Source organism: Papaver somniferum, chromosome 3 (assembly GCF_003573695.1).
Source record: "Papaver somniferum cultivar HN1 chromosome 3, ASM357369v1, whole genome shotgun sequence".
Lineage (NCBI taxonomy): Eukaryota > Viridiplantae > Streptophyta > Magnoliopsida > Ranunculales > Papaveraceae > Papaver > Papaver somniferum.
The window spans coordinates 58,634,216-58,706,304 of NC_039360.1; the positions used below are offsets into that span (position 1 = coordinate 58,634,216).

The 72,089-nt window shown below is 37.0% G+C and overlaps 4 protein-coding genes and 1 non-coding gene across 13 annotated transcripts; 3 read left to right on the top strand and 2 right to left on the bottom strand.

The window, feature by feature from the left end:
* Nucleotides 1-29,340: 29,340 nt before the first annotated feature.
* Nucleotides 29,341-33,820, top strand: LOC113356242 (scarecrow-like protein 1). 9 transcript variants are annotated; one of them, XM_026599320.1, is made up of 5 exons: nt 29,341-29,489; nt 29,796-29,858; nt 30,484-30,532; nt 30,965-31,108; nt 31,652-33,820. In XM_026599320.1, the coding sequence occupies exon 5, from the start codon at nt 31,836-31,838 to the stop codon at nt 33,615-33,617; it is 1,782 nt and encodes a 593-aa protein (XP_026455105.1). In that variant the 5' UTR covers nt 29,341-29,489; nt 29,796-29,858; nt 30,484-30,532; nt 30,965-31,108; nt 31,652-31,835; the 3' UTR covers nt 33,618-33,820. The 9 variants fall into 9 exon arrangements, with proteins under 9 accessions (XP_026455105.1, XP_026455109.1, XP_026455106.1 ...); XM_026599324.1 differs by lacking the exon at nt 30,965-31,108; XM_026599321.1 differs by lacking the exon at nt 30,484-30,532.
* A 178-nt stretch (nt 33,821-33,998) lies between these two features.
* Nucleotides 33,999-34,072, top strand: TRNAE-UUC. The gene has a single exon. It is a non-coding gene; the product is annotated as a tRNA-Glu (tRNA).
* Nucleotides 34,073-34,234: 162 nt separating this feature from the next.
* On the bottom strand, nt 34,235-36,623 carry LOC113356243 (probable gamma-secretase subunit PEN-2). The gene is made up of 2 exons (XM_026599326.1): nt 36,297-36,623; nt 34,235-34,713 (listed from the first exon to the last, which is right to left on the bottom strand). Exons 1-2 carry the CDS (start codon nt 36,592-36,594, stop codon nt 34,553-34,555), a joined length of 459 nt encoding a protein of 152 aa, XP_026455111.1. The 5' UTR covers nt 36,595-36,623; the 3' UTR covers nt 34,235-34,552.
* A 126-nt stretch (nt 36,624-36,749) lies between these two features.
* Nucleotides 36,750-38,405, top strand: LOC113361291 (NAD(P)H-quinone oxidoreductase subunit O, chloroplastic-like). The gene is made up of 6 exons (XM_026604585.1): nt 36,750-37,058; nt 37,161-37,216; nt 37,486-37,551; nt 37,666-37,707; nt 37,970-38,029; nt 38,138-38,405. Exons 1-6 carry the CDS (start codon nt 36,800-36,802, stop codon nt 38,165-38,167), a joined length of 513 nt encoding a protein of 170 aa, XP_026460370.1. The 5' UTR covers nt 36,750-36,799; the 3' UTR covers nt 38,168-38,405.
* Nucleotides 38,406-39,110: 705 nt separating this feature from the next.
* Nucleotides 39,111-40,049, bottom strand: LOC113356244 (thioredoxin-like). The gene is made up of 2 exons (XM_026599327.1): nt 39,700-40,049; nt 39,111-39,564 (listed from the first exon to the last, which is right to left on the bottom strand). Exons 1-2 carry the CDS (start codon nt 39,938-39,940, stop codon nt 39,248-39,250), a joined length of 558 nt encoding a protein of 185 aa, XP_026455112.1. The 5' UTR covers nt 39,941-40,049; the 3' UTR covers nt 39,111-39,247.
* Nucleotides 40,050-72,089: the final 32,040 nt, after the last annotated feature.

A 72,089-nucleotide genomic window follows, 5' to 3' on the forward strand; every position in this document is an offset into this window, starting at 1 on the left:
TCCTTATTATATAAATGTTTTAGTTCATGAAAAAACCGATTTTAGAAAGTAACCTACTTAAGTATGCAAACGGGTACGCATACTTAAGTACCCATATTGAGTTTGTTTTTTACTTCCAAACTCCAGCAGAAATTCACGGACGTGAAACTTCCGCCAGTATGCGTACGGGTACGCATACTTACCCGGATTTCCAACAACCGCCAGTACGCGTACGGGTACGCACACTTTAGGTTCCCGGTTTTGGAGTTTTACACAAATGTGAGAACACACTATGTTTATATCCAAACATGGTTAATTGTTCTAAACTCTCATTTCAATCATTGAAACTTTCTTAGAGGATGTTAAAATAGTTGTTATCCACAAACTATTTTCATCAAAGCGATTTTCAAGTTATTGAAATAATCAATCATGACTTTTGTCAAGAGTAAAAATGAACTTGGATAAAGAGAAGTCGAGACCTAACAAAAGAAGTAAACCTGAAGTGTCGCGAAAGACTAGGATGGGAAACGAAAAGCGAAAGCTTACGAACACATATTTCGAGAAATAGATAAGTGAGTTAAACTCAGCTCGAAATAGCAAATGTGTATAATTGAAGTCTATATAGCAATACGACTTTTGTCTCAAATAGGAGATAGAGTAGATAGACTTTTGAGTGATAGATAAGTTCAAGTATCCATATACCTTTTTTTTATGAAGTTCCACAATTTCCCTTGAGTAGTTCTTCGTCTTCATTCGATGAACGTCGTGGAGTCTAAAGCTCAACTACACTTACTATCCTAATCCGAGACTTAGCTATAAGTATACTTGAAATCAAGACTTATAGTTTTGGCAACTAAACTTGACAAACAAGCTTGAGATAACAACACTTGCGAGTTCGACCGAGCAATGCTCTAACAGTTCCTATAAAAGGCATGCCATGTAAAAACACCTCAAAGCTTAAGGTACACAGGAAAAAGAAAAAACAAAGGAAAAGAAAATACTGAGGTATGGTACTGCTGATCTACTTGCGCACATATTTTTTTTTATAATTCATTACTGTTTTATTTGTTTGTTTTGTAGGTTTTGCAGGAAGTATCGACGCAACAAAGCATGGTGAGTATAGTTCAAGCCAAAACTATCAACCCAATTCATGAACAATACCATTAGTATCTGGTAAGAATATATGAATGGTGTTTCCATCTTATTATGTGCAAATGCATTTGTTTTGTTTTTTTATAATGCTAGTTGATAGTTATGAATTATTCAATCAATTTGAAGTGTAGCAAAAATCATTAGGCATAACAAAAATATTCACTAATGGAGTTAAATTTGCAGCTTCATTCAGTTGGACAATTTCAAAATACCCAAAATACGCAGTTGAGAGTATCACAAAGTTACACGTGTGGACATTTGGGTGCACCTCACATTTGATCTTACAGGTATGTTGTTCATATTGCGCCTCTACAATGGGATAACAAATGTTACGCACCAATATATGGCGGATTTCAACCACATAAATGAGCACAAGAAGCTAATGTCTATCACCTTATATCGTATCCAGAGAACCATTACAGGCCACTCTAAGGAGATGCTTTTCATAAGGATGATATTTAAAATGAATGTCTTGTTTTTGAAGTTGGCATCTATTGGAAACTAATATTACATGTTCCAGCTTTTTGGATTTTTTGGGCCAACTTTCCATAATTATGAGCTTTATAATTTTTAATATTGGGAAAATTTAGTTATGTATGATTATGTATAAGCAGTCTACTGGAAACTCATTTACATGTTCCAGCTTTTTGGATTTTTTGGGTCAACTTCCACATAAGTCTGTGCTTTATAATTTCCAATACTGGGAAATTTAGTGATGTATGATTCTGTATAAGCAATTTTCTTATCTTAGTTGAAGTATTTTCCTTTCAAGTTAACTGTTACTCATTATCTATTATTGTGGTTTTTCGCCATTATGGTTCATTCAGTGACCAAACCTAAAACCATACTGCAATTATTATCTACGAACACCCTTATGTAGATGCCATAATACTTAACAGAAATTTCTAAAGAAATTTCTTCTTCGAAAAACATAAAATGGTAAAGAATATCTTTTCAGAACTGATAATTAATTACACTCGAAGTCTTACGACTACATGTACAATTTGGTATTACTATAAGGTTGTTCAACGGACAGTTACATTCTTTATTGTAATTGCATAACCAACAAACAAAAAAATTAATAGACTGAGATCCCAAGATCAGTTTGACCAACAAATTCAAGATGTAATTCAGGTTCCCAATAGCGCATAATATGTTGAACTCCCTGAAGTCCACAAATTTAGAAAGTAGCTTTCTCATGTATATGTAGCACCGACATGGTTTTTATGAAAGGAAAATTGACAAGAAATGGTGCATTGATAATAAGCAGGAATACAATTATAAATCGAACCCAATAACATGTTAAGGCCATGCATATGTGTATTCCTGCTGACATCACAACATCAACATACCTTATAATCAAATTCCCATGAGATCTGATAATTGGGAACTTTAGTATATACATAACTGCAGCTATAGGCACCTAACTTAACTCATGTACAACTCCCACAGTCAGTCATATCTAGAGTTCTTCTAAGTTATAACTTAAAATGCGGGGGCTACAACAATCACACCCAACTAATTCGTTCGAAAATCTGCATGGACTAGACTCCAATATAATTCTGAGAGCACCAAGTTACTGAGTCTCAATAAAGATATATATTAAAGATATTTATCTCTTTCTCAACTCAATCATTAAATCAAACAGATAGAAATCCGTGAACCTGATTGTTATGAGAATAAGTCGGATGGTACCAAAGACCAATGTCCGAGTGTCAATCAAGTCATATCCAACAAAGAAGGTCGGATTTATCAACTGTGATTGAACTACGCACAACATGTGATATTTCAATTATATAACGAAAATATAATGCGTAAAATAAATAACACAAACACCAGAAATTTTGTTAAGGAGGAAACCGCAAATGCAGAAAAACCCCGGGACCTAGTCCAGACTTGAACACCACACTGTATTAAGCCGCTACAGACTCTATCCTACTACAAATTAACTTAAGACTGGAATATAGTTTATCCCTAACCAAGTCTCACACCGATTAAGGTACAGTCGCGTTCCTTACGCCTCTTGAATCTCGCAAGACCGTGCGCACTTGATTCCCCTAGCTGACGCCCTTTACAGCCTAGAAGTTGTAACGACCTAAAATATAAGACTTATAAACAAATATGTCTCCCACATATAAGTCATTCTATTTGTTATTTTTGTCTTAAGATAAAGATCAAGGTGAACAGGAAACACAACTAACAATCCGGTCTTATACTCCCAAAGTGCAACCTAGAAATATTAGTGACCTCATAATAACCTAACTGATTAATAGAAGAATTTATTGTGGAATATCAAGAGTCTGAGACGAAGAAACTGTTGTGATTACTTTTTATATCGTACCTATCGAAAATAAATCTCGAGAAAATCTCAGAGAAGATTAAACTCAATACGATATAAAAAGTAAGACCAGGATGCGCAACTACCGAGAAAATAGTTGGACCTGGCTTCACGAATCCCAAATGAAGTCCTCAAGTAGTTAACCCTAATAATGGTTTTCAGAAGAACTGTAAACCTAGTTTAATGGAGAATCGACTCTAGTTTACAACTAGGACACACGAGAGTGTCGGGATTAGGTTTCCCATATGCTAGAGTTCTCCCTTGTATAGTCTTTCAAATCAGGGCTGCTTACAATCAAAGCTAAGATAGCTTAGTAACAAATTAATTAATATTCACCGTTAGATGAACTCCTGATTTAAGATCAAGTTAAGTCTGCTTAGAAAATAAGCAATCAACCTTCACCGCTAGATGGTATTATCTTGATACATACAAATGAAATATACCTATATTAGATATGGGTGAACCGTACCTAAACGTGTATAACAAGTTGGCTCAATAACAATAAATCAAAGTTATCCATATGAAGACTTTTAGCTTAGCCATATTCATCTAACACTTCTAAATCAAATATGATAATCTATCAATCATGATAGATAATCAAATAAATTTAAAGGTGCTTTAAGAGAGTTGTTCAAATGTTCACTATCTCAGAGAAATATCCATGAACAATTTGAAACATATTTGGTTTGGTTTGTAATTGTACAAAGTACTTATACAAGAACCAATTAATGAACATAATGCCACGGTTTGCAAAGCAAGTTCGCATACCTTAATTCATTAACGTTCCAGGGACTTTAGTTCGCAAACGAACCTGAGTTCATGAGTATGAGTTGTCATACTTACCGATTTCATAACCTAACTACTGTGTTCGCAAAATGAGTACGTGAACCACAGTTGTGGACTTTCCTTGTCTTGCCGTTCACAAACACTATTTGCAAACAACAGTTCCGGTCCTATCACAGTTAAACCCGTTCGTAAACGCAGTTCGCAAACAAGAGTTCTGGACTAGTACTTCACAATTCACATACTAGGTAAACATACTGTGTTGTATCCAGACATTGGTAGTAGTTCTAAAACTCTCATGCAATCATTGAAACACCATTGGAAGACAATAATGGTAATCTTACACATACCACTAGCTTAAAGTAATTTTCAAGTGATTAATTGATTAATACGAAACTTCCCAAGTTTACATCAAATGATTTTCTCACACAAATCATTTAAGATTTTCAAGGTAATTTTCACATGATCATCTTGACTCAATATTTAGTTTCCAACAAATAAATTATTTACAACTAAACTTGTCAAGTAGATGATGAAGTTAAGCCAAAGCTAAGAAAGCTTCAAACTTGTATTTCGAGAATTATATAAACTCGGCTCAAAATATCAAATTTGTATAAGACAAAGTCTATATAGCTATACGACTCTCATTAGAAGATATAATTGAATAGACTTCTGAGTAATAGATAAGTTTTAGTCTCCACATATCTTTTGTCGAAGAAGTTCCTCCAAGCTCGTCAGTAGATCTTCTTCTTCAATTGGTGAGTCTAAAGCTCAACTACACACTTTTATCCTAATCCGAGACATAGCTATAAATAGACTATAAATCAAGTATATAGTTTTGATCAACTAAACTTGAAAAACAAGGTTGAGATAGCAACGGTTGCGAGTTCGACCGAACAGTGCTCTGACACTAACTAAACAACTTTTTAATCAAAACAGGCCTTTCATTAATGGGATAAAAGTCTAAACCAAGCACCATTATAAATATCAAAGGAACTGATTATTTATAGTGACATACATAGCCGAGAGAATACTCCATTAATGTTTTAACAGCATCGATTCTTCCAACCCGCCCAAACAATATATATATTGAAACAAATAGTTTTTTACTGTTACAATAGACGTAAATCATGGTATATAGGTCCTTAAACGAGAGATTTTGAAGAGGCGATTATCGGGGAAGTATAATAATTTCTAAAATTAAGATGCTTGAGAACCATATATAGTTGTAGTCTTATTGGTTCTTCCTTAGAAATTAGTCATGTCATATTTTTCCCAGAAGTACCTTGATTTGAGATTCAAGGCTTCAATTCTGCAAAAGTGGGGAAAAAAGAACAATTAGATAATTCATTTATATTCCAACACAAAAAAATTATATTTCCCTAATTTATTTCAGAAAAAAATAAATCTAAGTGGACGAAAATAGAATGAACCTGAAAGAGATGTAAGGGTGTTGAAGAACAGAGACCGAGTTGAAGAAAATACAACGAAATCGAACCCGAATGAGTCTACATCAAACAATTAGTTCAAAATGGACTTCATTTTCACATTTAAGTACTTAAATCTGGATATTTGAAGCAAAATTTTTGAAATTTTCTTTTTATAAAAACCACGTCTTGTATTGTTCTTCTTCTACAGGCGACATCAAAATGTTTTAGTTAGAGAGAGACTATGAAAGAGGTAAAATAGAATTTACTACTTAAAAAAGTATAGATCTAAATTCAACAGATGAAACATATTACTACCTCTGTTTCAAAAAATAGGATGGTTTCATGTATAAATTACACATGAAACCGACCTATTATTTTGAAACAGAGAGAGTAAGACTTAAAAATCTTAAATGAACGGCTTACAAGGAAAAGATAAGTTTTCTGGTTTTTGATAGAAAAATCAGATGAGTTTTCACCGATCTTTCCTCCACGCCATTGACACGTAGGTGACACCTCAGCAACGGTTTTGGGCCGTTTTTTCACGGTTTATAAAGAATTAAATGTATATATTGATTGACTGTACTGATTAATCATTACTTGATATTCACATAACTTGACGTGCTCATGCTCTTTTACAGTGTGTTGTGTTATGGAAAGTGGGACTCTGAGAATGTGGGAATTCACATGTTGACATATAACACTCCTCTCCTGAATGACCACTATCTAGTATCGCTAATTCATCTGAAAATTTTATCAATGGAACAAAAACAAGGAAAAATAAAAAAAAAATACAACATTAAAATTTTAGAATGGTGTTGGATACGTATATGTTGGCTCGCTAAGACCTCGACAAGGAAAACCCAGTGTGTGAGGGACCGGAAAATTACGCCTAGCGCGCCAGGGTGCGCAGGACATAACTTCCACGATGAGCCATTCTGGATCTACTAACCGTGATTTAAAACTAGGAAAATGCAAGTTCATTCGCTCTTGCATGCGTGCTCGTGGATCATGAGGAAGTTAACTTAGCTTCCATGTTGTTTCAACTTACCCTTGTTATGCGAAGGGTTTAAATTCATAGAGGCTTATGTCGATGCATAGGCCAATGTATGCCTAATTCCACCTCTTTACTTAGCTTAAGCATTGCTGAGAGCATGCACTTGTCTTGCTCATGCCAAGAGTGCATCAACCAGGCTCATGTTGTACTTTTCTTAGGCTTGTGCAAGCTCTGCTAACTTGCATATTGGTTAGCTTACTTTTTTGGCCATGCCCAATACGCAATTTATGCATATGCCAACTCTATGTAGCTTTATAGGTAGTATGAGCATCAAGTGAATGGCATGAAACTAGCCTCATCAAGTGTGGCCACAATATCTTTTGTATCGCAATACGGAGACTGATGATATGAGAGGAAAATATGCCGCAATCATCTCGCAATTAGATGATATGAGCGACAAAGTGCTGGACCGGCAATGTTGCAACTCATTGCGGAAGTCTACGTACCCTTCCCTACCTTAAAGTTATTAAGCACAGATCGTAGTTTATCCACGAAGGGACAAGCAACTTAAGCCAACTCTTTTGCAAGGCCATGGCCAAGCAATAATGGTAATGGCCTAGTCCGTGTAGGTCGTTTCATCGAAATGCACAAAGGTTGCGTATAACTGAGTCTGCAACATGACATAATATGCACATGCTTAATATGCTCCAGTGGCAAGGATACACAGATATAAATGAGACCTAAGCATCATTCATTCTCTTCGGCTAAGTTATGAAACTTACTTGGTACATAGTTCGCATATGCACCTTCAACCAACTACCCCTCCCTATATATGTCTTAATAACATTTTTACAACTCAAACCGGGGACCACTTTAACATTCACCAATTACTATTTTTTAGGTGCTTGATTCACCATTCACGGTCGTTTCCATATAATTCTGAATAACCAACAATGATTGCTAAGTTTTCGTTCTAGCCCATAGGCCAGTTCCAATATTACGAAATGATTACGCAATATTCACTCGACCAACCTTCTCTGGCATATTGCACAACTGTTAGAGCACTGCTCGGTAAAACTCCCAAGCGTTGCTATCACAAGACTGTTTGTCAAGTTTAGTAATCAAAACTATAAGTCTTGATTTTTAGTCTACTTATAGCTATGTCTCGCACTAGGATAGATTGTTTAGTTGAGCTTTAGACTTCACAACGTTCATCAATTGAAAACGAAAAAATACTAAGGAGAGCTTGTGGAACATCATCAACAAAAAGGTATGTGGAGACTGAAACTCATCTATCACTCGGAAAGTCTATTTCTATGCTATCTCCTATATTGAGACAAAAGTTGTATAGCTAAATAGTATTCAATTATACACATTTGATATTTCGAGTTGAGTTTAACTCGCTTACATATTTCTCGAAATATGTGTTGGTAAGCTTTTGCTCTAACCAAGTTCATCTTATGTTCTTGACGAAAGTCAAAAGATGATCATGTGAAAATCGCCTTGTAACATCTCATTTGATGTAGACTCGGAATGTTTCGTATTAATTATGTCAATCACTTGAAAATAGCTTTGATGCTAATACTTTGTGAAAACAACTATTGCCATCCTCTAAGAAAGTTTCAATGATTGAAATAAGAGTTCAGAACACTTAACCATAATTTGATTATAGACATAGTATGCGTACTTGCATATATGTTGATCCAAGACCAGTATAGTATGCATACCCGTATGCGTACTGGAGAGGTCAGGTAAAGTTCGGGAGCCTTGGTATGCGTACCCGTACGCATACTGGCGAACTCAGTTGAAGTCCGAGAACCATTGTGTGCATACCCGTACGTGTACTGAATTCAACTGATGTTTTGGATGTGTGATAGTATGTGTACCCGTTCGCATACTATTGGACACGGTCCAAGTCCGACTACTTAAGTATGCGTACCCGTTTGCATACTTGAGTGAGTTAAGTTCTAGAATCGGTTGTGTCATGAGCTAACACATTTATATAATAAGGAATGAAATCTTTTGCAAACCGTGGATATAATGTTCATGAATTGATTCGAGTGAATCAAACCGATTTTGTTTCAATTGTGTCTTGTATACTTCTATGAGAATATAAACAATTGAACAACTCTATAACTAGTTTCATTTGAGTCATTCGAACTAGTAGTGATTAAGATGAATAAGGTTGATATGAAAGTGTTCATATGGCTAACTTCGGTTAACTATTGTTGAGCCAACCTAGTGTACACGTTTTGGTATGGTTATCCATATCTAAATGAAGGTACATTTCATTTGTATGTAACAATCTAAGACCATATAACGGTGGAGAGATATTGCTTTGGTTTCAAGCAAACTTATCTTGGCTCTTAGATTAGATTTCATCTAACGGTGAATATTGATTGCCTTGTTCCAAAGCTATCAAATCCTGATTTGAAGACTATATAAGGGAGAACTCTAGCAGCTGAGAAACCTAATCCTCAAACCTCCTGTGTGATACTAGTTGCGACTAGAGTCGATTCTCCTTTAACCTTAGGTTTGTTCCAAAATCCTGTAGGTTAACGACTTAAAGACTTCATTGGGATTGTGAATCCAGACCCAACTATTTTCTCTGTAGTTGCATGTTTTGATCTTACTTGTACTATCGTGATTGAGTATTATCTTTTCTAAGATTTTCTTGAGATTTATCTCTGATAGGTAAGATTAAAAGAAGTCACAAACATCTTCGTCTCATCGTTTGTGATTCCACAATATCTTGTTTCACTTCCATACGATTAAGATTATTGTGCAGTGATTGATAATACTTGGCTGTTCTTTAGGAATGTAAGTCTGGTTTATCAATTGGTTCTTGTGCACTTTGATTTATCATAAGACGGAACAAAACTCATAGGTGTTTCTGTGGGAGACAAATTTATCTATATCAATAGAATTTTCTGTGTGAGACAGATTCGTTTATCAAGTCTTCGACTTTGGGTCGTAATAACTCTTAGTTGTGGGTGAGATCAGCTAAGGGAATCAAGTGTGTAGAATCAAGCTCGGGTTCAGAGATGCAAGGAGCGCAATTGTACCTTTATCAGTGTGAGATTGGTTAGGGATCAACTACATTCCAGTCTGAAGATCATTGGTAGTAGGCTAGTGTCTGTAGCGGCTTAATACAGTGTGGTGTTCAAAGCTGGACTAGGTCACGGGGTTTTTCTGCATTTGCGGTTTCCTCATTAACAAAATATCTGGTGTCTGTGTTATTTCTCTTTCGCATTATATTTTGTTATGTAATAGAAATATCACAGGTTGTGCTTTAAGTTCAATCAATTCTTGAATCCGACCTTTGGGTTTTTGATTGAATTGATTGACACTTGGATATTGGTTTGTGATACCATCCAAGTTATTTCTCTTATTCAATCGGGATCGCAAATTCCTATTTGTTCGATTGCAGATTGAATTGAGAAATTGAGATATGACTCTTTGATATACTTTTCTAAAGATTGAGTCCGACTGTCTAGTTGATTCTCTTGAAAGTATATTGGAGTTAGTCCATTCAGATTGCCGAACGAATTATTGGGTTTGGTTGTTAGACCCCCGCTTTTTCAAAAACTATTGTGTAATATTGGCTCCAGGCCAATAACCTGCATAATGTGCCAGAGTAGCGCTACAACGCTCAAGGCTATATACCAACTAGCATAATGCATCATTTGATGCGAGATTGGTCTTTTGCCAATATATCTAGCAACATGATATTGGCCCTTGGCCAATATGCCAAACTCAATACGCCACTTTTGCGCAATATTGGCCTTAGGCCAATATGCCTCTTACTACGCAACGAAATCTTTGGATGAAGCTTCATCTCAAGCCATGGCGCATCTTTTAGCATGCGCCATGCTAAAAAAAAAATGGGGTGTTACGCAGTGTCACAAACCTTGAGGAAGGAAAGAGTACAATACGTTGAAGTCCAAAATAAAACTCTCCCTGAGCAAAATCTCTGTTAATATTCCTCTGTATACATAAGGCGCATTCATGTTCTATATACCATCTTTCGGAAGAACCTCATCTGTGATGACTTGGTGAATAGATCAGCACCATTCTCACAGAGTTTTCTTCTTTGTCAAAACTTCGTTAAAAAATCTATTTAGGTTAAAACCTAAGCTCAAACTAAGGTTATTAACCTCCACAAATTTACTCATTTGTTAAAACTACGTCAGGAAAACCACCTGGGACCAAACTTGTACGCCAGCATCTGGAAAACCCTTGGTACAAAAATTGAACTCCTACAAATCTAAATATTGTCGATGTCGACGTAAATGTTGCTTCGTTTAAAACCTCGTCAGGGAAACCACGTGGGACAAAAACTTGACCAGGGGAAATAGTACAACGGGTATCACCTGACAATGGTGTTGGACACACATATGCTGCCTCGCTTAAACACTGGCAAGGAAAACCCATCATGAAAAAACCTTGACGAGAACAATACATATAAGTCCAACCAAGATTCTACGAGTTTACTCTCCGTAAAGTAAAACCTTATCAAAGAAGCTGGTGGTGCAAACATTATATGATTTTTAGAAAACTGCTTTATAATCCATAATATATGGAGGAATCATTGCATGGTCTTCCACCGGGTGCACAACCACCATTGTACACCTCATATATCTTCTGACTATTGCACACTAGTTTTAATTACCCGCTTTAATTTCAGGCATCACAATAAAATGTTACTTATAAATTTATTTTTACCGTAGAATAAATTTTATCCTTTAAAAGTGTAACCTGCAAGGCGAAAGTTAGAGCACCAAGATAATGCATGCATTATATTCTTACATGGTACTTCAGGAAAATAAAATAATACGCATAAAGGATCGCACAATTGTGATGTTAATTTAATAATAGAGTGAGTATCACGAGTATTAAAATTGGATACTCTAATCTACAAACAAGTTTGATGCTAGAATATTCTCGAACTTTTGGTCGACCAAATATCTTAATTTTAAAGGAGATCTCATAGTTTGGTTCAAGCATGGACTTCAGCCCCATTAAGGGCTGGTAAAGAAGCCAAAGATGATAATTTTCCTATTTGGTTCTTGTACCAAGAACGTAAAACATACAAAGGACTATTCACAAACTTTTCCTATTTAAAGTAGTGATTATGAAAACATTTCAAACTTATCCAAATTCCCAAAGTCATGTGGCTTCCTCAATCAGAAACTCGAATCCTTCAAGGATTGAAATAGAATCACCAGTACCTAGTAGATACTGGAACTTAGATGAGTGGAAAAAGTGTCATTGCAACACCAGAGGCAAAATGGTAATCTTGCAACTTGGGGTGAGTTATCATTCTGATCCAATAGTTGTCTTCAAGGTTCAACAAAGCTAAAATGGTAATTGGACATAAAAGGGAGCTCTGAAGACAAGTTAAATCTTCATCGCGAAAAGACGAACCCAAACCCATATGACAAAAATCAATTCTCACGAGAGAGACTCAGCCCTTGGTCTTCAAGGCACCCAGGACCACAATTTTTAGTGTACGTCACCGAGAGACACTTATGTTCGTGATGTCGTGACTCCTAGCACACATCCTCGACGAGATATTGTTGGTTATATAAGTTATGTAGAGCGTAAAAACGTCTATGGCTAATTATGACCCAAAACAGTCATGACTTCAGCATGTCTTTACGATACATAACTGGTTGTGATGCCATGATTCATAGTATACATCCTCGCCGAGATACTGCTGGTCATATAGGCTTTGTAGATGCATAAAAACGTACTTGGCGGACTTATGACCCAGAGTGGAGACATTCATGTCTCCCGTAAGCACGACTCGTCCCTATTTGAGATCAAAGACTAATTCATAGTACATCACTGCGAAATACACTTGTAGCGTCTACTTTAGGCCCGAATCGACTTATTGAGGCTTCAGATAATTCCTAAATCATCCCCACGAGATACACTGGAATTATTCTGCTTTCGGGCCCTTTTGGTAGATAATTTGAACATCTTTTTGAGATATACTGGTCATGTTGGACCCACTATATGAACATAATTGAGTTTTATAAAATCTCATCAAGATGTACTGGTCAAATACAAGTGAGCCAATGTCTCGCAGTGAAATTATTAGGTATGCAAACCTCCATTTTCTCTCAAACATGTCCTAGATGACTATGGAGAGACTCAATCTCATGAGCCAAGCCTCAAAACCAGCTCTTCTGAAGATTCTTATACAATCATAAGACTCGGGCACAAGCCTTAGTTAAGGCTCAAGCGTCTTCTTCATCGTCTCAAACAAAACACTCACGACTAGTAAATTGGGTATGAAATACACATCTTTATCAAAAAACGTGAATAAACTCCCTTGATATCCTTATGCTCAACAAGGGGACCCAAAGACGAGAATTGTGCCTCCACATGACATGTATGACCGTCCACAAAGAGATAGAGTCTAATCTCAGCTTTTCTCGCACTCTACACAAGATTTTTGAGGCATTCCATGCCTTTGCACATGACTCATCCTAGTCATGCTCACAAATCAAGAGAATATTTTTCTATCTTGGCCAACTCGACTATAGAGAATATTTTTCTCTCTTAACACATCATCACAAAATATGACTCAGTCACACACAAATGGGGGAATATCAATTGGGGTTCCTGTCTGGCGGTGTATGACCTGTAGTCGGTCTATTTCTCACCGCATAAGAGATTAACGGCGGTGGAATAAAGAGATAAACTCATCCTAGTTTTATCTTTATCTATTCCTAGAGAGATGGAAAAAATACTCTGCAATGCAAGTAATCCTATCTTCACCGACCTGAGATTAGAGAATTCATCTATAAATAGGTCCTATATTTCTCCAAACTAAGACACAAATTTCTCATAAACTCTATGACAAATTCTTCTTAAAACCCTAGAATTCTCTAATCTCTCTCTTCATCTATGTTTCCCTCCCTAAGATCGTCCCTAACCTCTCCTACAACTGAAGCAGCCTTTGAATGGTAATTTTGCGTGGTTTAGGCGAAGATTGTTCGTGCTCAACCTCCCATAACTCACTTTTAAAACCCTAGAATCTCACTTTTAGCTTCTCACCGATTTTAGGTAACTACAACAATCTGAGTCCTCCAAGGATTACCACGCTAATGTGCATCAACATATGAAAATATTTTTAGTTTTACAGAACCAATCCCAGGGTACAGAGTGAAACCCTCAAATCGCACTTAAAGCGATTGTATTATTGTCTTTATGTCTCGTCTCAAACACCAACCTGTACCATTTAACCTTCAAAATTTTGTGGTGTAAGTTGTATCTGAACTTTGCACTTTTATGAGATATTCCAATCTATAACTTAGTTTTAGCAGATTAGATTATAAGCCTACCAATCATGATGTCGATGTTCCTCTGCAAAGGGGAATACAACCATTATAGATAATCAACAATCATATAGATCTTGCACATTTCTATAGTGCATGTACATTCAATAAAAGTTTCACAAATTGGTACCACCACTTCAGGATTATTAGTCTCTTCAAAAATATCATAATTATAAGTTAATTGGATTCTCTATTGTGAGGCATAAATAAGGCAGTCGTTCACGCCTCAAGCGCGCTTTAACTGAGGACTTGGTCACTACGAGATATATGATTTGTCATGCTGAGATAATTTCTCGTGTCCGCATCCTCAAGCAAGCCACAAATACTATTTTCCAAGACCTACGATTTTTAATCTCACAGAAGAAATCTATATAAACCCCTGAAGAAGAATATGCGAGGGAAAAGAAATATAGAGGGATGATGGGGGAGTTAGAGATGGAACAAAAGTCTTTCTGCTCATTCTTCATCTCGGAAATATGATGAACATCATTATTTTTGGTTGCCACTTCTCCACTTGATACGTGACAGAAAATGAATCATCTACATCTGTTAACCACAACCCACTAACTCGAGGGAATATAGGTAAACTTCGTAATTTAGGGCAAAGAGTCATTTTACAGGCTAAATGATGACGTGGAATAAGATGTTTGACTTTATTATATGCTAAAAGAAAAAATTTCCCGTGATGTTATTGTTGACGGGAAGGACAGATAAAATATTATAAAAAATAGATGTATTTAAGTGAATCAGTTACTAATTTGAGGATACTTTTGACTAATCCTCTAAAAAAAGGCGGTATCCAAATAAAACCTTATCTAAATATTATAGGCTCAATTAACGTGGGTAACCAAAACCACCTTTATCATCTTCTTCCCTTTAATTTAGCTTTAATTTTTAAGTGGGATATCTTACAAACCTAACTGATGGTCAATTTCATTTTATTTCTTGAACCTTGATACAACGATTTTCTTTTCCTGAATAAGTTCTTCGCAATTTTTTCATATACTCTGTCGATACAAAGAATTATACGATATAATATAAAGCACAAGAAAATTAATTTCAAACCCAAACCCTGACTTTTAAAAAGAAAAGAAAAGAGAGATTTGTTATGTTATTTTCATCAAATTGATAAGTTATTTAGTGACCCTAACTTCTATTGTAATGAATTAGGATTTTATAATTTAGTATACTTCTTATATATAATTGTTTTATGATCGACCGTAAAAAAAGTCAAAAGGTAAAACTAGTTAGAAAGACCATGAAGGAAATACAGATACTTCAAAAAATAAAAAAAAATGGAGGAAACATGAAGAAATATTAGAGTTGGCTAGAAAAATCTGTACGGTTATGCACTGACTATGTTTTGGTTACCAACATTAATACGGTTTCCAAAATGTTTAACATTATTCAATCCGAAGGAGGCAAGCTCGGTCTTCACCTAAACGTCCCCAAGATGGAGGTTTTCTGGCCATTAATGGATTGTCGATGTGATGGTTCCTTCATTTCTCAAGTCAGCAGGCATGTGCATGAGGTAAGCTGCTTGGTGGGATGGTTAGTCTGGACCATAACTTTTGTAGTGATTTGGTTCGGAACAGAGTGGTCAAGATTACTGCTTTGATGGATACAGTGATGAAATTGGAGGATCCTCAGTGCTAATTACACTTGTTGAAAATTTGTGCATGGGTGTCTAAGTTGTATTTTTCTACGTGGATTACCATTTCGGAGTATTTAGATGATTCTCAAGTCGTTTTTGACTCACATCTGTCACAGCACTTGCGGCATATCGTCACGAATGATGGCCCTGTATTAGGATTGTTGCAGCAACGTGTTACCTCTCAGGTATGGTGGGTTCGGGCTTTACTTCATGGACGACGTTATGCACTATTGTTATTTAGCGTCGCGTATTCAAACACAACCTTTCCAGTCCGTCATTCTTCGTAACACCTCTCTTCAAGGTCCTGACATAGGCTTGCAGCGTGCTCTTGAGATGTTCTCGAGTGTTTGTGGTCATGGCGTCGACGTTGATCTAATTTCTCCTCATCCCATGAAGACCTTGGAAATTAAATATTTTGACGTTGTCATGAGGGAGATGCCTACCAAATTTGCCATGTCTATGCGCGATAATGCTCTTTGGAAATGAAACAAGACTAGTCATGCTCAAGATTTTCTCAAGGAGTTACCTATTGAAGGACTTAATCAGAGGGTTGGTTCGAGACAATTTAGTGTTGTTTTGAGTTATCGTTTAGGTATCCCTTTATTCTCCTAAAATAGCTTGTGTGCTGCATGTAATAGAGACATGGATTATTATGGAGACCATGCCTTGTATTATGCGAATGAGGTGGGTCTCAAATATCGACATGATCTTGTTCGTGACACCATTTCCAATATGTGTTTCCGTGCAGGGGTCCCTGCCAGGAAGGAAGTTATGTTGGGGTTCATGTCCAATGAAGAGAGCGGTTTGCGTTCGGCGGACATTCTTTTTTATAATTGGGATAATGTCCTTGATGTGTGTTTGGATGTCATTGAGGTTTCGCTGTTCACTAGTGGTGGGGTTCGTGCTTTTCAGCCGGGTTTGGCTTTAAGCAATGTTATTACTCGTAAAAACAAAAAATACTTGGATAAATGCTTAGCTCGAGGTTATGGTTTTGGCACCTTAGCTTTTTCTACGCTCGGCGATTTGGGGGATGAACATGTGTATTTATTGAAGAGGTTGCATAACCGTTAGTCTAGGTTTGATGTTAATGCTAAGAAATGCAATTTCTTTTTCTACAAATTAGGGATTGTTACTCAGAAATGAGTATGAGTCCTGCTTGTCGCTAGGATTCCTTCCAGTTTCTTGAAATAATTTATTATTTTTATTATTTGATTTATTGAAACACCACCTCAGAGGGCCTTTATTGAACAGTATAAAGAATCATTACACATGATTGACAGGGAGTCTAGCAACAATCTGTGCTCCCACGCCTAAATATTTTAAATCCCAAAATTATGTTAAAACTTGGGCCAGAAAAAGAGAGAAAAATCTCCGACCCAAATATTGACAAGTTTCGAACTCAAGTGGCTTATATCATCACCCACCAAATAAATTTGTCACTGTATTCTTTTTTGAGAAATTTCCTGTTTAGTCCAAAAACCTGATCCGGGATTACTGTGTAGTCCAGCGGGATAAACAAATTATCCGCTGGTCCAAAAATGTTTAAAAACAGCGGCAATTACCTTTATACCCATAACATGGGATTATGTCAGTTCCTTTTTCATTTTTCTTCTTCTCAGTTTTCAGTTTCTTCTCTCTCAGTTCTTTCTCTTCTTTCAACAGTTGCAGAAATTCAGTTACCGAAATTTGAAATCAGTTACAGGAAAACGAAATCGATAAAGGTCATCAACAACAATTACCGAAATTTGAAATCGAAAATCTATCAACAACAGTTACAGAAAACCTAATTTTCAGACCTAATTTTCATTTCATTCAATTGAAGAGAGAAAATGGTATTGAATAGAAAAATTAAGAGGACAATTACAGAAGAAATTACAGAAGAAAACCCTTCTCCGGCAAAAAGAAGAAGAAAAAACGATGATGATTCACCAACAACAAACCCCGAAGAACCCCCCCCCCCCCTGATGTTACTCCTTCACCAATAACAAGAAGTAGGAGTAAAGTTGTTACTCCTTCACCAACAAAGAGAAAGAAACATATCGATCAGAAAATAGGTAAGTTATTGTCGTTTTTCTTTTTGATTTTTATGCTCAATGGAATCACTACATATTTGTATGTAGTGTCTGGTATACATGTTTTCATATGTTGTATATGTAATTTGAGACAACATATTTCCAAAGCCTAATTTGTACTTTATATTGACATGCAATATTTCCAAAACCTGAAATATGTACTGTTACATATTGAAATGTAGTGTTGTTTAACTAATACATACTAAAATCTAGTATGTCAATTGATATGTGTGATATGTGTACTACATATCAATATGTTGTCTTCAATTTGTACTTCATAATGACAAGTTATATGTAGTAAACATTACATATTGAAATGTAGTGCTGTTATTTAATATGTGATGATATCATCTCAAAAAATGATATGTGCAGTACATTTTGAAATGTAGTGCTGCTTAACTAATACATATTAAAGCGTGTCAATTTATATCTGTACTACATATCAATATGTTGTCTGCAATTTGTATTTATTGATATGTAATGATAGCATCTCAAATTGATATGTGTGCTACATATTATTATCTGCCTGTAATATGTAATGTGTACAAAACTTTTGGTTTACAAAAACAGCAAAAACCAAAGGAAAGAAAGCAGATGTTGCTCCTGAAGCAAAAAGCAAAAGAAAAACAGCAGCGGCAACTACTAAAGCAAAAGGAAAAACAGCGACAAAGGCTGATACTCCTTCACCACTATCAAAGGGGAACAAAGCACTTGTCCTAAGAGCTGCTACTCCTTCTCCAAAAGGAAAGGGAAAAGCAAAAAGGGGGAAATCAAAAGCGCTCCTGAAAGAAGGTTTGTAATGTTAAAAGTGAAGATAATTCTTAATAACGAGGGGGCGCTGCCCCTCGACCCCCGTAAATTGTGGTTCATATGTAGTTATCAGTACGTAGTTATAAAATTACCAGTATGTTGTGGTATTTGATATGTAGTTGTTTCATGTTCATGGTAGATACATTAACTACATATTTGATATGGTGTAGGGGAAGAGAAGGGGAAGAAAGCACTTGCCTTGAGAGCTGCTACTCCTTCACCAAAAGCAAAAGGGGGGAAAGCAAATGTAGAAGGTATGTAGTACAACTACATATAAGAAAAAAGCGTATGAATAATATGTATCCTTAATAACATATGTTTATGAGTATGTAATGATGCATTGTTGTGCTTGTTTTTGGTATTAAGTGTTTTTACATTTTTACTGTATCAAAGCAGATACATATGCCATATGTACCATTACAAATCGATATGTAGTTAAAATAATACGTAGTGGTATCTACTATTATATATCAATATGTAGAGGTAAATACTTATACTCTCATAACATATTACATATCAATATGTAGAGGTAAATACTTATACTCTCATAACATATTACATATAAATATGTAGAGGTAGATACTCATATTCTCGTATGTACTGTTAATAATATGTAGTTTCAAGACTTGGTAGATATTACAACTACATATTAATGATGTAACTACATATTTGATATACCATATTGATATGTACTGTAATAGTTTTTGGTTCGTGTTATTGTGTAGGTGCTAATAAGCGTAAGAAAGGAGATGGAAAACCACGAAGTTTATACCGTGGCGGTTTCAGGGGCTTGTGGGGGCTTGCGAAGACTATTAGGACCACTAAGAAGGCTATTGCGAAGTCCACTGAAAACCTTGAGTTGAGTGAGTTGCAACTGAAGATGATTTCTGAAGCATCATTCGGTAACCTGTTCCTAATGTTCTGGTACACAAGATTTGAGTTGGAACATTGGTTGAAGATTGAAGATGCAATGACGAAAATGTTACGCTGTTACGTTAGGGGTCAAGATCCAAACAAGCTTAGATTTATCTTTAAAAGGCATGGCCAACCGAATGAGCAAGTATCCACACCAGAAGAAATGGCACTTATTTATGGGATGCCGAGAATTCCAAATAGGGAATATCTTGATTATAGGCTTACAAAAGTCAATAAAAAAAGTGGATGGCGTGAAACAGAAATTTTCAAAAGGACTTTTCCTGCTGATGTGAAAGCTGGTGATAAAGTGACTAGGCCAATGATTGTGAAGGCAATCTTGAAAATCCTTAAACGAACACCAATTAATATGAAAAAGAAGAAGTCTGATGAAGAGTCTCTGCAAAGCGTGGGTGATCAATCAAATGAAGATTCTGAAGAAGACGAGGAATACAAGGAAGATGCCGAAGATCTTGTTAGGCTTATCTGCCTGTATATGTGCACTTCATTATTTTTCGCTACAAGTGATGCAAACGCTTTGACTAAAAAATATATTGGTTTCATTCTTGATCTTGAGAAGGCTAAGAATATTTCATGGCCTGACCTCATCTATTCTCATTTAGAGAAAGAGCTGAATGAAAACGTGGAATCCGTAGAACGCACAAATGGTTGTGCTATTTATTTGTTGGTAAGAATCTATTTATTTGTTTATTCTACTTCAAAATGTTTTTTTTATGTGTTTTTTACATTTTGATAGTATATCTAATACTGCATATCAATATTTTGCAGTCATGGTTTGCGGAGCATACCCATTTGGTGGCGCCCGAGGATATAGTGACAGAACCTGCAGGAATGTATGTGCCAAGAGTCGCTAGGTGGAATCATACAAAGATATGTGCTGAGTTCCTAAAGGATATTGATCTTTCTGAGTATCAGGTAAACTTGCCGTACATATTTTGTCATAATAAAAATATATATTGATAAGTACATGTAGTTCGACATATTGATATGTAGTTATTAGCATATCAATATGTAGTAGTTATTAGCATATCAATATGCTACTACATATTAGCATATCAGTATGTAGTAGTTATTAGCATATCAATTTGTGGTGATACATATTGATACGTAGTTATTAGCATATCAATATGTAGTTCTCCCTGTGTATCTAATAGAGAAAGAACTACGACATGTTTTTTTTTTTTTGGTAACATCTAATATGTAGTTGCTTTTTTACATTTATTTGATTTGTACCAGTTCCATGTTGATTTCAAAGACGAGATCACACACGAAGAAAGACAAATCCTTAATCGTATTTCAAGAAGGATTCAACAGGAAGCAAATGATGATGCTTTTTGTTTAGATGACAATTCTGAATCGGAAGAAGAGAAAGAAGAATAGGAAGAAGAGAAGGAAGAAGAGAAAGAAGAAGAGGACTCAGTATTGGGGGGAGAAGATTGGAAGATTAAATACGATGATTTGAGGAATACAATATCTGCCAAATGGAGTGAATTCAACACAATGCAGCAAGAGGGCGAACCGGTTGACGCTTCAAAGCTTGAGTTCATGTTGCATGATATTTACCGGAAAGCTTTCCCTTTGCAGAAAGAAGCCATCCAGGAAGATTATGTTAGCTTGGGATGTACACCTACTCCAAGAAACCCCAATGAAGAGTTGAATGTGGACCAAATAGTTGAGAACGAAATGCAAGGTTCTCCGGAAGATCAAACAGATGCTAATGTCAACATTCCTGAAGTTGGTTTGTCAACACCGAAAGATCAAACTCATGCTAATGCCACCTCTGAGGTTGAATTGTCAACAACTTCAGTATTGAAGTTCCATGATGTTGAAGTTCCGCGTTCTGAGGTTAAAAATTGGGCTAAATCTAATTTGGAGCCAAAAGTCAAAGAGATACAAGATAAAAAGGGAAAAGAAAACACACAGGTAAGTAGCATATCAGTACGTAGTATAAGTAGCATATCAATATCTATCTGTTACATATGAATATGTAGTGGTATCTACCATTACATATTGATATGTAACAGTACATTCTTGTATACCACTATCTATCTGTTACATATCAATATGTATCTGTTACTTATCAATATGTAGTGGTATCTACCATTATATATTGATATGTAACAGTACATTCTTGTAGTGGAACATATTTATATGTAACAGTACATTTTTGTGGTGGTAGACATAGCAAAAACTCAAGCTAAGTAGGTTTTTGTTGACAGTTTCAATTGATTTTTGCAGGTTGATCAACTTGAAGTTAGGCAGGAAGCAGCAAAGGAGTTGCTTACAACTATGCTAGAAACGAAGTCTTCAGTTGTAGTTAATTCGCAGAAATTTCCAGAGTATAACGCCGGATTGGCGGCGGAAGAGTTTCATTTGCTGGATGTACCTTTCTTTACTATGATGTCGAGTTTGGAACACATTGAAAAGCTGTCTATGCCAGATTTTATAGAAATGGAAAACTCTGGCATTGGTGTTTACGTCGAAGAGTTTGCATACCTCCTTCCAGATAACAACGATGGTCTTTTTGGTATTAACTTACGAGAACAATTTGATAATCTGTTTGGAAGAGATTTGCGTCCTTTACAAATTCCATAAGAAACAACTGAACAACAAGAACCCATTGAACCGAAAGATGCAGGTGAAGTTACAAGTAAGCAACAAGAATACATACCAGTTCAAAAAGTCATTTGGAGGTTGCATCACAAGATCCTTTGGATGTTTCATCACAAGATGTTCTGGATGTCCCCTCGCAAGATGTTTTGGAGGTTCCATCACAGGTGAATGATATGTACTAAAAATCTCATTTTGTGTAGTTAATATTACACTACAAATCACTACATACTGATATGTATATCAGTATGGTAGCACTAGAAATCACTATACTATACAATCATATACCACTACATGCTTTCAAAAATGATTAGGTGATGTAACTATGTTTTATGCAATATAGATATTTACATATTTTTTTATGTTGATTAAAAATGCAGGAACAGTTTAGCCCAAGCCAGAAACAAAAAATTATAAAAGTGAACAAAAAGCGCGCTTCAAAGCCCGAAAAGCAGCAGGTAACAACACTCACCAGACCTGTTACTCGTTCCCATCCTGCAAAGAAGGTAGATGATATATATGATAGTGGAAGTAAGTTCTCACCATCATATAAAGGACCGAAAGCTGCAGCAGCAGAAGCAATATCACTAAACAAAAAGAGAAAGCTTAAATTGCACAAGTATTTCCGAAAACTGACTAAATCACCATTCTATAATGACATGGACGATGAACAAAAGAGTACTCTTTCCACATACATCAATAATGCAAAAAATCTTAGGTGAGTTCTCAATTGACACTTTTATATTGATATGTACTATTAGTTTGTGTATGTATTTTTGATATACATACATATTTGTATAAAAAATACTGAGAAAGACATATCAGTATGTACTGTTACACAAAGAATACTAACCTTTACGTCGTTTATTTTCTAGCTCAATTGCTTGGAGAGTGGGAGAAGGTAGTCTTTGTGTAAGTGGAACTACAGTTGATGACTTGGTGCAGAACGATTTATTAGAACAAGATCTTCTCAACTACGCACAATACAAGCTTAACACCAAATTTCAGAATGAGCAACCGATGCACGAAGTATACAGGAAATACTTGCCTGTGTTGCATCTGGATCCGTCCGCTTGGGTAAGTTGTTATCTTACACTGCATATTTACTACAACACATATTCAAAAATTAAAAAAGTATGTAGGGGTAGGTACACTATATATCGATATTGCATAAAACAAAATTAGATATAAACTATTTTAAGTACATCCATGTTTTCAGTACAATGTCGAGTTCCCGGATAACCTCAAAGGAGCAGCACATGATTCTGTTTACAAACCAATATTGGCGATGGATGAAAGTATCAAGAAGATTCTTGTACCAATGTGCCACCACAATCTTCATTGGACGCTACTTGAGTATGACTGCGAAAAAATGGTGTTCAACCACTACAATTCTTCTAAGACTGAATGGGGAGGTATTTGTTATCCACGCGCCTGCAAAATGGCAGATTACATGTACGTACCTATCAACGTATACTTGCTGGAGAAGAACAAAGTAACAATGAAGAATGTAATAGTGAATGAATGTGAAGCACCTCAACAAGGGGGATCGCCAGACTGTCTACTGTTTGTGATGCATTTTACGAAGATGAAGTCAAAAAGCAAATATGTGGGAGTGCCTTTGGGAGATGATGAAGAAGTGCAAGCGAAGATTCGTAACAAAAGGGTCCCGTTAGCATGCAAATTGCTGAAAGCATCTCCACCAGAAATCAGTTGGAAGATAACACAAAAATAGTCTTACTTGTTAAAAGTAATCTGACAGTACATATCACTATTTACCTATTTTCTTTTCTTTTTATTCTTGGTTACATTTCATTTCATGAGTTCAAGAATGTTCAAAAACATATAGCTTTTCCAAACATGTTTTCTTTTTGTATATCTAATATATAGTGATTTTTAATTTGAATTTGGGTTTAACTTTAATGTAGTGATATTTCAATTGTGTTACTTAAACATGATTTTGTGTTGTTGATACGAGGGGGTGCTGCCCCCTCGACCCCCGTGAAGATGGTGAATCAGCTGGAAAACCACAAAAAGTTTAAAACTAATCACAATTACTAAAATGGTGAATCAGCATGAACATATCATAATTAAACTAACCACTACATATCAGTAAGTACTGATTGTTTTCTTTAATATGTGCTAACCTGATTGAAACCACAAAAGTTTTTGTGGAATTGTAATTACGATGTGTTCTAAATAATCTTAGTGGAAGATGGTTAAACCACAAACCAATACATATTTGATTGTTTTCTTGTTACATACATCTAGTATGGTTACACTACAACCACTACATATCAGTATGTAGTGGTAGATACTAACACTACAATACTTACATGTAATTTCAGTATGTAAATACTTCACTACTGGTGATAGATACTGACATTTTGATAGACTTAACAACATATTTCATTTTTTTGAAAATAACTACAATAACTACATTTTGATAGACTTATAATGTTTCAAAAACCAAAAGATGTTCTAAGAAACAACAAAAACAGTATTTTGAGTACACTTGTAATGTATGTACTGTAAATGAAATACTTATTAACCAAATTCAGTTGGTACTGACAAAATCAAAAAGAAAAACGGTAGAATAGAACAAGGGCTAGAGGAAAGAATTGTGGAAAAGGAATCTGGCAACATCATCGATATCACATTCTGCTGCACGTTCAAGCCTGTGATAAAAGAAAAAGAGAAATCAGAACACTACTTGCTTAAAAGTACATTGTATTGTATCATACTTACTTAATTAAGACATTAATATGTATCTAACTGAAATACATACCTGACACAAAATCATTCTTCAGAAAGTTCATATTGTCGGATAAGATTGCATGTTGCCTTGTTGTGATGAGTCTTCAAATTACAGTTTGAACACTTGACAGATTTTCTACTAGTCTCATATGCAGACTTAATACGTTTTCCGTTTTTCCTGCCTGGTGGAGCCCTAATTACTTCTGCTGGGAGAACGATATCGTCTACGTGATACTCATCGGGCCTGTGAGAAAAAAACAGTATCATATAAATGGAATGAACCACAACTACATATGAATATGTACACGGTATATTGTTCCTGAAAAAACAAATATCAAAAAATGTAGTGGTATCTACAATTACATATCAGTATGTAACATCCATATGTAAGTAGGTTTATGTTGACAGTTTCAATTGCTATTACATGTGTAAGTGGTATCTACCATTACATATTGTTATCCAAAATATGAAAATGTACTGATTAAAGACACATACATGTCGTGGTTAGGAACGGGTCTAATAGCTATTGAATATAGCTTACGAAAAGTGGTAACTTTGAAATAATCTTCAACGTAATCAAGAATCCTTCCTCCAGATCTAGTAATATCTGCAGTAGCGTGCGAGCATGGAAAACCATAAACGCGCCATCGTTGGCAAGTACAAGTTTTTCTCTCTAGATCTACCATATGAGATCTGCACAGTACATATTCATGTGTTATTTTTCAGTACACCTAATATACACAGTACATATTAATATGTTCTCACAGAAACATGGTACTTAAAAAAAAAGAAAGTAAATAACATTCAGATGATAGAGATTAGGGGTAAACGCTAACCTTGGAGAATGCACTTCATAACGATTAGCATATGACTGGCTAACTTTCCAGGGACGGCCAATTTGGATGTGTAGTTCAAGCAAGGCTTGATACGTAGGGGTTAGCAGTTCTGGGTCCATCAAGAGACTCTCTTCACGACGTTCTGACATCCTTTCCATCATACGTATCCTACACGACAAGGGAATAGCAAGTCTATTATACTAAAAATATACGTAGATTAACAGAACATATACGCTAATACTGTTACAAAAAGAAAACTAATATAAGCTTGTACTGTGACTAAGGAAACTCATACAAACCTGATCGAGTCAACGAACGCACACGCAGGTAATTTCTTCTCTTTGTTAATTCAGCTATTGAACGATTCAGCAACGCTAGATGAAGTGTAACCATAACTACAGCCCTTGAAGAAAGCACTGGACCACTTTTCTTTTGGAATGTTGCGGCAGTAGTCAGCAACCCAAGGCCTTCCCAAATTAACCATTTCTTGAAGACCTTCCTCGTATGTTGCAGGAGAAAGAGCATATGTCGCCTTTCGGAAAGCATCAGTCACTTCCTTATACTTTTCGTCAGACTTTGCGATAGGTAAGTTTTTGTCCAAATGGAAGTAACAATATCTTTGATGAGAATCAGGGAACTCTTTGGGAATATATTTAACCAACCCTTCACCTCGGTCAGTCATAAAAGTGATTGGGGATCATCATTCAAAGCCTCCTTCAGTTTCTTGAAAAACCATTCCCAGCTGATATTGTCTTCACCGGGTACTAAAGCAAACGCAAGCGGATAAAATCCTGCAAAAAGGAATTACTAGTTATGTTAAGCAACTAATATTGACACTACATATTGACATGCAGTATGGTTTACCTCTTTGTTGATATGTGAAAACCTGACACTACATAATAACATGTTAAGCAACTGATTGACACTACATTTTCACATTCAGTATGGTTTATCTCATACTCAGTAAAGTCAATATGTAGTATGTAGTATGGTCAATACTCATTGTCAGATAGTGAAGTAAGGCCAATATGAGTGATCTAACTACCAGACACTACATATCAAAAAAAAAAGAACCAGTTACCTTGATTGCCATTAAGACATGTTGCTGCCATGAGACCTCCTTTAAAAGTTCAAGTGAGAAATGTGCAGTCACAGAAAATCATGGGACGACATAGTTTATATCCCTCTATACAAGATCCAAAGCAAACAAAAATTCTATTGAATCTTTTTGTAGCATCATTGATATCGAAATCAATAAATGACCCAGGGTTTGTTTCCCTAACATCATTCATCCACCAAGTAAGATCAGTGTACGACTTCACATCATTACCAAAAATCTGTTTATGCGACAACTCAATTGCATGATATGCGTGGTGATACTGGATTTCGATGCCACCACCAACTTTAAGATAATCTATGATCTCTGCTGGTGTTATGCAAGGGTTGTGCCTGACCACCGCCACAGGTGTGCCTTCCCACATATTCCTTTATCTTAAAAATATCAATAGAACTACCAATGGCAGTTGCGTGAAGCTTCCATGAACAACCTTTCACACTACATACGGCGGTGAATCTCTCAAGGTCATTCTTCTTCTTAATTACCTCATTTCCAGTTCTCATGCAGTATTTTTGGCATGCTATACGGCATCAACACCACCATAGAATAATTGATCTGTATCATCAAAAATCTTATCCCAACCATCTAAAAAAAACACTCTTGGGGCTTCTTTACCTTCTTTCAAATAACTATTCTTTGCACTGACAACTAAGTCTGCATTACTGTCAACTTCCATACGCCTAGATGCGCCATTTGAAATTACATCCACGTGCAAATCAAAGAAAGCTGATTGCTTTGAAGAATGTAATGCAGAGATGCCCTGGAGTGTTACATCGGCAAGAATATGAACTATCGCTTGATTCTGGAAATAGTTAACCAGAATAGTCGATGGAGTCAACCAGCTCCACATATTACAGATGCAAAATTTCAAATCCTCTAAAGTTGAAAACGATGTAACCTCATATGCAAAATGATATTGCTTATGGTATACATGAGAATAGATGGATAAGTCTGGTTTGGGAGCAACGTCAGACATGTTAACCCTGTAAAAAATGACATGTACTGAGATGAAACAAAAAGAGTCTTTGTATTGACATGCTATAAGCAGTACGTATTGACATGTACTGACTTATATTGATATGTATTGGCATCTACTGCAGGATGAAAAGAGAGCATGCTATATGCAGGACGTATTGACATGTACTGACTCATATTGATATGTATTGGCATCTACTGTAGGATGAAAAAGAGCATGTTATATGCAGTACGTATTGACATATACTGACTCATATTGATATGTATTAGCATCTACTGTAGGATGAAAAGAGAGCATGTTATATGCAGTACATATTGGCATGTACTGACTCATATTCATATGTATTGGCATCTACTGCAGAATGAAAATAGAGCACGCTATATGCAGTACGTATTGGTAATACATACTACACGATCTCTCTGATGAAAACTAAACAGAACATCAGCAAAAAACGTAGAAAATACAAAAAATCATATTACAAAAAACAGAACAGAAATCATAAAAAGAAATCATACCTTGTTCGAATCTGAGATAAACCTAATTCGAAGCTCAAATACCTAATTGAAACACACAAAAATCACGAAAATTACTTAAAAAACGAACGGAAATTACTTCGAAACTGAATTGACATTGTAAATCATCATAAAACAGAAATCATAAAACGAAATCATAAAAAGATAACAATGTACATCATATACAATTATCCTGATAGAAATCGGATCAGAATAAAACCTAATTATTCATCAAGATTTCTAGAACAACATCAGAAGAGGATGATTGAAAGGATAAATACCTTGGTTTGAAGCTCAGATGACCTAATTCGAAACTCAGAAGAACCTAATTCGAAGCTCAGATGAAGATGATTGAAAAACAGTACCAGAAATTGATTCTATCCAAAACGCAGAGTGAGAGAAACCGATCTGAGAAGAAAAAAAGTGGAAAGAAACTGACTTGGTTTTATGTTCGTCACTTTGAGTTGCAGAAGGGTATGTTGGGAATATTTGAAAACTGGTCTTGTGTAAACCGCACGTGGATGGACTAGGGGATAAAGTTTCTGGTCCAAAAACATGTTTTTGGATCAGAGGATAAATCAATTCTGGGAGTGGACTAGCCAGTAACCGATTCCCTCATTCCTGGACTAGCCAGTAATTCCTATTTCTTTTTTTTCTTTGACCGTGGATTGTATTTTGTCCCCAAAGAAAGAAAGAAAAAAATCCCTGCCACCCAACCCACCCTCACGAACCAAGTAGTAGAGGAGCGTCCGGTCTGGCTTGCTCAATTGTGTTGTGCCAAATGATTAAGCGCGAGCCTGCTTCTTTTCTACTACAAGGTTTCTAGAAATTTGTCATTTGTCTACTTCTCTTCTAGCATCTTTGAAGGCGACCATTAAAGCATTGACCTTTTCCCTTGGTACAGTGTAGGCTTTACCTTCTAGACCTGACCGGCTTATTGTTTGGTTGGTCAGAATACAAAATAGCTTACTTACTAGTTCTCTTGTACACATAGCATGATGTTGTTAATAACGTCAGACAACTAATTGGGGGTAGACAACAAGCCTCATGAATAAGCATGCACGGTACAACATTAAAAGTTGAAACCTTTTCTAAGTAAAATAGTATCCAGAAGCAGTATGTAATAACTAATAAGGGAAGGTTGGATATCGAAATTGCTCAGAAGCTTCTCTGTACCAGATTTATGTGTAAGTCGTTTCTCAATCCTTTAGATTATGAATTTCTTTTTTAATCTATTCATTGGTAGGAGTATTATTCTTTGAGTTGGGTTGGGTAGATGGGTCCACTCCAAGAAGAAGTATTTCTATTTCCACTTGCTTTTTTCTTTTTCAGGGTTCAGATTGAATTTTGTATTGCTTGTTTACCAATCAAATTCCATGATCATTTCAGTGTTTACTCTAAAGGAAAGACTAAATTTCTCTTATTTGCCTTTAATTCGTACTACAAAAGTCTAGGGGTTCTCCTTCCTCAATTTGACTCATTTTTCTTTTTAGGTAATTGAAGTTGAGAGATTTGGTCTCTGCATAATTTTCTTCATATCAATCCTTCTATATCAGGTGATCATGTACTCTTTTGTTTAGTTTTATGAGTAAATTCAATCTTTCATAAGTTTGAGGTTCACTGTTATTTGGTTAGGGTTTGATTCATTTGCTTGTATCACTGAGTTTGTTGCTTGCCCAGAATCTTAAAAATCATGATTTTGATCCAGAAGAATATAAAGGAGAATAATTTGTTACTTTTACTTTGTTCTATGGAATTGTGCTGATGAGTTCGATTCTTCACTTTTTGTGCATAATTGAGGATTTTCTTTTTTCGGACTACTTTTCGTTCATTTAATTTTCACTTGATATTGCTTAACAGATGAATAAAGTGTCTAATATATATTTTTCATCTGCGATCATTCTTAACACTTTTAAATGTTTCTTTATAACAACAGCAAATGATAAAGATAGGATTTTTCGAAGTAATAGGCCATAACTTTTTCACTAGGCCATCCTTATAGCGAAAATTCAAATCAGTCATTTCTTTACGTTTCACTTCTCCATGAATTTTGACATGGAGATTCTGTAGTTTTTTCACTGCTTTCACTGTGTTCTAAGGAGGTGTTATTGGCGTAAATATGATCAATTTAAAACCATAGCTATTGAAGTGCAATTTTATTGTGTTTATTTGTGTCTACAGGCAAAATTTCGTGTGAAGAACTCACTCTGTACCTTGTATGAGGTTTAACGTAGGTTATGGCTTTCTTCTATACATGAACATGGCAAGAAACTGTCTTAAAGATAAAGTAGACACTCTTATCTTAAAAAGTATTTCATAGAAATGGATTGACCATCCAAAGGTCATCTCAATTTGCTTCTGCATTATTCTCTGTCTATTAGTACTGTGTTGTAGATTTTTTGTTATGCTCTTCTATCAGTATACCTTTGGTAAATGCTACTACATCTATAACCACACTAACTATAGTAGTGCAACCCTGTAATCTTACTTTAGAGTCAAGACTTTCTCATTTCTATGGCGTTCTTAAGAATTCATTTCATCGTGTAGTGTCCTTCGCTAGTTTGAAGGTATCAGCAAGTGAATGATCAGATAGACTATGTATTTATCTGCTTTAAATTCTTTCTTTGAGTTGAATTAGGGTCTGATCCTGAAAATATTTTAGGCATTCTATCTTTGAATCTAGTAGCCGTTTCCTTATCAAAGAGACAAAGGTCAACTTATCCAGCTATTTAGTTGGGGGCTGGATACCAGTAATCTGGAAATGGGAAGACAGGCTTTACCGTATGTCTAATGTAAACAACAGGAGGTATTTGTTTATGTGTATTTTCTCTTAGAACAGTAAAAAATGGTTGTTACAGACATGTTATTTAGTCTTTTGCCTCGGGTTAATTTGCATTGTTGTACAACATAAGACCTTGTCTTGTATTCTAATACCAATCCAAAAACCCTCATTGAACACTGTGTGAGTATTAGAAGCATGGAAGAAAGATGAAACTGGCTTAAAAAGAGAATAGGAATTATGAGACTGTGAATGGGGTCATAGTTTCTTTGATTGTAACCATAAACTTGGGAAAATCAGTTGGTTCTCCACTTCTTTTTTTACATATGAAGTCTCAGTAGTCAAGAGCATACTTGTACGTCAGACGGGACTGTATTTGCATTAGTCAAAGTAGAAAATGTTCCATATGAATTGTGATGTTTGGATTTGTTAAACAAAAGCTTTGAAGTTGCTATTGCTGATGAAATGAATTCCATGTCTAGTGCTTGGTGACAGAACTTTACCAAAATTTAGCTGTAGCACTGCAATCATGGTAAGCTTTCTAAACCATATTTACTTTGTTTCACTTAGGTACCTAGCGTCTTAAAAGGATTTCTCAACAATTGTGCGACACTTCTTAAGAAGTTTTCAGGAAAGTAGAATCTTGTTGGATTGTTTTTAGGTGTTGCAAAGGTGTGGCAGCTGATGGGCATGTAAATCAGATTATTTATGCTACAGAGATCTTTTCTGAAATACATCGGGTTAGGGAGATACCATGTCTTTATTTAGGTCTGCTGATCAGTCTGGCACGACATATGAATATGTGCTTAAGAGTGGAAACTCTGGTATTTCCAATCCAATATTCAGCTCAGATAAACAAAAGTTCAAATACAGACCTGAGTTTTATAGTGAAGATTACGACCAGCGTTACTTTTCCGAATCCCCATCAGAAAGTTTTCCTGCCTCGCGGGTTGGATTTCTTCCATCCAGGGTTCCAGCAACTACATTACACCCACATGAATTATCTTCCTACAAGCTGCTGTCTTCCTCTAGCACTTCCGCTGCTGAATCGAAGTCTTTTAACTCATCATCTGCAACCGTGCCTTCTTATCCCTACCAATCTTATCCGGCAGTAGAGTACTTGGATGGACAGAGCTCTGACTTTGCAATGATTGATTATGATGAAGATGTGGTTAGGTTGAAACTTCAAGAATTGGAAAGAGAGCTCTTGGTTGACATTGATGGTGACGATGATGATTTTGGTATTGACCCAAGCATGGATTTTGATAGTGAATGGGGTGACTCCTTTGCAAATATCGTGCTCCCAACTTCACCTAAGGAATCCTCATCATCTGACTCTAACATTAGCAGCATCAGCAACAATAAAGATACACAGGAATTGCATATTGCACCCAGCCCGGGTTTATGTAGTCCTATAACTTCTAAGCAGCTACTTCTCAAATGTGCTGCTGCAATTTCAGAACACAACATGAAAGAAGCGGCGGCAATTATATCTGACCTTCGGCAAATGGTGTCAATCCAAGGGGATCCTTCCGAAAGAATTGCAGCCTACATGGTCGAAGGGCTTGCTGCACGTATGGCTACATCTGGACAAGCACTTTATAGGGCGCTGAAATGCAAAGTGCCTCCCAGTTCTGATCGCCTATCAGCCATGCAAATCCTTTTTGAGGTCTGCCCATGTTTTAAGTTTGGGTTCATGGCTGCCAATGGTGCGATTGAAGAAGCAGTCAAGGATGAAGACAGTGTCCACATTATTGATTTTGATATAAACCAGGGGAGCCAATATATGCAACTGATACAAACTCTAGCATCTCGTCCTGGTAAGCCACCACGAATAAGGCTAACTGGAGTTGATGACCCTGAATCAGTTCAACGTACAGTTGGTGGCCTGGAGATCATTGGGCAGCTACTTGAAAAATTCGCTGAGTCAGTCGGAATCTCATTTGAGTTTCTGCCTTTAGCTGCCAAGACTAGTGAAGTTACCCCAGGTATGTTACGCTGCCAACCCAAGGAAGCCTTGATTGTGAACTTCGCTTTCCAGCTTCATCACATGCCAGACGAGAGTGTTTCCACAGTAAACCAGAGGGACCAGCTGCTTCGCATGGTTAAGGGTTTGGGTCCAAAGCTGGTGACTGTAGTCGAGCAAGATGTCAATACTAACACAGCTCCGTTCTATCCAAGATTTGTCGAGGCCTACACTTACTACTTGGCTGTCTTTGAATCTCTTGATGCTACACTGGCGAGGAATAGCCCAGACAGGATGAATGTTGAAAAGCAGTGTCTAGCTAGAGATATAGTTAACATTATTGCTTGCGAAGGTGAAGAGAGGATAGAGCGGTACGAAGTGGCAGGAAAATGGAGGGCAAGGATGAAAATGGCAGGCTTTGTGTCTTGCCCATTGAGTACACATGTGGATTCTACAATCAAAGTAAGTCTCAAGCAGTACTGTGATAGGTTTAACACAAAACAAGAGCAGGGTGCACTTAATTTTGGGTGGGAGAGCAAATCCTTGGTTGTTGCTTCCGCGTGGAAGTAGTGAGGTTTCACTAGCCATGTATTTGTAATCTTTTACAAGTTCTCCCTTGTTATTGTTTTTACTTGGTCAGAGCAGTCTTATTTGTAATATAGTGGTTGATAGTCATACTATCTAGTTGTAATCGAATGTCGTTTGTTTTGTAAGTACAACATACTGCTTTCAATCCTATTTAGTCGTATACTTTTGAACACTTTATGACATTAGAATTCACTGTATTAAGCGATTGTGTTCAAAATAATTTGGTCTGCATCCGGTATTTAAATTTAAATCGGGCAGTCAATGTCCGCACAAATACTTCAAGCTCCAAAACAGAGAAAACCCCATCAGGCAAGAGAAATCATCATCAGACAAGAATAGCTTCATGTAACTATTATGCGTGCCTCCATTGTAGTCCAGCCCGGTTAGGATACCTGGCTTTCACCCAGGCGACCCGGGTTCAAATCCCGGCAATGGAAAAACTTTTTTCTTTTGGCAAAGAATTAATTTTTTTTTTCCAGAGAGATGAAGAAAGAACCAGATCTAGAACAGTTCTTGAGATTTATATAAGGTTGAAGAAAAAAGGAAGATCGAAGAAATATCTCAAATGAGATAATCTGATACCCTGATAGAGAGTTGTATTAAGAGTTAATATATCCAAGCTTATATCATTAAGAATCAAGACACTCTATATATATATATAGAGGTAGAGTTGCACATATCGGAGCTTATATCATTAAGAATCAAGACAACTCTATATATATAGAGGTAGAGTTGCACATATCGGTTAAACACCTACTACACCCAAAATAACAGACTAAAGATAGACACCCGGACATATACTGGTAATAGAAAAACGGAAGTCACTGCCTTTCTCAAAGAAACCTACTACTATACACAGAAAAGTGATGTTTCAGCATGCAAGACGGAATCGTTACTGGGAAGCTGTAAGTGATTGACTAGCTCCAAGACGTGAGACCATATTTCTCAGCAACATTGTACATGACAAGACTTTCCCACACAGGGCCTAATAGACGCTCTCCTCCAATCGCAAATGTGAGAGCCCAGGAAGAAAGCAGCACAGTGAATATTGAAAATCCAACTGCTGATCTGAATACATCTGCAAGCAAAAGAGTCAACAGAACAAGGTACAGCATTAGATAACGGTACGGACGAAGCTGAATGAAGAGATGGGGCTCGGGGAAAGCTGCTTAATGATTATTATTATATAAAGAAACTCCCCCAAACCGTGTTTCCTAATGCATGTATCCCTGAGAAGTGGCTGCGGAAGCCACTGCCACCCCGAAATGATAGTCAAAAGCATAGAAATGTTTCGGGTATTCCCTCACTATAATTCCAAGAGCAAGCTACTTAACTGTATGTAGAGGAGTGAAAACAATTGAGCGCAGATGGTCCCATACCCTATGTTTTTGAGGGGTCGGGTGAGTCAGTCTATAAAGTTGAAATGTCCAACAGTATGACATTGTACAGCGCGACAGAATTTTGACTAATGAAACCAACAGGATGAAGGGGGAAGTTAACCTCTTCTATTTCCCAAATGCATATTGCACTAACCACCCTTGTCATTCATGCTATGATCATTGTATTACAAATCACTAATTCCCCTTTGGTGGGTGACTAGTAAGATACATAGGAGAGAATCATAGTCTGTTTCTCATCACATTATGAGTTAGTACTCTGCGATACAATTTGCTTAAGCAAGTGATTAGGCTAGAGGCAACAAAGTAATACTAAGGGGACTTTCAGAAATTATACTGATACTCTGATAGGTATTCATTTCTTTTAACATCTTGAAGAAGATACACAAACTTGACCAAATAATATTTGTTCATGATTCAGAAATAAACACCTTTCACAGAAACATTTGAAAACCAAAAGAGCCTAAAACTTCAGTATTGAAACAAAAAACCTTGAAAACGATCCCCGGGCAATAAGGTCATCCTCAATTGCATACCAGAATCCAGATTGACAAAAACACCTACTATTACTTTATCCCATGATTCATTTCTACCACCAATCCATTTTATGTCTTCATTTTTATAGCACAGTAATCAAGTCTAATTTATGATTCATTTCTAACAGTCATTTAAACGTTTATATTAACCTACATGTCTAGCTTTTGTACGTCGAAAAGTAATAAAAACCAAATCCCCTTATTTATTCCTTCCACATTACTTCCCCTCAAGATCATCATTCTTATCATGAATTATTCTCTATAAGTACCTACTGATCTGACTCAGACACCAATCATATCCTATTTGAGGAAATTATTCTCTATAAGTACCTACTTCCCCTCAAGAACACTAACTACCTAAATCCCCCAAGCTTAACAGAAGCAAATTATGCGAGTTCCTGCAGTGCAGTAACAAAAATCGATTCTAAATATTTCCCCACCCGATCTTAAATAAGGTAATCATAATCCTAAAGACCAATAAAGACATGAAAATGAAGTGACATTTGATAGATTCATATGTTAATTATTCCAAAATCAGCATTAATCCATTTCAACTCAACATCTTTATCCACATTCCTTTCAGTAATAAAATTGGATCTTCACCTAATAACATGTATCAAAATTAAAGCAACGCCGATCCCGAGATATCAATTTACCCAACAAAAACCTAAAATATGAACCCTAATCAAATAAAGTTTTAATGAAAATGAATTGTAAGAATGACTTACACTGGCGAAGACGAGGGAAGGATGAAGTAGTGAGAGCAGGCCAGAAATAGAAGCAATTAACAGCCCAAAGCCATGGAAGCAAAAGAAATCCAAATTTGAAGAAATTACGAGCATAACTCAACGACTCTTCTTCAGTTAATCCTAAAGGTCCATCGATTGTTGGCCATACTTCTACTGGTGCCTGATTGCTTGTTCTCCGTCGTCTGATTAGCCCTGCTTCTTCTGCTTCTGCCACTGCCGCCGATGATCTTAATTCCCCGATACTCCTTCTTTCTCCTGTTTCATCTGCCCTTTCCATCTCTCTCTGTCAAACCAAATTTTGTGCCGTCTGCCTCAGTGGCTGGGACTTATAAATGAAACCCAAAAATGGAGATTTTGTTCACGTGATTTTAAAGTGGGTGATGAAAACCCTACGAAAGAGAGAGAGATTTTGATTCTTTTCCTTATCTCTGGGAGAAAAACAGAGGATGTGAAGAAAAGAACAGGAAATTGGGTGGATCGGGATGGCATTCTCTTCTTCATCTGCTGCTGCTGTAACTCTGTCTCAGAATTCATTGTCATGTCTCAATTCTTCATTTCCTTATCATCAGAACAAACTGAGAATGATTAATGAAACATATTGGAAATCATCATCATCGTCATCGTCATTGATTATTAGAGCAGTAGCAGATTCTGCTGAGGCTGACAAGCAAAAGACTGCTTCTGCTACTACTACTGAGAAGCCGAAGGTTAAGCCATTACCAAAGAAGCCTGTTTATTCTAGTAATAATCATCCTTAAAACTTCTACTTAACTTTCTTTTATCAATTGATCAACTCTTAATTAGAAGTTTAGTGAATTGATTGGATAAATTATCTACTTGCAGTGAAGAAAGGTCAAATTGTGAGGGTTGTCAAGGAAAAGTATCTCAATAGTATCAATGTGAGTCCTTTTTCTCTCAAGTCTCAATTTCAGTTCTTTTACAATGGAATTTGACATTTTTAATCCTACATTTTCCTTCATGAGAAATTCATTTGATGAGCTAGTATGTCAAATCTGTTTGCAGAATTACTAGAAGTAGAAATTAAGAAATATATGTTCTTAGTAACTTAGTTTAATTCAAATATCTCTATGCTATTAGGTCTGTGATCCTTAGTTATACTAAATTCTTTGAACTTGTTTTGAGCTACTGTTTATATTTCTTTCTGCAGTACTTGTCAGTTGGACATCCAACGTATTACACAGGCTTAGATTACATTTATGAAGACCGTGGCGAGGTAACTTGCGTATTTCCTTGGAAGTTCTCTAATTGTCTCACGGAATTTGGCTCCCTTTCCTTTGTTGATACCTATTAACTGCTTGTTGCTCATCTTTCTATATGATACTCTTAGGTTTTGGACTTGCGACTATTCGACGCGGAAGAGTATGCTCTTGTAAGTTATAGTACTTTTTTACAATTTTGATTTCCGAATCTTTCACATTGATGAGCTCTTTCGGAGATATGCTAGAAGTGTACTGAATTCGCAAAAAGGTTTACAGTAGAGAATCTGAAATGCTTAAGCTATGAAATTGAGCCTCATTGGCAATTGCACTTTGTCAGACCGCATAGAATTGCAGAAAGTAAAACTGACTGAATTTTCCGAAATCATAAAACACTGCTTTCCGTTATGTTACTGACAACCGTGTGGCTTACAGATTGCTTGGGTTGGGATCCCAACTGCACCAGCTTGGCTTCCTACAGACATGCTCATCAAGGTGCTTATAAAACTGCAATACCATTTTGATGACATTTTATTGACTTTCGGTTTAAAGTACTACTGAGTGTTTCTTAAGCTGTAATGACCATTTTCGCTTCATGTGCAGTCGGATAAGCTTGATTACGAGAGAATGTAACAAAAGGTGAGCTCGGAATGCTGGATCCACGCATGAGTTCTCTTTGATCAATTTATTATCCCAGAGAGTTTGCAGTATTTGCGTCAGTTCACATTGCTGTAGTAGACTAAACAAATTTACAGAATGTTTTATTTGTACTAAAAGTCAATACTATTTCATGAAAGAGTTTATGTATATAATGTTAAATCATACTGTATTTCATTGCATTGTTCGGGAAATCTAAGTGCTCAATTACCTACATAGAGATGAATTGAAGAGTTACTATGCGTTTTGCAAATTTCTGGATCTAAACACAGAAAACTCGTGCGCAACTAAAAATGAGCACTTGGCGGCACACGGGTTTTGGCATGATCCTAGCATTATAAATAGGCTAGAGATGAATAAGTTCAGGAATCTTCGATTGTGGAAGAACCATTGCTATAGCAGAAAGTGAGAGTTAGGCTAGTTCGAGCGAATAAGCTCGTAAGGTGCATTGTTGGACAATTTTGTTATTTTCCCCTTTATGCAATGAAAAGGAATCAGTTTGCACAGCTCTTGTGTTCATATTACCTTAATCTTGTGAATTAAATAACACGGTAGAACCTCTTGTGCAGTGTCGGATGCAATAATGGTTAAGAGGGAAAATACTAAGCCTTTCATTGCCAATCTGAAGAGATTTTTGCTATTTGCACTTGGTGGTGCAAGCTTATAAGGCTGAAGCACTTCTGACTCTGAGAATTGCGCATAGAGAACCACAGTGAAAATTTCAGAGGCAAATTGGATGAGTGACACTAAGCTACATTGTAAACTCATGGATTACATCTTACCTGCGATATGAATCATTGAGCACGACGATCTTGAATGACAACATTTATATGCAATGCACCCTTAATCAATTTTGCGGATATTGTATAAGTTGGATATGCAGGTATTAAGAAATAGAAATGCAGACAAGACCAAGAAGGAACAAAAAGAAAAAACAAATCATATAATAACTTGCTTCAATTAATTACAACTATTTACTTCTGAAAGACGATATAAGATTCATGGAGATAATAACGAGATTTAACAGTTTTCGGTAGCTAGCTGTTGTTTAATGAATCATATGAATTTCTCTATGGATGCAGTTAATGTAGATTTTGGAACTGCACCAATGACACTATCTTTTTTCTCTCCATTTTTGAAGAACAACACGGTGGGAATACTTCTGATTCCGAATTTCGTAGCGACTCCCGGGCTATCATCAGTGTTGAGCTTGTAACAGACTACCTTTCCTGCATATTCTTTGGCCAATTCATCAATTACAGGTGCAATCATTCTACAAGGTCCACACCATGGTGCCCAAAACTCGACCAAAACTGGGGTTGTAGTGTTACTCATCACCAGATCCTCCCAGGTCGTATCGTTCACCACAGTAACTGCATCATATTCAGTTATATATACCAAGGATGTGAGAATGGTCACAGCAAAATCTACTGACAGAAACTACTGTGATAAACTACAATGCAGTCAGCGTACAGGTGACTAAATCAAGAGTGAGGGATAGAGATTACCTTCATCAACAGCTTTGGCTTTGCAGGCAACATTAAGGTTGCGGAAGTTGGCATGACCACCAGAGTGTGAAAAGGGAGAAGAGGAAGTTGAAAGAGATAAAGTACTGTAACTAGTGTTAGATTTCAATCCTCTGCAGCTAAGCTTATCTTTTGAAACCAAGAAAGAAGTTTGATGTTGAGCAAGAGAAGCTCTGACGCTAGATATGGTGCTCACCTGAAAACTTGCAATTTCCAAAGCCATTTTTTATTGGTAGAACTACTTCTCTTCTCACTTCTATTTTCTAAGAAAAGATTGAAGGTGGGAGGACGTGAGGTTCAGATAGTAAGAAGAATCATTGATTTTTTTTATTTTTCCTTTCTTTTCTACATTTCTCGCTTAATTTTCTCGTGGATATTCCTGTTGCATTGTAAGGTGCTCAAATGCCCAAAGTGCGTGTGGATGAGATTTATCCCGAGTTTCTTTTATTTTGTTTCTTTCTTCATTTCCATTTATTTAGTTTTGTCCCTTTTTATTTGCGTTCTAGCTTTGGCCTTTGAGGGCGCGTGGGTTGGTGATATTTGTAAAGGGATACTTGACCGATACAGCCACACAGGGCCAACAAGTCATGCCTGCTGTTTTGCTGTACGTAGGGTGTTGACTGCTGGGTGCGGGAGGGGGTAAGTTGTTGTACTCCTGAAGTATATTATCTTGCCACACAGGGCAAACATTCTGCCAAGATGTTACAATCAGCAACAAAGAATGTTAAAATACTATATATACATTTGTCATTGCATTACATCTTAAAACAGCAGGCATGGCTTGTTCCTAGTTTGAAGAATATTTTCAGAACATTGAATTATCGGGGGTTATGCTGAGACCTGCAGTTTACATTTTTGGGTGTAGTGACAGAATTAAAATTTGATGTTAAGAGGCTACGTAAAAAAGAAATTGCAACTTGTTTAAACTCACTGGATTGGGGGATACTACAACTAAACGAGGGTTAGGTAATAAAACAAAATAAGATTGAAGTAAAATTCAAAACCCTTTAGCCACGTATCTTTCATTACGAGTAAAACTGTCCCGGATTAATGAGCACTAGTATATTGATACATGTAAGTATATTTTGTTAAATTAAATTAGTGAACTAAACATTTTGATTATTGTTTTTGTTGGATTTAGCTTATGAATCTTGTTAGGAAAAAATTGGAAAAAAATTGGTTTTTGAGAACTTTTTAAAGAAAATGAATTAATTCTCAAAATGGAATTGATTAAGGTTTTGTTGATTTAATTTTTCAAATGACAGAAGGAATCCAGGTATTCAGAACTCCGGCCGTGAAAAGTCATCATGCTCGATTGCACAACAATACGTTGACCAGGCTTGGTCAGCATGATTAATAACAAAATGACGACTTTGTGAGAGGAAATCACAAATTGAACTCAACAAGTAGTCTTGAGATAAAAAGAAGTCACAGCGAAGGAAAATAGGAATGTAAGGTTTCGAAACCTTTAAACAGGTTCGCACACGTCCAACTCACAACCCTATAAAGAGTGGAATTGTCGATAATAACCCTCCTTTGATAGACAGTAAGAACAAAAGCTAAGAAAAGAAGAAAGAAAACTTTTCCTAAAGCCTGAGAGGTACAAAATCATTGTCTCTTTTGATCAGGCACATGAGACAAGATTTCCAAATCAACACAATCAAGTTGCGTTGCGGTGAACAACAATTTGTCCACCATTTTCCTCTTGAGAGGAATCCTCAGACTTCTGTCTATCAAAACGACTTGACCATACTTTCTTCTCTAATGGTCTTGGTTTATCCTTGGAAACTAACTTCTTAGACGAAGTTAAGATCCTACATACCTCAGCGGTCTTCTGAGCAAGTTTAAGCTTCCTTGCTAAATGATTTGCTCTTCGTTGAAGTTTGTTGACGTGCCTCAATTGGTGTTTGTACTTGTAACACCTTGAAAGTTCATGACCCTTTAGAGAACAATACGAACACGTAAAACTAGGATATAAATCAGGCTTCTGAGATGTGCATACAGCTAGACACATGGTGAAACCTGAAACATTACAAACAGAGTTTCCAAGAAATGGGTCAATTTTTTCTTCCAGATTAGTTGGATTATCTTCTGAAAGAATATTGAGATTGATGTATGTATTGCTACAGTTATCAAAATCAATATTTTCACCAAGAAGTGAAACACTTGATTTCTCGTCTTCATTAGAATCATAGATGTCAGACATTTCATCAAGAGTTGCAGCAACACCTTTGTTCCCAGTGTATTTTCTATGATTTGGACACTAGTTTGCAAAATGACCAAATCCTTTACACTTAAAGCACTGAGGCATATCCTCATCATCAGTCTCATCTGTTTCCCTGTTTTTAGGAGGAATACGATTATGCGGTTTAACTGATGCTTTAGGTTTATCTCTGGAGAACCCTTTACTTCTCTTCAATAGAAGATCTCTAAATTGTCTTATGATCATCGAGACTGACTTGTCAAGATCTTCATCTGATGAATCTGTCTCAGAATGATCATCTTCAGAGATATACACTTTTTTACTCTTATCAAGTAATTTAGTGTCCTTTTGTGCTTTGAACGCAACATCCTTAGTTTTGGATGAATGTTCGTGATCAAAGATCTTAAGCTTCCCAACCAGCGTATTTCTGGAAAGATTATCAAGGTTATTTCCCTCAACGATGGCATGCTTCTTAGAATCGTATCTAGATGGCAGAGATCTGAGAATTTTCATCACAATCTCCTTTTCAGGAATAGTCTTACCCAATGCAAAAGATGCATTAACAATGTCAGACACTTTGTGATTAAACTCATCAAATGTTTCTTCATCTGCCATACGAACGTTTTCCCAATCGGAATTAAGGTTTTGAAGCCTAGCTTCCTTTTCACTGGAGTTACCTTCGGATACGGTTTCCAAGATATCCCAAGCTTCTTGCGACTTAGTGCAATTAGTCACATGGTGCTGAAGATTTGGGGTAATGGAATGTATGATCGCATTTAAACCGTCGGAGTTTTGCTTTGCAGCAAGTATCTCAGCAGGGCTGTATTCACCAATAGGTTTGGGAACGTTTACATCTCTAACTGCCACAACGGGAGGATCATAGCCATTAACAACATATACCCATGATTGAAAATCACGCGCTTGAAGAAAAGCTCGCATATCAATTTTCCACCATAAGTAATTTGAGCCATCGAAGACTGGTGGTACGTTAATTGAGATAGCACCTCTGTCCATAGAGTCAGATCGCTACAAACACATACTTGTAAGGTCTTAAACGTGTTTGCCTGCTCTGATACCATTTGAAAAGGCGAGGGTCTAACAACCACACCCAATATTTCGCTTAGCAAATGAACAAACTCCAATATACTTTCTAGAGAATCAACTAGACAGTCAGACTCAATCTAGATTAAAAGTATATCAAAGAGTTTATATCTCAATCTCTCGATTTGATCTTTACTCAAGCAAATAGAAATCTATGAGTCTTTATCAAAGAGAGATAACTTGGATGGTACCAAAGACCAATATCCAAGTGTCAATCAATTTAAATCAACAACCAAAAAGGTCGGATATTTTAATTGATTGAACAACGCACAACTTGTGATATTTTAATTATATAAACAAATATAATGCGGAATAGAAATAACACAGACACCAGAATTTTGTTAACGAGGAAACTGCAAATGCAGAAAAACCCCAGGACCTAGTCCAGATTGAACACACACTGTATTAAGCCGCTACAGACACTAGCCTACTCCAAATTAACTTCAGTATGGACTGTAGTTGAACCCCAATCAATCTCACACTGATTCAAGGTACAATTATGCTCCTATGCCTCTGATCCCAGCAGGATACTGCGCACTTGATTCCATTAACTGATCTCACCCACAACTAAGAGTTGCTACGACCCAAAGTCGAAGACTTTAATAAACAAATTTGTATCACACAGAAAAGTCTACGATAATAGATAAATCCGTCTCCCACGAATATACCTACGAGTTTTGTTCCGTCTTTTGATAAATCAAGGTGAACAGGAACCAATCAATAATACCAGAGTTATATTCCCGTAGAACAACTTAGTATTATCAATCACCTCACAATAATCTTAATCGATGCATCGAAAAAAGATATTGCGGAATCACAAACGATGAGACGAAGTTTGTTTGTGATTACTTTTCTATCTTGACTATCGGAGATATAAAATCTCAAGCCAATTATTTCAATTGTACTCGTACGATAGAAGATTCAAGATCAGATCACACAACTACAAGAAAAGTAGTATCGGTCTGGCTTCACAATCCCAATGAAGTCTTTAAGTCGTTAACCTGGTTTAGAAGAAGAAACCAAAGGTTAAAGGAGAATCGAATCTAGCTTAGCACAACTAGTATCACACAGAATGTGCGGGGATTAGGTTTCCCAGTTGCTAGAGTTCTCCCTTATATACACTTTCAAATCAGGGTTTGGAATCAATGTTAGCTTAGTAACAAAGCATTCAATATTCACCGTTAGATGAAAACCTGATTTGATTCAAGCTAATATTTCTCAACCGTTAGATCGAAAACTTAGCTTGTCACACACAAATAAAATGTCCAATTTTGGGTTTATGAACCGTACCCAAACATTAACATTTTTTGGTTCAACAAGTCAACCAAATGGTTAGCCATATGATTACTCTCATATCAACCTTATTCTTCTTCACCATAACTAGTTCAAATGAACTAGTTAGAGAGTTTTTCAATTGCAAGGAAATCTTATGTTACTACACAAGACACAATTGAAGCAAAATCGGTTTGATTCACTCGAATCGGTTCATGAACTTTATAGCCACGGTTTGCAAAAGCATTCCTTAGTTTATTTAAACATTAGTTCAAGAACAACCGACTTTAGATATAACCTGCTCAAGTTCGCGGACTGGGTTCGCGGACTGGAGCTCATGGAAGGAGTACTCGAACTCCAGCAGAAAATCTCGGGCCGAGAAGTTCCGCAAGTTTGCGGACTGAGTTCGCGGACTTGGCTCACGCCACTTCCAACTTTTCTTGATCAACAAAGTTTAGCAAACTTTGGCTCAAGGAATATGACTTATGCATATATGTGTTTCCACAATAATTTTTATATCCACCAATGGTTATGTAATCTAAACTCTCATTTCAATCATTGAAACATTCTCAGAGAACGTTATATAGCCGTTATTCACAGACCATTTTTCATCAGAGAAATTTTCAAAGTGATTGAAACATAACATGACTTTCGTCACTTGGTAAAGATGAATTCGGCTAAAGCGAAAGCTTACCAACACATATTTCGAGAAATAGATAGGCGAGATAAACTCGGCTCGAAACAACAAATGTGTATAATGAAAGTATATATATCAAAACGACTTTTGTCTCAAGAGTAGGAGATAGAGTAAATAGACTTTTGAGTGACAGATAAGTTCAAGTCTCCACATACCTTTTAGTCGATGAAGATCCACCAGTTCCTTGAGTAGTCCTTCGTCTTGTATGATGATTGCCATGGAGTCTTGAGCTCAACTACACTTTCTATCCTAATCCAAGACCTTAACTCTAATAGGCTAGTAATCAAGACTTATAGTTTTGATCACTAATATTGACAAACATGCTTGAGATAGCAACGCATGCAAGTTCGACCGAGCAAACGCCTACTTCCTTGACGGTCCATATCCGACGCCAAACGCCTGAAAATCTCTCTGCAAGCTTCGTGGCATCGATCCCCGCAAACATTTTTCATCTCTTGATTTCCAGTGAATCATTTTCCCATTCTTTCTTGGTTGGCAATCCAACCGGTGATTTCCTGATTTTGAGAAGGCAAGTCTCTCTCCCAGAGCAGTTTAAGAATGAAGTGAAACCAATGATTTTGATAGAAAGGCTCTTCCTCACAATCGCTCTTTCTGATGCTGCGGAACCATGGCAATTAGAATCTCAAGATGCAGCTACACCTATGATGCAAGGAATCATGGACTTACATCACGATATATTTTTCTTTCTTATTCTGATTTTGGTGTTCGTATACTAACAAAATATTTGTCCCTTTACGTTCTCGTGAATCAAGTTAATATTTCATATATGCTCAGAATTTAAATCTATTATATTTTTATAAATGGAAAATAAAACAAACTCCTAGAGATTTTTCTTGCAGTATTGATCTTTCTGATCACACCTTTGTGTTTTGCTGCTTGACACACTCCGTAAGGTTCTCTTATGTTGAGTAAAATCGAGTAAAATTGTCTCGCTGTTCGTAACTGGCCTTGAGATTAATTTATGTTGATACTTTGGATACAAATCCTTGTGATTTGTTAATGTCCACAAATCCTTCTTTTTCACGAAAGTAAGGTCACTCATGTTGTTCTCTTGGGAATGACATTTTATGGGGGAGAGTTCTTAAATGAACTTGTGCTTAATTGTTATATCTTTGTGGGGAGTGTGGTTGTGGAATTATAAAGGGGATGCTTGTATCTTTTTAATCTCCTTGGATGAGTGCTAAGTATTTTACTATGTGATATCATCTAAAACAAGTTGATATGAGGAGTTGCATTTTAACTATGTTATTATGTAGTATCTCCATCTTCCTTAAGCTTGAGATATCTTTTGGTTGTATTCATTATGATCCCGCGATTTTCGTACCTTTGTTAATTTTATTAACAAAAAGGGGGGGAATTATTTAGTAGTTTTATACTACATACATATGGTTTACGGATCATTATATAAGGGGGAGTGGATCATTTAAGCAATAGGCTTACCTATTAAACAAAAGATGTAAGTATTGATTAAGAGGGAGAAACATATCACCATAGTATTACTTTAGAGTTGAGGTACAATTGAACTTTGGAGAAATATAATAATAGTATGTGTCTGCATAACAACGATTGAGAATACTTTATTTTCAAAAAGTTGTTATTGTTATGGAATCGGTTCTTCAACAAAAACGATGTTGAGTTGAACACGTTCAGAATCATTGCAACTTGAAATTATGAAGAGTTTTAGGAGAGTTGAAGAAATCAAAGAAATCAATAGGACATGGTGGATCGAGGAGTTTTTTCAAAACTTTATTTTTATTATCCATATGTATTAAATAGTTTTATCGCTAAATTTAACAAAGGGGAGATTGTTAGATCATTGCTCGGTCGAACTCACAAGTGTTGCTATATCAAGATTGTTGTAAAATTTAGTTGTCAAAAGTATATCTTAATTTCTAGTTTACAATTAGTTAAGTCTCGGTCTAGGATAGTGGAGTTGAGAATTGAGTCAGTCATCATTTGCGTTCTACCGTTTGAAGACGAAGATCAACCGAAGATTTTGGAGAACTTCATCAACAAAAGGTAAGTGAATACTGAACCACCTATTTCTCAAGTTATATTCACTTTTCTATCTTGAGAAGATTGTCGCATAACTAATTATACTAAGCTTGCATAAACAAGAATTTCGAGTCGAGCACTAATTATTTAGTTTACGAATTTCTCGAGATATAATGACTAAGCTTAATGAACATTTGTTCATACTTGATAAAATTCGGTAGAGAACAATTTATTTTTCGGAACCAAATCATGATTCAAGTTCATCATTCAAAAATAACATGGATCAGTGATAAGTGTCATTACTGTTACTCAGGAAAATTGATTTAGATAAATATAGAACTACTATATTCGGAATATGTATGAAGCCGTATGAAATGTATTCGTACACATAGCGAAGTAGCTATATATATTTATATCGAATTTCATATTTGTGTGATATGCATATTCGTATGTATATCATGGGAAAATCTGTTTGTTTCGTGATCTGGATAGGTTTGTATATTAATATACAAACAATTGTGTAACTGTGGTAAGGGAACCGACTTAAGATAATCAAACCGGTATGCGAACCAAAAAAGTTCTATATTCTAGAACCGGTTTAGTTCCCAAATCGGTACGCAAGCTGATTGTTCTGTGAACTCCGGAACCGGCAAAGGTCTACGTGTTTGCAAACCGGTATGAAAAGACGAGGGTACCCAAATACACCACAATATTTTATTTATCCACCTATAAGTCCTCTTACCGAGAGTGGTCGTCTATGGACAAAGTCGAGACAATACAACAAATCGGTATTCACACTTTGTGTGATGATCTATGGATATGAGATCGAGACAATACGACTACCAAAGCGTGATACTTGATAATAGTTTTGGACTTAACCAAACTCTATAGGATCACTATCAAGTACATACAGAGTTAAAGTTTGTGTAATCTAAAGATTTAAAGGCCTAGACAATTAAAACTCCCCACGTTGAACGGTGAGGAAATCCTTACTTCCTATTGGTCGAAATAGGCCTTTTTTAAATTTTGTGAAACGAGTATTTTTGTGAATACACTTGGCAACGTACTCTTTTTAACTACCAAATTTATGGACTCTTTTTTCATATAACAATAATCCTTGGCCAAGCACTTCAAAGACCGAGTACATATTTAAATCTTTCATTTATATAATACGTATGTGACAATATTACAGCCCAATGTGAGAGAGAGACTGTCGATTCGTAATTATTAATTTGGTAAGTAGTTCCTAAGTTAAATTGTTGTCCGCTTTTTGTCCTCTCTTCATTTTTCTCTTTCTTTCTTCTGGAAGGTTATTATTGGGGCGTCACACTCTAATAGAGGGGTTTCACTTGGATTCTTAATGTCCAAAAAAGTGGTTATGGGATATCCTAACACATATATAAAATGTCTAGATTACCCTTTAATTAGAAGTGATTTTACGTCCAGGTTTGGATTAATTCCAACCGTAGAATTTTATTTGCATGTAATTTTACGTCCAGGTTTGGATTAGTTCCAACCGTAGAAGCTCATTTTACGTCCAGGTTTCTTTTAATTCCAACCGTAGAATCCGATTTTACGTCAAGTTTTCTTTTAATTCCAACCGTAGAAGTGATTTTACGTCCAGGTTTGGATTATTTCCAACCGTAGAATTTTATTTGTCCATGTTTGAATTAGTTCCAGCCGTAGAAGCTCATTTTACGTCCAGGTTCCTTTTAATTCCAACCGTAGAAGTGATTTTACGTCCAGGTTTGGAATATTTCCAACCGTAGAAGTGATTTTACGTCCAGGTTTGGAATATTTCCAACCGTAGAAGTGATTTTACGTCTAGATTTGGATTATTTCCAACCGTGGAAGTTTATTTTACGACCAGTTTTTCTTCCCACAAAAACTTCGTCCCGGAATTCACCAAATATACAACAAAATTCATTAATTTAATTTTTATCTAATTAAATTAAATTAAAATTAACTAAATAAGAGTTGTTTAGTCATTACAAAATTATTTGAGACAACGGGTTTTTAATATTACTTATGAGTGACCCGTTTTTGTCCTATTAGGTGACGTCCCTCTAATGAAATGTGACGCCCCAATAATAGCCTTCTTCTTTTGTGTGGTCGTAAAGAAGATCAAAATAGATGGATCACCGATGGGTATAAACGCAGTATAATGGCTTAATACTTAATAGGTCTTCTCTACATAAGCATCTCAAGGTGGCATACTGGCATTGCTGCTGATAGAGAAGTTGGTAGTGGGGCTGGCTGGTGGTGAATGTGTTGGAAGTGGATGACTATTAGAGCTGGCAAACGGGCGGGCCGGGGCTGGCTTGTGACCAACCCGCGGGTTACGGGTTAATACAAGCCTAAGATTGCGGGTTGAAATTCTTCACGGGTGGTCATTTCTCCAACCCGCGCCCGTCCCGGGTAAAGCTTGCGGGTTCACGGGAGCTCACGGGTTAGCTGGTTTATGTTGAGTCAACTCGCCAGAAATCGATTTCTGGGCTATTTCCGGGCCTTTCGGCCACATTCAAAAACTCAAAATTGCAAAACTAAACTAATTTTGCATTTAAAGGATTAAAAGAACACAAATTACAAATACTAGTCATTAGTAGTTTAAATACTTTAGTTACAGTACTTCATCAGTTCATGTCATGATGATATTTTCCACAAAGAAAAAAATCCTCCGAGACTGTAGCAATACCATTGTTTGTAATTTGTATCACCAAGTGCGATAATAAAGATATTAACAACCACTTCCTGCACAAAATATATATTGTGTGGTTAATCAACAGTTGGATCCTCATTCACAGAAACTGGTGCAGGACAGGCAGGTGCACAACCAACAGTTGGATCCTCATTCACAGAATCTAGCATCTCAACATCATCATCCTCACCATCACTACTCATAACATCATTATAATGGTCTTGTAACTCTTGTTCTTGTACACTTGACATACTGGACACATCAGAGAGAGTAACCTAAAAACAATAGCACAATTGACATTCACAGACTCATAGTAACATTATCAGTTTATCACAATTCACATTTTTACACACAAATGGAGAGCATAATACCATACACATTATTATCTTGAATAAGATGATATCCAGCTTTAACAACCAAAACCCAGTCATGGACTTGGAATGTTGGATACTCAACAAAGAAACATCAAGCAAGGAATTTCACATAATAAACCCCCACTTTGTTCTTTCAAGGTAGGAGGTAGCACACTAGCACTAGTCAGTAGTCACTACTCACTACTCACTAGGTCTTGCCAAACATAGCATACAAAATTACAAATATACAAATACAATCATTGGAGAATGGAGAATTGAGATGAATGAAAATGTAAAGAAAGAACCAACTGTAATTGTGTCTGTAACACACTGTATCCATGCTCTAATTAAAATAAAATATGCACAATCACATATTCACATATTCATATTCACATACATAACCAACTGTAATTGAGCTAATAAAAACATCCATCCAAGATTCTTAATAAAACATATGCACAATCACATATTCACAATCACATACATAAGCAAATCCCTAATAAAACCATAGAAAATATTAAATTCAAACAAATCTTTAATCAAGATGTTATACCTGAAGATCTTTGAGAAATTACTGCACCTGGAGGCTGGAGGTCTTCCACACAATATTAAAAAGAAGGGAACTTCAACTGAAACCTTAACAGAGAAATTGAAGAAAGGAGTTACTGGACAATCTATCAAGAAATTAACCTCTAACAATTCAAATAGAATCAAAGTGATGGAGAAATTCAAATTACCTGAAGATTAATTTGCACCTGAAGGACTTCTACATTCAAAAAAAAAAAAAAATTAAATTCAAACCCTAACATCCAAAAAATTGAAAACAAAACAAAAAGAAATTAACTTTCGAAAACCATAACATTACCTGATGAGTGATGAGAATTGAAATCAAAAATAGGGTTTTGAAGATACGAAGAGAAATAGGGTATGAGAAAAGGGGTTTCCCTCTTTCACTTTCAGACTTTCTCCCACACCCACAGTCCCGCTTTCTTACACAGAGAATACTCAAGAGTCAAATGACTCAAATCCTTCAAGATCGAAGTAGTAGCAGACGGAGAAGACGAAAGAACTTTCAACTTTGTCTATGAACTTTGCCGCTGGGAAGTGCTGCGGACGGAGAAGAAAAGAGAAGAAAAGACGAAGTAGGGTTTTTTTGTTTTTATACCATGGCAGATGAGCGAGACACGTTTAGTATTAGTGACACCCGGAAAAAACGAAGTGCGGGTTAACGGGTTAACCCGTGATTGTACGGTCCGGGCCGGGTTAACCCGTTTTTTGACGGGTCACCATTTCTCCAACCCTAACCCGGCTTGTTTAGAAACCAGCCGGTCCGGGTTCGGGTTTTCACGGTCCGGGCACGGGTTAACCCGCGGGTTTCAACTTTTTTGCCAGCTCTAATGACTATACATAAACTGTACATGAGTAGAAGTTGATGTGGGCCATGGCCATCGGTCGGTCATCGGTGTTTGGTGATGGTATATGATGAGTCCTGTTCTGGTGGAAGCTTAAGTAGTTGAAATAAGGAATTTTATTTTATTTTCTTTACAAGTTTATGTTCGAATAAACTGAAATTACTTACAAGTTTATAATCGTTATGTTGTAATATTTTTTTACGTCATCAATTTTGGTCTTTTGTACTCTGCTAAAATATTGATTTTGATCATTAATTCCATTATAAGCTAATTCCCATCTGCCTTTTTTCTTTTTGGTTGCACAAGTTGGCAAGAATTTCTATTCTGATGACCGTTTATGTAACGAGAATATATATACCGGTTGTCAACCGCGAATCCAGAACAAAAGTTTTATGGGGGCACATTTTGTTCTTAATGTAATAAAAAAAATCTCTTGCACTTGCAGTAATAAAGAAGGAAGATAAACCAAACTTTAGATACTAAACTTTAGAAATTTTCGGTAAAATAAGAATTTATTTAAAGTATAAGAAATCCTTAATTCAGGATAATTTTGTAGTTCTGGGAGTGACATATATAGGTTACGGAAGAGGTTGGCTTTAAATATCTGTACAATCCGGCAAATATTGATATTTTATGGGGGCATTGCGGGATTGGTGACCAAAAATACGTAAGATCTTCTTAAACAAATCAAAATCTGCGGGGTTGGTGACCCCATAGGCACCCCAAATCAAAATCTGCGGGGGTCGGTGACCTCATAGGCACCCCCGTAGATTCGCCATTGCCGGTTGGAACTGGTATACAAGGGATATTGCATGGGTATTCAAAGACTTAAAGTCCGAGGCATGCAAGGAATATTACATGGGTATCAAATAAGCTCCCACGTTAGATGTTGTGGACATCCTCGCTTTTTATGGGCCGAAATGAGATTTTTTTGAGTTTTGTGAAGCGAGAGTTTTGGTAAGGACATGTTACAACGTATGATTGGTTCAAACATTACAAACTCAAAAAGGAAAACTTTACTTATTGTGTTTGGAATTTTATGGAAGTGCAATTTCAATACGGAAGTCGAGTACCTATCAAATTAAGACTATTTTATCTAAGTTTATACATACAGGGAAAAAAACCACATATTTCACACGTATTTTCAGCAAAATAAAATAAAATAATAAATAACTAAAATCTGTACATATTTCGTGTTTTTTTATCTACCTATTTAATGTACTCACCCCGCAACACCAAATCGAAAATGCATAGCCACGGGCGAGGCGAAGCCTCGCTCTCACCAAATCAGTAATGAACTGTCACGGGCCGGGGTGAAGTCCCGCGGACACCAAATTGAAAGAAAATAAAAAGTGTCCGACACGTAGAAAATAAAAAACGTGTTCTCCCGCAACACCAAATAAAAAATGCATCACCATAGAGAAAGTCGAAACCCAACGCACACCAAATCAAGAATGCATCACCACCGAGCGGGGTAAAGCCTTACGCAAACCAAATCAAAAATGCAATGCCACGGGGTGAGGCGAAACCCACACCAATATAAAAGGAAAAAAATGTCCGGTGCGTAGCACGGGCACAAATCTAGTTTACTTTAAATTATATAAACAAATATAATTGCGGAAAATAAAAGTAAATCACACAGCAAGATTTTGTTAACGAGGAAAACTGCAAATGCAAAATAACCCCGGGACCTAGTCCAGAATTGAATACTCTCAGAATTAAGCCGCTATACAAAATGTAAACCAACTTCGTATAGTTGAGACCAAGCTACTACCCCTAGTTCACTTAGTTCCCTCAGTATCCCTGCACTTCCGACTTCGATGAGTGCACGCACTGGAAAAATTCCTTTGGATCGTATTCCAAACAGTAAAGGAACAACAAATCTATTTGGTAACAACTCTTTCGATTCTTTCAAGATAAAGATATCTCAAGTCATACGCAAAGGCTCTTCCGTTTAATCTAATAAACTCCTTTGCCTGGTTAGATCAATTTATCTAATAACTACAAAGTATTCAAGTTTAGATTTGCAATCAATCGATGTATATTCCAACAAGAAACTATAAACTGATGTCGATCTCACACAACTAATCAATTAAATCCGATTCTAGTTGGATCCCAGCCGATCAAGGTTTATGCACGCCCAAAGATATGAAAACCAAATAAGAAATCTTCTTTGTCTTCAAATCTTCTTTAATCTTTAATAAACACCTTCACAACACCACTTGAATGTCTTGTGATCAATCACACGCAGAATGGAGTCTGTTGACAATGGATTATCACAAGATGTCTTTTGATCTACAAACAGTTCTAAAGATCTCGTCGATACTTCGATCTAGTTTGAGTGAATCTTATATCAGAAGAGATGATTCTCAAGAATAAACAAACTAGGTGCAATCAAAGTTTCAACAATCGTTAATCAATCAAATCAATCGAAAACTAATAACACTGGAATTTTCTAGTTTTCCACCAATGGTACTCGTAGAGATTATTAATCCCACAGAAGTCTTTAAACGAGCAGTCATAAGAGATTTTGCCTAATTAGGGTACTTTCCTTTCTGGATAGACGGCTCCACCAGAAACAATAAAAAGATGAAGTTTGTCTGGCTCTTAGTATAGTTTGCTAGAAATTCAAACTTATGTATTTATAAACCAATGATATTTGGACACCAAGGAATTTCCAAAACCGAAAACATTCTCAAGATATGCAATAAATAGCGAAATTCGGTTTTCCTAATTCCAATAAATGTTTTTCCAAAATTTCTGAAATATCTCAATAGAAAATCTCCAATTAGTAAATGCACATTACTAATTTTTTATTCTCTAGAGATATGCATTTAATTGCTGGTGATTAAAGCATATAAAACCAAAAACCTTAATTAAAAGATTCTCAATTTATTTCGGCACAGGATCTCATTGGGTACTAAGAAATATCTTTGAACAATAAATGATAAGAGTTTCTGAACGTGTTCAAAGTACGTTGACATCTTTTCAATGTAAATCCTTATTCATATTTACATGGATTTACATTCTTGGAATCAGTTATACCACACTTCCAAACAAGTTTAGAATTGGTTCACCTGTATTCCAAGATCACTATGTGATTTATCAAATATCAAATCACATACATGGGTTCAATCAGTTCTACCAATCACTAGGATCGGTTATACCTTAATATGGAAACACTTGTGATTGGTCACACAAGTTACAAGGACCGGTTACATCAGTTACCAGGATTGGTTACATCAATTACCAGGAACGGTACCATATACTCATGGTATTACTTGTGATCGGTCACACCATTTATCAGGATCGATTACACCAATTACCAGGACCAATTACACCAATTACAAGTATCAATTACACACACTCTATGATCGGTCACACCAATTAATAGGACCGGTCACACCAATTACAAATATCGATTATATCATCTCATGTTGATTACTTAGGATCGGTTACACTAATTAATAAAAACTAGTCATACCAAATCATAAGTCAAGCATTGTGATTAGTTATACCAAGATACATAACAAAGTTACGATCGATTCTACCATCTCACACATATTGGTAATCCAAAGATTTGCAATGAATAGTCATACCAATAAGCCTAGCGATTTCCCTTTCGATTCATAAAACAAGTTCATGAATGTACTTTCTTTAAACAAATGTAAAACATTGTTTCCTAGGATGAAATCTTCACCATAACCCATTCACATAATCATAACAATATATACAAGATTGTGTCGGTGTCATATCTACGAAGTTTAAAAGATTAGCGTTATACATCGTAGTCTAGTTCCCTAATACTATGATCATACAAATATGACCATGTCACATCACTAGAGTATCATACACTATGTACAGTATATACAGCTTCGCAGTTATGTTTTCAATATAGCACGACTTGAAAGATACGTTAGGAATGAAAGTAGTTCAAGTCAATATTACTAACCTCAAGAGGAAGGATGATGTTGTCGTTATAGTTCGCTTCTTCTTCACTTTCTTCAGGTCTTCGTAGTAATACTTGTATGTCTCAACATTCCTATACTTTCTAGTCTAACCTAAACGAAGTTGACTCTAGTATACAATCAAGTGACTTTAGATGAGTTTTGAGTCACTAAAATATGACAACCAAACTTGACATACCAACGCTTGGTGAGTTCAACCGAGTTATGCTCTAACAACACCTCGATCTAGGACTTAGTGAGATAAAACCTACTCATATAACACTTTAATTAGCTAATAGGTCTATGAAAATTCCTCATGGTGTTATCGAGGATGTTCTTATTTAGGACGACAAGTTTATTTATCCAGCGGATTTTTTTATCCTAGATACTCAACCGGTATCTAACCTAGAGAACCAGATACTTGTGATTTTAGGTCACCCATTTTTGGCTACATTCAATGCAATCACTAACTGTCAAAATGGTATTATGAATATGTCTTTTAGTAATATGAATATTGAGCTAAATTTTTTCAATGTTAGTAAGCTATCCCCTAAATTTGATGACACGTGCATTAAAGAGGTGAACATGATAGAAACATTAGTACACGAGTCATTACCAAATACTTTGTTAGAAGATTCATCAGAGAAATACCTAGCAGTGATGGAGGTGGGGGTGGCTTACCTATGATGTAGCCCACCCCAAAATGTGTAAAAGCTATTCTTCCCAGTGTAATCGCTGGGAAAAAAAATAATTTTCCCAGGGCAAAATTTTAATTTGCCCACGAGTTATACTCGCGTGACTCAACTCATGAGTTGACCGACTACCTATACTGAAAAGTAAACAAGTTTTATTTCTTCTATCTCTCGTCTTCTTCTCTTCTTTCTTAGTTTATAGGATAGAATTGGGTGTGGGGACGAGCTTTGTTCTCGTGCATCCGAGGGTTCTCTCATAACTACAAGACAATATGGCAATATCACTAGCATATTGTCACCTTTAAGTTCATTTATTGACTGATAATTGTTTATTTTATTTTGGTTTAAAGTTTGAGTGTGTGGAATTGATTATTGAGATTGGTTTTTCTAATTGGATCATCTGTATGTTTAATTTACAACCCTGGTATAGGGGCGGCAATGATGAGTGCCAAATATTGTATTTATTTATCCCTTTTTGTTGGCATTTAACTCATCTTTTATGCATTAATTCTACATTTTATCCCATATTCTGTATTTTCATTGTTTTCAAGAATAAATATTTTTATTAATTAATTTTGCATTTTTAGGTAATAAATAAAATCTGGATGACTTGCGGAGCAAAAAGAGCAGAAAAGTAGTGAAAAGCCGGGAGAAATCACGCAAGGAAGCCGCGAAGAATGGTGCGCACAACCTCATTTTCTGCACACAAAAACGCCTCCGTTCTCAGCCATCAGATCAGTTCTCAGAAGCATCCGATGGTCGCTCCTTCATAGAGCATCAAAATCTGAAGTCTCTGCCAAGCACCACAGCGCTGAAATTCCAAGCCTTCAGATTAGATGGTAGTTGAATCCAACGGTTGCTCCCTTGCTGTGCATCGAAGTTTGATATCTCCGCCTTACACTACAGTACCTAACTCCATCAAGTACCGTTCGTTTCGTTGTATCCCTTTATCCGACGGTCGCTCCTCGCTTGCCTCCGCATCACCGTCCGATCTACCTACCAGCTCCACATCTCACGGCTTAGTCTCGCTAAACATCAAAAATCGCTGAACCCGCCTCACACCCTAGCAACCTAACCCTATACCCAACGCCAAACACTCCCCTCCTTCTTTCCATCGACTTCTTCCTTCCTTCTCCTCTGCAACTGCTCCACCACCAACTCCACAACTGCTCCACCGTACCACCTGCTCCACCATCTCTACCACCTCACCTCTGCAGCGCCATCACTTCTTCACCATCATCACCCGACACCACACCATCCCCCTAGCCGAGTTGCTTTAACTCCTCTCACCAACTGACCTAGGTGAGGGTTGATAAAACATCTCGAATTAGGGAGAAATTGACGCAATTGGAGGCAGAGAAGGACCGAGAGAGAAGAAAAGAGGCATGGGTCACCACCAATTCAGCGGATTTGGTGAGCAATTTCGGAATTTAAATACCTAATTTTAATTTTAGGGTTTGGAAATTATTGGGGCTTTTGTAGTATAAATAGCTCATGGTGTAGAACGAGTGAAGGGTGTTCTTGGGCTAGCCGAGATACCCCCAAAATTGGGTTAGTTTAGGTTTAATTTCAGTTCTTAAATTTCAATTAGATTTCAATTTAGGGTTTCAATTTTAATTTCAAGTTCTGTTAAATTCTGTCACTTTTTATTGCAATTTGTGTTTTAATTTTAAGTTCCTGTTAATGTGCTTGTTTTAATTTCATGTTTTAATTTCCTGTTTTCATATCCTGTTTGTCTCCTGTTAAAATTGTTGCTCCTGTTTAATCATGTGTTCTGTTAATGTGTGTTGTTACTGTTAGATGTTGTTTACATGTGTCCTGTTTAATGTTAATGCATGTTTAGTTCCATGTAATGTTAATATACCTGTTTTGTGATACATGTGAAGTGATAGAATGCTAGGCTAGAAACCTTTGAAGCACTGAATTGATTGAGTAATGGAAGAAATCAGTGCTCATAGCAAGCTGATTATCTTGCCATTCCATTTTTGTATGCTTAGGTTGCACTGATTTGATTGAGCATTGGGAGAAATTAGTGCTCATAGCAAGCTAATTCTCTTCCCATTCTTTTTGAATGCCTTAGCTTTGCTTTGTTACTTCTTCTCCACATCCCTGCCCTTGGCCTTAGGCCTTGGTTCATTTATCTTGTTCACACTGTTTTCTTCATTGTCATCTTTCTTTTGCTGTTTAGTTTTTAGTCTGTTTAATCTTTGCTGTTTTTGCCATTCTTTTGTTCTTTGGTTTGCTTCCAATTTGGCCTAGAGCCACTGTTTACACTCCTCTTTTGCTACTAAGCCAGAAACACTTGTGATGTTGCTTTTGCCCTGTTGTTGCTTCCCTACCCTGCTACTCAGTGCTTTGGCCACTGCCTTGCAAACTGCTAGTGCTGCTGTGCCTCTGCCCTGCAGTACTGCTGCTGCTGCTGCTTCCTTTTACTTGCACTGCTTATGCAGCTACTGTGCAGTATTGCTGCTGCTGCTGCTTTCTTTGCCTTGTGCCCCTGCTGTTGCTGCAGCTGCCTTTTCCTTCCACTGCTGCTGCTGCTGCAACTGAGCCCAAGCCTAAGTTTAAGGCCAAAGCCTAATGCACTTCAAAGACCAACTGAGCCCAAGCTCAGTTCATTTTATTGTTATCAAACCCATTAGTACTCTAAGCCCATTAGCAATTTAGAGCCCATTAGCAATTTAGAGCCCAAATAGCTAAACACAACAAAACACTCCCAATCTCTGTGGATCGACCCGTACTTGCACGAGCTACAACCGACGACCGTGCACTTGCGGTATTACTGTAGGCCCGCGTTTCATTGCGCTTAATTTTTATACACGTTCCCGGGCCCACCAAGTTTTTGGCGCCGCTGCCGGGGATTGGTGATGTGTTTCTCTTGTTGTTTTATTAGCTATTTTTGCATTTCACTGCATAGCATTTGCATCTGCATCTGCTTCACTTCAATTGCTGTTGGACCTGCTGTTCTGAACCTGTTTTTCCTCTGCTGGGACGCCACCAAGGAAAAGAACCAAAGCCCAACTGGGTTTTTGCAACAATATCAGAGCAGCTGGGCTGTGCTTAAAAGGTAACCCATTTAAGAGAACCCGAATTGTGGGCTTCCAATTTTTTAATTGTGGGCATGTAATATTAAAGCCAATTTTTGGGCTTCTCTTATTTTCTGTTGGGTTTGTAATAATTTATTTGTGGGCTTGTTTGTTTAATTTGTGGGCTTGTATTTAATTTTTGTGAGCTTGTTTAATTTGGACTTGTATTTTGTATTCTGGGTTTTTAAACCCAGCTGAGCTTGTAACCGATCACGCTAGTTGAACTCGTTAGTGGGCCGAGTACCCTAATTCTAGGCCGAGATTTTGGACTCAGTTCCACCAAAAGTTTTCAACCAAGCGGAACCAAAGCAAACACAAGACCAACAGTGGGCGTGCTCCCATTCAAAAAAACCAAATTTTATTTTCTTTTTCAAAAAAAAAAAAAAAAAAAACAAAAAAAAACAAAATTTTCTTTGCTCCCATTCAAAAACCAAATATTATTTTCTTGTTAAAAAAAAAAATAAAAAAAAAAACCAAAATTTTCTTTTGCTCCCAATTTCAAAAACCAAAATTTCTCCCATAAAAACCAAAGTTTTCCAAATGTCTCCCGACAAAACCAAATTTTTCCCAAAAAGTCCAATCCCATTAAAAAAAAAAAAACCAAATTTTCTTGTAGATAATGTGTTAGTTAAAATTCCTTTTGTATATATTTTGTGCTCATCCATTGTGACTCCGAATATGTTGGAGTTTTGCCTTGGATAACGGAGTTTTAATTCTGCTTTCGCCGAGATCGGGTATTCTCTCTCCTTTTACTCTACTCAGCATGTCCCTTTCCATATGTTGCATTCTAATTCTTTCCATATTTTTAAACATTGAGGACAATGTTTAGTTTAGGTTTGGGGGTATGGAATGGATACCATGATAATATGCTATAATTGAAAACGAACTCCTTCTTCTTTTTGAAAAAATTGAAAAATTCCAAAAAATAAAAAAAAATAAAAAAAAATTGAAAAATCAAAATAAAAATAAAAAATTAAAAAAATGAAAAATCATAAAAATGGAGCTCATTTACCTTGAAATGTTGACTCTTGTGCAAATATGTAATTATTAGGAGTCTTAGTCTAGATATTTAGGCACCCTGATTCTAGCACAATTCACATAGTGATAAGAAATTTGCATGCGCACGATCTACCAATACATGTATGGCCTCGATCTTCAAGATGTTTGATAGGAAGTTACGATTGCCAATCACTTTAGAATACTGAACGAAACTTGACTAGCTTGTTCTTTGGTTGGTTGGGATAGAAGGTGGAGGTTACATTAAGAAAGACAACCATCGAATTTAACTGGGTGCATCAAAAAGAGCTACCTCTTGCAAAGTGTCATGTAATTTTTGTTTCCTTTTGTATATGTATTAAAACTGTTTCCTTATCAAAAAAAAAAAAAAAAAACACGATGTATATATTCAGAAAAAAATTTCAAAAAAAATAAAATAAATAAATAAAAAATAAAATCAAGTATTTATCAATTCCATCATCTCTTGTTCCAAAAATAAAAGAGAGTAGTCAATGTAAATAAGAGTCATGTAAAGAGTCATCTTTTGTGTTTTATTGTAATAAGCAAGGAAGGGTGTATGCCATTGATGTACAACGCGAGTAATTGTGAAATACCTCCAACTCATTCACAATTCTCGTAAAGTCCGGACAGCTAGCTAGATTTCGACCTTGGTTCTTAGCCTGAGAAACTATCTCTTGGTGATTAGTAGTCATAACTTCAGATCTTTCTTTACACATGTGTAGATACACTTTACACTCTTATCACATGTCTTTTTTTGTTATCAGTGCTAGGATTGTGCCTTACATAGCTAGATTGACATCTCCATTTTGTTGTGAGCTTAAACTGTTTTGCACATGTCACATTTGATGGAATATGAGCTTATATTTTGACCTAGAACTTTGTAGGTACGTTCTAAGCAAACCTTCACGAGACTTCAACTCGTCCACTAGGGACACTTAGTGTTTAAAAGGCTTAGTGCATACGCTAAATGCATTCGAGAGACCAGCGACAGTGGTATAGTTAGGATTTCCTTAGTTTTGTTTTACTTGAGGACAAGTAAAATTCAGGTTTGGGGGTATTTGATGAGTGCCAAATATTGTATATATTTATCCCTTTTTGTTGGCATTTAACTCATCTTTTGTGCAGTAATTCTACATTTTATCCCATATTCTGTATTTTCATTGTTTTCAAGAATAAATATTTTTCTTACTTAATTTTGCATTTTTAGGTAATAAATAAAGTCTGGATAACTTGCGGAGCGGAAAAGAGTTGAAGAGTAGTGAAAAGCCGGGAGGAATTACGCAAGGAAGCCGCAAAGAATGGAGCGCACGTCCAAAAAGCTAGGAATGGGCTCAAGAAGGAAGAATTGTTCTTAAAGAAGATATGGGCTTGGCATACCCAAAGCCCAAAACCCTTACCCAAACCCATTTTCTATATCCATACCCGCCTCCATTCTCAACCGTTAGATTGGATCCAACTCATCATCCTACGGTCGCTCATTCATAGATCATCAAAGTCTGAAGTCTCTGCCAAACACCACAGCGCTTAAATTCCAAGCCTTCAGATTAGATCACATTTAGATCCTACGGTCGCTTCTTTGCCTGCGCATCAAATCTCGATACTTCCGCTTAACACTACAGTACATAACATCATCTAAAACCGTTGACTTCGTTGTATTTCAAAATCCAACGGTTGCATCGATTCATCTCTTATCTCACCGTTATATCTACCAACCATCATCGCATCCCGCAGCTCAGAGTCACAAAACATCAAAATTTGATGAAGCCGCTCAACACCCGAGTACCAAATACCCTATACCCAAAACAAACGCACCCCAATCCATTTTCCATCGACTTCTTCTCTTTCTCCCTCACCCTCAGCAACCACCATACCCTGCCGCACCACCATCACCACCACCACCTTCTCCACCTGCTCTGACTCCATCACCAACTCCTCTACCACCACCACACCTCCACCATCATCACCCCTACCTTCCTACAACTATTACCCATCTTTATAGCCCCCTAATTCGTCAATTTCTCCCCTGCCGAAACCCTAGGTGAATGGTTGACGAATTAGTGAAGCTAGAAAGAGAAATTGAAGGCATGGGAAGGAGCAGGAGACTAAGGAGAAGCATGGGTCGAAGTCAGTAGCAGTTTTCAGAGATTAGGTATGAATTGATTTCATTTTTTATTAAACCCTAATTTCATAAATTGGGGATTTTGGGGGGAAAGTGATTGAATGTATAATTAGAGGCATGGGTCGACGTATTAGGGCTGTTATCAGTAGGTTAGGTGAGTCAATTTCACTTTTTGGTGAAACCATAACTTCACTGATTTTTTGGGATTTCCATTGTATGTATAAATAGGGGACTGTGGGTGTAAAATTGGCTCATGCTGGACTAGCCAGTGTCCAGGACTGTGAAGTTCTGTTAATGTTCAATTTCAGTTTCAAATCAATTTTAGTTAATTTTTAATTTCTGTTTTATTTCATGTTTAATTCCATGTTCATTTAATTTATGTTCTTATAATTTCTGTTTGTTTCTAATTTCAATTTAGTTTTGTGTTTAATGTTAGTTCAATGTTATGTTTAGTGTTTAAAGGTTTAGTTCTCAATTCACTGTCAAGAAGTGATGGAATGTTAGGCTAGAAGCTTTGAGGCACTGTATTGATTGAGCAGTGGGGAGAAACTAGTGCTCACTAGTGACTGTGAGCAAACTAGTTCTCTTCCCACTCTAGTTGTATGCCTAGGCTCACCTTCACCATTTCACCTTCACTGTTATGTGCTTCCCATGTTATGTTATTGTGTTTAAATTCATGTTTTGTTCACTGTTAGTGGTAGAAGTTTAGCTTTGAGGCATTGGATTGATTGAGCAGTGGGGAGAAACTAGTGCTCACTAGTGACTGTGAGCAAACTGGTTCTCTTCCCACTCTAGATGTATGCCTAGGCTCCCAACTTTGCCTTTCATTTTTTGTATCTTGTTCTTTCTTCACTCTTTGCCTTAGGCTAGCTGCCTTTGTGCCTTGTCTCCCCTGCCCTTGGCTAACAGCCTTGGTTTATTTGGTTTTGTTTTCCTGTTAACTGCCACTGTTACCATTTTGTTTCATTGCTCCCTTGCCTTAGGCTAACTGCCTTTGTGCCTCATTGCCACTGATTTTTGCTTCTTTCCCATGATGTTAGTTTTTTCACTACCATCTTCTTGTCATTGTAACCATCCTTGGCCCTGTGTGATTTTTTTCCTGTCTGCCTTTGCTTCTGCTGCCTTGTTCTCTCCCCCTGCTGCTGCTGAAGCCACTGCTGCTTGCAACTGAGCTTGCCTCAGCTAAGACCACAGTTCAGGTTAAGGCCTAAGGCCCAGTTCATTGTTACCAGCCCAGTACACATCAAAAGAACCCAAGCCCAAATTCAAAACAAAGCCTAGTTCACTACCAAGCCCATTCACAAGTGAACTGTTAAGCCCCCACAGTTCTCTCCCAAAAGCCTAGTGTACTGATAGGCTAAAGCTAAAGCCCAGTTCATTCCCAAAGAACTCAAAGGCCCAAAGCACAATCATAACCCATTGGTTACCAAAATCCATTGGTACCCAAAGCCCAACAATAGCAACTAGAACCCAAAATAGCTAAACACTGCAAAACACTCCCAATCTCTGTGGATCGACCCGTACTTGCACGAGCTACAACTGACGACCGTGCACTTGCGGTATTACTGTAGGCCCGCGTTTCATTTCGCTTTAATTTTTTTACACATCCCCGGGCCCACCAAGTTTTTGGCGCCGCTGCCGGGGAACATTTTGCATTTAAATATAATATCTTTGAGGCCTGCCAAAAACCTCATCAGGATCAGGCTTTTGTAGGATTGGAATTGAAGCCAGGTATTCCTTGATTCTTTGGAAGGCTTCTTCGCATTCTGCGGTCCATTCAAACTTACTCCCTTTTTTGAGAATATTGAAAAAATGTTTGCATTTGTCCGAGGATCGGGCAATAAATATGCCCAAGGCTGCTAAGGACCCATTGAGCTTTTGCACTTCTTTTAAATTCTTCGGAGATGGCATTTCCACTATGGACTGAATCTTCGCGGGGTCTACCTCAATACCCCTTTTTGTTACCAGATATACGAGAAATTTCCCTGAGGTGACACCGAAGGTGCATTTTTATGGATTTACTTTCATGTGATGTTTCCTCATTGCTTCGAAAATATCTCTCAGGTCCTGGTGGTGATCTTTGCGCAGCCTACTTTTGACGAGCATGTCATCTATGTAGACTTCTAGGGTACTACAAATCCATGGCTTGAAGATAGCATCGACCATTCTCTGGTAAGTTGCCCCTGCGTTTCGAAGTCCAAAGGGCATTCTAGTGTAGCAATAAAGGCCATGCGGGGTGTAGAATGCTGTGTGTTGTTGATATTCTTCTTCCAGGGCTACTTGGTTGTAACCAGAATATCAGTCCATGAATGACAGCTCTTCGTACCCTTCCACTGCTTCAACCAGTTGATCTATGCTCGGTAGGGGATAGCTTTCTTTTGGACATGCCTTGTTGAGGTTGGTAAAGTCGATGCATATTCTAACCCCTCCATTTTTCTTAGGAACAATGACCATGTTCGATATCCATGTAGGGTATTTGACTTCCTTGATGAAGCCTACTTCTAGTAGTTTCCCAAGTTCTTTCTCTACTGCCTTATGATACTCTGGTGCAACTTTTCTTATTTTCTGCCTGAAAGGTGGCGTGCCTGGTTTGATGCGCAGCTCGTGTTGGATTATTTTTGGATCAATCCCCGGCATGTCTCCTAACTTCCAGGTGAATACATCCGCGTATTCTTTAAGTAATTTGGTTAAGGAATCTTCTTTTTATTCGTCCATTATGGTCCCTACTTTGATCATCTTCGGGTTTTCTTCCGTTCCTATGTTGATTTCTTTTACGGGCTCCACTGGTGTGAACACCGGCTTCGGGTCCCCAAGGACTGGGACATTCTTTAATTGCTATTTGGTATGTTTCTGTCCTTCGTTGGCTGCTGAAGTACTTGCCTCTGTGTTAAGAACATTATCATTTTTTGTCAAGCCCTTCCCTGCGGTTTCCTTGAGGAACAGTTCTATGGCCTTTTCTTTTGCAGCTTCTTTATTTTTGATCCTTCGGGTTTTTCGCTGCTCTTCCTGTTCGTAGTTGATACGATCCTGAGTGGCCTGGCACTCTTTTGCAGAGACCCGATCTCCCTTGATTTCCATTACTCCCTCAGGTGTAGGGAACCTGAGATATTGGTAGTAAGTTGCTGCCACTCCCTTGAGTTTATGTACCCACTTTCGTCCAATAATGGCGTTATAGGGGGATGGGGCGTCTACCACGCTGAATCGTGTTTCTAATTTCATGGGACCGACGTTCACCTGCAACACGATGTCTCCCAATGGCTTTGTGGGCGCTCCGTTGAACCCGTAGATGGTGTAATAAGAGGTCATCAACTGTTCATCATGGAGCTTCATCCGTTTGAAGGCGTCGTAGAATAGAACGTTCACTGAGCTTCCCCCGTCGATGAGGATCTTTTTGAGGTTACATCCGGCACTGGTAGTGTGAGGACCAAGGGATCGTTATGGTCTTCCCTTGGTCCTCACACTACTCAGCATGTCCCTTTCCATATGTTGCATTCTAATTCTTTCCATATTTTTAAACATTGAGGACAATGTTTAGTTTAGGTTTGGGGGTATAGAGTAGATACCACGATAATATGCCATAATTGAAAACAAAACTCCATCTTTTTGAAAAAATCGAAAAAATTCAAAAAAAAAATTAAAAAATGAAAAATCATAAAAATGGAGCTCATTTACCTTGAAATGTTGACTCTTGTGCAAATATGTAATTATTAGGAGTCTTAGTCTAGATATTTAGGCACCCTGATTCTAGCACAATTCACATAGTGATAAGAATTTGCACGCGCACGATCTACCAATACATGTATGGCCTCGATCTTCAAGGTGTTTGATAGGAAGTTACGATTGCCAATCACTTTAGAATACTGAACGAAACTTGACTAGCTTGTTCTTTGGTTGGTTGGGATAGAAGGTGGAGGTTACATTAAGAAAAACAACCATCGAATTTAACTGGGTGCATCAAAAAGGGCTACCTCTTGCAAAGTGTCATGTAATTTTTTGTTTCCTTTTGTATATATATCAAAAGTGTCTCCTTATTAAAAAAAAAAAAAAAAAACGATGTATATATTCAGAAAAAAAAAAAAGAGAAAAAATATCAGAAAAATACAAAAAATCAAGTATTTATCAATTCCATCATCTCTTGTTCCAAAAATAAAAAAGAGAGTAGTCAATGTAAATAAAAGTCATGTAAATAGTCATCTTTTGTGTTTTTGTGTTGTAAGCAAGGAGGGTGTATGCCATTGATGTACAACGCGAGTAATTGTGAAATACCTCCAACTCATTCACAATTCTCGTAAAGTCCGGACAGCTAGCTAGATTTCGACCTCAGTTCTTAGCCTGAGAAACTATCTCTTGGTGATTAGTAGTCATAACTTCAGATCTTTCTTTACACATGTGTAGATACACTTTACACTCTTATCACATGTCTTTATTTGTTATCAGTGCTAGGATTGTGCCTTTGATAGCTAGATTGACATCTCCATTTTGCTGTGAACTTAAACTGTTTTGCACATGTCACATTTGATGGAATCTGAGCTTATATTTTGACCTAGAACTTTGTAGGTACGTTCTAAGCAAACCTTCACGAGACTTAAACTCGTCCACTAGGGACACTTAGTGGTTTAAAAGGCTTAGTGCATACGCTAAATGCATTCGAGAGACCAGCGACAGTGGTATAGTTAGGATTTCCTTAGTTTTGTTTTACTTGAGGACAAGTAAAATTCAGGTTTGGGGGTATTTGATGAGTGCCAAATATTGTATTTATTTATCCCTTTTTGTTGGCATTTAACTCATCTTTTATGCATTAATTCTACATTTTATCCCATATTCTGTATTTTCATTGTTTTCAAGAATAAATATTTTTATTAATTAATTTTGCATTTTTAGGTAATAAATAAAATCTGGATGACTTGCGGAGCAAAAAGAGCAGAAAAGTAGTGAAAAGCCGGGAGAAATCACGCAAGGAAGCCGCGAAGAATGGTGCGCACAACCTCATTTTCTACACACAAAAACGCCTCCGTTCTCAGCCATCAGATCAGTTCTCAGAAGCATCCGATGGTCGCTCCTTCATAGAGCATCAAAATCTGAAGTCTCTGCCAAGCACCACAACGCTGAAATTCCAAGCCTTCAGATTAGATGGTAGTTGAATCCAACGGTTGCTCCCTTGCTGTGCATCGAAGTTTGATATCTCCGCCTTACACTACAGTACCTAACTCCATCAAGTACCGTTCGTTTCGTTGTATCCCTTCATCCGACGGTCGCTCCTCGCTTGCCTCCGCATCACCGTCCGATCTACCTACCAGCTCCACATCTCACGGCTTAGTCTCGCTAAACATCAAAAATCGCTGAACCCGCCTCACACCCTAGCAACCTAACCCTATACCCATCGCCAAACACTCCCCTCCTTCTTTCCATCGACTTCTTCCTTCCTTCTCCTCTGCAACTGCTCCACCACCAACTCCACAACTGCTCCACCGTACCACCTGCTCCACCATCTCTACCACCTCACCTCTGCAGCGCCATCACTTCTTCACCAGCATCACCCGACACCACACCATCCCCCTAGCCGAGTTGCTTTAACTCCTCTCACCAACTGACCTAGGTGAGGGTTGATAAAACATCTCGAATTAGGGAGAAATTGACGCAATTGGAGGCAGAGAAGGACTGAGAGAGAAGAAAAGAGGCATGGGTCACCACCAATTCAGCGGATTTGGTGAGCAATTTCGGAATTTAAATACCTAATTTTAATTTTAGGGTTTGGAAATTATTGGGGCTTTTGTAGTATAAATAGCTCATGGTGTAGAACGAGTGAAGGGTGTTCTTGGGCTAGCCGAGATACCCCCAAAATTGGGTTAGTTTAGGTTTAATTTCAGTTCTTAAATTTCAATTAGATTTCAATTTAGGGTTTCAATTTTAATTTCAAGGTCTGTTAAATTCTGTCACTTTTTATTGCAATTTGTGTTTTAATTTTAAGTTCCTGTTAATGTGCTTGTTTTAATTTCATGTTTTAATTTCCTGTTTTCATATCCTGTTTGTCTCCTGTTAAATGTGCTCCTGTTAAAATTGTTGCTCCTGTTTAATCATGTGTTCTGTTAATGTGTGTTGTTACTGTTAGATGTTGTTTACATGTGTCCTGTTTAATGTTAATGCATGTTTAGTTCCATGTAATGTTAATATACCTGTTTTGTGATACATGTGAAGTGATAGAATGCTAGGCTAGAAACCTTTGAAGCACTGAATTGATTGAGTAATGGAAGAAATCAGTGCTCATAGCAAGCTGATTATCTTGCCATTCCATTTTTGTATGCTTAGGTTGCACTGATTTGATTGAGCATTGGGAGAAATTAGTGCTCATAGCAAGCTAATTCTCTTCCCATTCTTTTTGAATGCCTTAGCTTTGCTTTGTTACTTCTTCTCCACATCCCTGCCCTTGGCCTTAGGCCTAGGTTCATTTATCTTGTTCACACTGTTTTCTTCATTGTCATCTTTCTTTTGCTGTTTAGTTTTTAGTCTGTTTAATCTTTGCTGTTTTTGCCATTCTTTTGTTCTTTGGTTTGCTTCCAATTTGGCCTAGAGCCACTGTTTACACTCCTCTTTTGCTACTAAGCCAGAAACACTTGTGCTGTTGCTTTTGCCCTGTTGTTGCTTCCCTACCCTGCTACTCAGTGCTTTGGCCACTGCCTTGCAAACTGCTAGTGCTGCTGTGCCTCTGCCCTGCAGTACTGCTGCTGCTGCTGCTTCCTTTTACTTGCACTGCTTATGCAGCTACTGTGCAGTATTGCTGCTGCTGCTGCTTTCTTTGCCTTGTGCCCCTGCTGTTGCTGCAGCTGCCTTTTCCTTCCACTGCTGCTGCTGCTGCAACTGAGCCCAAGCCTAAGTTTAAGGCCAAAGCCTAATGCACTTCAAAGACCAACTGAGCCCAAGCTCAGTTCATTTTATTGTTATCAAACCCATTAGTACTCTAAGCCCATTAGCAATTTAGAGCCCATTAGCAATTTAGAGCCCAAATAGCTAAACACAACAAAACACTCCCAATCTCTGTGGATCGACCCGTACTTGCACGAGCTACAACCGACGACCGTGCACTTGCGGTATTACTGTAGGCCCGCGTTTCATTGCGCTTAATTTTTATACACGTTCCCGGGCCCACCAGGCAAGTTCTAGTAGAGGGGTGGCAAGTGTGATAGCAATGTCCCTCTAATTGGTTAGGGGGTGTCCTATAGGGGTATAAATTGACTAGATTACCCTTTTTTCTTTAAATGGACTAATTTGTCCCTCCTTTTTAAATTGAAAAGACTGAATTGTCCTCCATCATATTTAAACATAATTATGAATGAGAATAATCAAAATCAGTTTTTTTTTCTTTCATCTTCTCTACTCCTCCATTGTAACCGTAAGCACCACCTCCATTACAATCGAAAACTTCATCGTCGTCTTCCATTAATCGGCGATTCGCAACATTAATAATCGTTGATTGAAGTCCATATTAGAGATGAGGAATAAGAAGAAAGTTGACGAAGATTCAACCGCTTCCAATCAAGAACATCCCTCAATCGGTGAAGAACATCAATTCCAAACCCCTCAAGTGCACAAATCAAGTGCAATGACTTATATGAGGTATTTATTGAAAAACCCATTTAGTATTTTGTTTATTGTGTTCAATTTAAGTGTATGCTCCATCAAAAATTAGGGTTTTAGGTTAAAAATCGAATTTCAAATTCTGGATTTGATGTTTCTACGGTTGGAATTGGTTCAATTACGAACCGAAACTGATGAATTTGATGTTTTTACAGTTCGTAAGTATTGAATTCATCTCAAATACCAACCGTATGTTCTTGGGACTGAGAATTTTTTCAGTTACGGTTCGTATCTCAAACCCTATTACGTACCGTATTTTGTCCTGCATGTCTTTTTGGTTGCCATCGGTTCGTATTTGTTAGTTCATTACCAATCGTATTTTACGTACGGTATGTAGTTGTGAGTTTACTACCAACCGTAAGCGACGCTGTGTCACATGATATTTTGATTGTTCGTACGGTACACAATAGTTGCTCAATTATGAAACATAGGTATGTTACGGTATGTATGGTAGTTTTAGTCTTCATCCGTAAATCATCATGTGTCTGAAAACTAAATATCAAATGATTATACGGTTGATAACGAAACTTATGTTACCAACCTTACTTGTATACGGTTTCTTACGAGTGTCAAGTTACGAACCGTAACTTTCTACGCTTGCTTACGAATTTCAAGTTACATACCGTAAATCATCTTGTGTCTCAAAACTGATTTTCAAGTTATTATACGGTTGAAGACGATACCAAAGTTACCAACCGTAATTGTATACGGTGTTTAACTAGTTCCAAGTTACGAACCGTAACTAATTACGGTTTCTTATGAGTTTCAACTTACAAACCGTAAGTTATTTTGGTCACAATTTGTTTGGTTTATTTGTTTCTATCTTGTTTGTTCAACCTTTAAGAAATCATACATATGTATTGCTTGTGTAGGAATCCTGATAGGGTGAAGAAAAAGAGAGGGAATAACTTAACTCCAATTGATCATACACCCACCCCTCACGGTGACAAACATTTAGGGGTATATCATAGAGGTGACCCCAAGAATGCGAAGAAGAAGAAGAATCAATTTGAGATTAGGCTTAGAGAACCATCTGTAGGTAAGTCCGGGGTTGAATTAGAAGGAGCTGAACCTAATGATCAAGAAATTGAAGAGGTAAGAGTTGAAAAGAACCTTGAAGAAGTTGAAACTAATGAACAAGAAATTGAAGAGGTAGGAGTTGAAAAGAACCTTGAAGAAGCTGATGATAATGAAGAGGAAGAAAATCCTGATGAATCCAATGGGGAAGAAGAGGAAGAATAAGAAGGAAATGATGAAGATGAGGAAGAGGAAGCAAATGATGGAGATGAGGAAGAGGAAGCAAATGATGAAGATGAAGAAGAGGAAGCAAATGATGAAGAATGAGTACAAAACAAGGGGAAAGAAATTGTTGTAGCTACAACTCCAGCTCCAGCTAAACCAAGGAAAGAAACGAAGCCGAGAAAGGAACCCGCACTAAAAGGGTTGCATATTCCTAAAGGAAAAGACATGTTGTTGCCAAGGAAGAAGAATAAAATACCTTGGGACGAGGCACCAGATAAGTCATCAATCTTATTTGGTTATACAAATTCCTGGGCCGTAAAAGTCTGTGAGACAAGGGTATGTTTCTCTTAACACATTGTTATAATTTATTTCGTTTTTTTTTTATATTTATGTATATTTCATTAATCTCAGTTTAACAAACTATGTTTGTATTTTTTTTAAGATCATGCAAGGGCGAACAAATTGCTCAAGCGTCAAAGAGCTAGTCATTGGCCATTAGGTGAAGAATGTGGTGATGTTCGTACTCTAGTGGCAAGTTCAGGATTAGGGCCTGTAGTTCTAAATACCCAATCGGAGTATGATAGTATAGTGGTATCTGCCTTCAAGGAACGATATTGGCCAGAAACCGATACGTTTCATCTCCCATTTGGAGAGATGACAATAATACCGGACGATGTGAAGTTGTTTATGGGTGAAAATCATTTCTGCCGATTTTGGTAATTCCGTTAGTGAGTGAGAAACAGATCTAAACCCTAAACAAATGTACTGCACGGGAGTACTTTAGATTCGAGAGATTAATCTGTACAACTCCGGCCTAAATCAAGAAATGGGCGTTCCGGATTTGCTTCGGTCACAAAGAGGAGGAGAAGGACTGGTTTAGGGAGG

Excerpts from the sequence above, each read along its gene's own strand:
- LOC113356242 (XM_026599320.1), top strand. The coding sequence starts at position 31,836 with ATGTCTTTATTTAGGTCTGCTGATCAGTCTGGCACGACATATGAATAT.
- LOC113356243 (XM_026599326.1), bottom strand. The coding sequence starts at position 36,594 with ATGGAAAGGGCAGATGAAACAGGAGAAAGAAGGAGTATCGGGGAATTA. Across the intron at positions 34,714-36,296 it reads CTTCCCTCGTCTTCGCCAGT|ATGTATTCAGATCAGCAGTT; the intron begins GTAAGTCATTCT and ends TTTTGCTTGCAG.
- LOC113361291 (XM_026604585.1), top strand. The coding sequence starts at position 36,800 with ATGGCATTCTCTTCTTCATCTGCTGCTGCTGTAACTCTGTCTCAGAAT. Across the intron at positions 37,552-37,665 it reads TTTATGAAGACCGTGGCGAG|GTTTTGGACTTGCGACTATT; the intron begins GTAACTTGCGTA and ends TGATACTCTTAG. Across the intron at positions 37,708-37,969 it reads ACGCGGAAGAGTATGCTCTT|ATTGCTTGGGTTGGGATCCC; the intron begins GTAAGTTATAGT and ends TGTGGCTTACAG.
- LOC113356244 (XM_026599327.1), bottom strand. The coding sequence starts at position 39,940 with ATGGCTTTGGAAATTGCAAGTTTTCAGGTGAGCACCATATCTAGCGTC. Across the intron at positions 39,565-39,699 it reads AGCCAAAGCTGTTGATGAAG|TTACTGTGGTGAACGATACG; the intron begins GTAATCTCTATC and ends AATATGATGCAG.